This window comes from Salarias fasciatus, chromosome 10 (assembly GCF_902148845.1).
Source record: "Salarias fasciatus chromosome 10, fSalaFa1.1, whole genome shotgun sequence".
NCBI classification, from domain to species: Eukaryota; Metazoa; Chordata; class Actinopteri; order Blenniiformes; family Blenniidae; genus Salarias; species Salarias fasciatus.
In genome coordinates, this window is record NC_043754.1 from 23,566,529 (window position 1) to 23,628,471 (window position 61,943).

The 61,943-nt window shown below is 47.5% G+C and overlaps 8 protein-coding genes, 1 long non-coding RNA gene and 1 other non-coding gene across 10 annotated transcripts; 6 read left to right on the forward strand and 4 right to left on the reverse strand.

The window, feature by feature from the left end:
- Window positions 1–261: 261 nt before the first annotated feature.
- Window positions 262–8,997, forward strand: LOC115395510 (Golgi SNAP receptor complex member 1-like). Its single transcript, XM_030101085.1, has 9 exons — window positions 262–327; window positions 1,304–1,430; window positions 1,543–1,618; window positions 2,218–2,325; window positions 2,432–2,523; window positions 4,831–4,905; window positions 6,122–6,151; window positions 6,309–6,391; window positions 8,646–8,997. The coding sequence occupies exons 1-9, from the start codon at window positions 285–287 to the stop codon at window positions 8,768–8,770; spliced, it is 759 nt and encodes a 252-aa protein (XP_029956945.1). The 5' UTR covers window positions 262–284; the 3' UTR covers window positions 8,771–8,997.
- Window positions 8,998–9,011: 14 nt separating this feature from the next.
- On the reverse strand, window positions 9,012–10,690 carry LOC115395512 (trafficking regulator of GLUT4 1-like). Its single transcript, XM_030101088.1, has 3 exons — window positions 10,274–10,690; window positions 9,974–10,100; window positions 9,012–9,844 (listed from the first exon to the last, which is right to left on the reverse strand). Exons 1-3 carry the CDS (start codon window positions 10,673–10,675, stop codon window positions 9,828–9,830), a joined length of 546 nt encoding a protein of 181 aa, XP_029956948.1. The 5' UTR covers window positions 10,676–10,690; the 3' UTR covers window positions 9,012–9,827.
- A 4,552-nt stretch (window positions 10,691–15,242) lies between these two features.
- Window positions 15,243–23,047, reverse strand: LOC115395513 (uncharacterized). Its single transcript, XR_003932277.1, has 2 exons — window positions 22,809–23,047; window positions 15,243–15,688 (listed from the first exon to the last, which is right to left on the reverse strand). It is a non-coding gene; the product is annotated as an uncharacterized LOC115395513 (long non-coding RNA).
- Window positions 23,048–26,574: 3,527 nt separating this feature from the next.
- Window positions 26,575–26,646, forward strand: trnaw-cca (transfer RNA tryptophan (anticodon CCA)). Its single transcript has one exon. It is a non-coding gene; the product is annotated as a tRNA-Trp (tRNA).
- Window positions 26,647–27,382: 736 nt separating this feature from the next.
- Window positions 27,383–29,479, forward strand: LOC115395628 (protein LIAT1). The gene is made up of 2 exons (XM_030101248.1): window positions 27,383–27,672; window positions 28,335–29,479. The coding sequence occupies exons 1-2, from the start codon at window positions 27,543–27,545 to the stop codon at window positions 28,637–28,639; spliced, it is 435 nt and encodes a 144-aa protein (XP_029957108.1). The 5' UTR covers window positions 27,383–27,542; the 3' UTR covers window positions 28,640–29,479.
- Window positions 29,480–30,577: 1,098 nt separating this feature from the next.
- Window positions 30,578–35,990, reverse strand: aifm5 (apoptosis inducing factor mitochondria associated 5). The gene is made up of 19 exons (XM_030100331.1): window positions 35,972–35,990; window positions 35,782–35,872; window positions 34,863–34,972; window positions 34,648–34,757; window positions 34,530–34,574; window positions 34,353–34,434; window positions 34,163–34,275; window positions 33,984–34,070; window positions 33,769–33,860; window positions 32,610–32,740; window positions 32,380–32,495; window positions 32,225–32,296; window positions 32,046–32,109; window positions 31,550–31,626; window positions 31,318–31,435; window positions 31,100–31,198; window positions 30,942–31,017; window positions 30,749–30,853; window positions 30,578–30,667 (listed from the first exon to the last, which is right to left on the reverse strand). Exons 1-19 carry the CDS (start codon window positions 35,988–35,990, stop codon window positions 30,634–30,636), a joined length of 1,641 nt encoding a protein of 546 aa, XP_029956191.1. The 3' UTR covers window positions 30,578–30,633.
- A 1,444-nt stretch (window positions 35,991–37,434) lies between these two features.
- Window positions 37,435–38,981, forward strand: LOC115394992 (TLC domain-containing protein 2-like). The gene is made up of 4 exons (XM_030100332.1): window positions 37,435–37,633; window positions 38,238–38,320; window positions 38,470–38,675; window positions 38,792–38,981. The coding sequence occupies exons 1-4, from the start codon at window positions 37,435–37,437 to the stop codon at window positions 38,979–38,981; spliced, it is 678 nt and encodes a 225-aa protein (XP_029956192.1).
- Window positions 38,982–46,002: 7,021 nt separating this feature from the next.
- fbxo40.1 (F-box protein 40, tandem duplicate 1) lies at window positions 46,003–49,381 on the reverse strand. The gene is made up of 7 exons (XM_030101107.1): window positions 49,331–49,381; window positions 49,166–49,210; window positions 47,780–48,940; window positions 47,389–47,675; window positions 47,147–47,278; window positions 46,745–47,063; window positions 46,003–46,654 (listed from the first exon to the last, which is right to left on the reverse strand). Exons 2-7 carry the CDS (start codon window positions 49,166–49,168, stop codon window positions 46,436–46,438), a joined length of 2,121 nt encoding a protein of 706 aa, XP_029956967.1. The 5' UTR covers window positions 49,169–49,210; window positions 49,331–49,381; the 3' UTR covers window positions 46,003–46,435.
- A 524-nt stretch (window positions 49,382–49,905) lies between these two features.
- On the forward strand, window positions 49,906–54,807 carry LOC115394993 (F-box only protein 40-like). Its single transcript, XM_030100333.1, has 8 exons — window positions 49,906–49,948; window positions 50,647–50,682; window positions 50,955–52,052; window positions 52,229–52,408; window positions 52,568–52,809; window positions 52,895–53,026; window positions 54,234–54,522; window positions 54,595–54,807. The coding sequence occupies exons 2-8, from the start codon at window positions 50,680–50,682 to the stop codon at window positions 54,805–54,807; spliced, it is 2,157 nt and encodes a 718-aa protein (XP_029956193.1). The 5' UTR covers window positions 49,906–49,948; window positions 50,647–50,679.
- A 695-nt stretch (window positions 54,808–55,502) lies between these two features.
- Window positions 55,503–58,856, forward strand: LOC115395406 (coiled-coil domain-containing protein 92-like). Its single transcript, XM_030100934.1, has 4 exons — window positions 55,503–55,510; window positions 56,393–56,543; window positions 56,641–56,688; window positions 57,694–58,856. The coding sequence occupies exons 2-4, from the start codon at window positions 56,414–56,416 to the stop codon at window positions 58,401–58,403; spliced, it is 888 nt and encodes a 295-aa protein (XP_029956794.1). The 5' UTR covers window positions 55,503–55,510; window positions 56,393–56,413; the 3' UTR covers window positions 58,404–58,856.
- Window positions 58,857–61,943: the final 3,087 nt, after the last annotated feature.

A 61,943-nucleotide genomic window follows, 5' to 3' on the forward strand; every position in this document is an offset into this window, starting at 1 on the left:
AAGGTGAACATCAGTGGTAATGGAAAGATAAACGCTCTCATTCAAGCTTCAGCTTCACATCCAATAGTCTGCATTTAGAAAGGTTATCTAAACAAAAAAGTTAGTTTTTTTTTGTGGAACAAAATATACGGTATAAACAAACTCATTTATAAAAATCATAAAGTGACAAGAAATACAGTCACTGAATTAATAAATCCCAGCAGTTCGGCGTTTCGGCCGCTGAGTGTCGCTGTGGAGCAGTGGTGAAACGCGACAGTTGTCCCTGCTTGACGGCTGCTGGTGACATGTCCACAACAAACATGGCGGCCGGCAGCAGCTACTGGGAAGGTACAGAAACCCACATCTTATTTAAAACCTAACATTTATCGTTCGCGATTATTCCTCCCTCTGACCAAAACCACTTTCAGCGGTTTACCCGCTGCGTCCCGCTGATAAACGGCGTCGTGTCGGGGCGCAGCTGTATTCAGCTAATTTCCAAGTTGACATGCTAGCCTGCTAGCTTCGAAGTTACAAAGTTCTGCCTCGACCATTAAAAGAGGAATTCTTGAATTCCATCCTTCCAGCTCACCGAGATTCTGACAAAGAGTGTTCAACTCCGCCGTTCTGTCTTCTGTTATAAGTTTAAACGATTAAATATGATGTAAAATAAATCAGAGCAACTTCTCTTTTTCCAAATCAGTGCAGAACAAATTAACCTTTTCAAGTGAATCACAGTGTTCATGTTTATGACTGTTGGAAAGTCATTTTATCACCTTTTCTTGATCAAAGTAGAAAATGTGTCCAACTACCTTCAGACAATTTAGGTGTGTATTTTTGTCTGAAGGTTTTCTTTAAACAATTCATTAAAATATTATCTATCTATCTATCTATCTATCTATCTATCTATCTATATATATATATATATATATATATATATATATATATATATATATACATACATATGTTTAATCCATGTAATTGTTGCTTGGTCTTGCAGTATTACATATGTTATGTTTATTTACCAACAGTATTCAATCTCATCTTAAAATAGAATTCAGAATGAACAATCCATAAATAATTCACCAGGTGACACACACTCACACCCATACATCACATCTGCAGGTTATTCAGAGTGACCAATTAACCTCATATGCATGTTTCTGGACTGTGGGAAGAAACCATAGTTCCTGGAGAAAATACGTATTTTGAATAGCTGAAGTATGCAGTACAAATCTAGTTTCCTTGATTTTCTGTTGCCTAGTTTCCTCAGTTTGAGGGTTTACCTGATGCGGGCTGTGACTTTGTTGCATCCGTTTCTGTTCAGATTTGCGGAAACAGGCCAGACAGCTGGAGAACGAGCTGGACCTGAAGCTGGTGTCCTTCAGTAAGCTCTGCACCAGTTACAGCGGCAGCAGCAGCAGCAGCCAGGGCCACCGTACCAGAGACAGCAGGTCAGCATCGCACTCATCACTCCCTTCTTATCCAGGATTAATACTCACATTAAATGTTTTCTCCTCTTACAGCCTATAAAGTGTTAACTGAGCTCTTCTTACCTTCTTTCAGGTCTGATTCTCTCGGGTCGTCTCATGACAATATGCTGGTGGCCATGACTGCTGAGCTGGAGCAGTTGTTGACAAATGTAAGTTATCTGTCTGTTATGGCAATTTTATTTAATAAAGGGCTTCCGCCGGTGAGTTCGTTTTGGTATCTTTTATTATGCTGTACAGCAGGAGAAGTCACGCAGTCAACAGAGTAACAGAGTGAGTTCTGCCCTCGCAGGGGCGTGCAAGCCTCTAATAACTATCTGCTACGTTCACTCCCAGGGGCCTTGACTGCACCCAGCCGTAGGCTGGACACAGGAAGACTCCCACGAGTGCCCGCAGCTGCTACGCTAAGATTATCAGGAAAAGTAAATTCTAGACAAAGCATTCGCGGTTCCCCACACATCTGAGTGTGTGAGCTACGGTTGTTTACAAAAATACCTCTGCGAGCACTACAAGTGAGAAAAAGCATGCATACATGAGAAATTTCCATTACACTGTCACACAGAAATGCTCACCAGCAGTTCTGCTCAAAATGTTTCCTCCAGTAGCTGCTGGCAGTGTTTTTCTGTTTGTTTCACAGCCGGACAGACGGATAGAATCACAATACACCACCATGATAATGTACAAATGTTTTACACTGATTTGAAAACTTTTTAGCATTGTTGTTTATGTTTATTTTATTGGTTTCCGTCAGCTGACAGGTGTGAATGAAAAAATGGTGGAATACATAAACATCCCTGGAGGAGTGTCACACAACGCTGCGCTGATGCACACTTTACAGAGACACAGGGATATTTTACAGGTACAGAATGTTAATTATGTTTGTCTTTGATTCACATTCTGATACAGTTATGTGTGAATATGCAGTTCTCAATGTTTTTTTGTTTTTTTTCTTAATAATTCCCCAGGACTACAGTCACGAGTTTCACAAAACCAAAAGTAACTTCCTCAGCCTGCGAGAGCGAGAGGACCTGCTGGGCTCAGTCCACAGAGACATCGAGTAAGTACCTTCAGACACTGCAAAGCAATAGAAAACGCTGTGTCCCTGGTGAAAACTGTATTTTCAGAACTGCTGATGAGACACATGGTTCAGTTTCACAGCAGTCATTCACATCGGTGTAGAAAAATTAGATTTCTTTTGTTATCATTGGATAAATATGATCTAATGATAAAAGATTGTATCTGGCTGAATTTATCGTGCAATTATCACGACAGCAACTACAGCTGTTTAAAGCCGTCAGTACATTTCACCTGCACTATGAATTGATTCATATTCGATGGGAGGTGAAATATTGCTGAAGCCTTGATTATTTTCTAGAAGACTTTAAGTCCACATTTAGTTGGAACCGCAGACGTCATAAAGGTAGACGTCTCATTCACGCTGCTGTGGATTGGAGCCGACGTGCCTGCATGGCGGCCATCTTGCCGGGGTGGACCTCGCTTCCACAGCACATTGAGGAGCGATATGTTTCATAATGGACGTGATCAAAAATCGATCAGTTTTCATCTTTTCTAGGTTATTATAAATAAACATCAGACATGGAGGAAACAGACACAAACAGAATGAAATGAACTCGAACTGTTCAGGCTGATTGAAATTTTCATTGAGAGAATTGGTTTAAGGATGTATATTGTACTTCATTGTTATTGATATCATGATTGTATAATTCTGATCATAGTCATTATTACCGGTATATCTATTACTATCACAATTATTATAATTAATATTGTTATATATTTAAATTTTATAATCACTATTATGGTTAGTATTACTATTATTATCTTTTAATCATCACAGTATTTCTGTTTCCATATTAATTATTATATTTTATTTTGATTATACTGTATACTGTATGTATATAGTATACAGTATAATCATATATATATATACTATAACATATGATATATACTGAAACTTAGTATATGATTATACTGAGTTTCAACATGATAAGATTGATAATTTTCATGGATTGTTACAAAACATGATCAGCAGGACTAAGGAATTTGTGTATTTAATGTATTTTAGCCTAAAGAGGGTCTCAGTTTAGTTATTTCACCAGTAAGCAGCTGTAAGCAGCTCTCTCCATGTTATTGTTTATCTACTCTTTGCCAGTGAAAAGTGATTCTACAGTGTCTGGTTTAATTAGAACATCCACAAGAGAGGCAAAAAAATCCAGCGTCTTTTCCAGTTATATTATTTTGTGTTTTGTTTTTGTAACATCCAAGCATCCTGTGTCAGAGCTACATGTGTGACGGGTTTAACAAATCAAACCGTTGGGAAATCTACGGAAAATTCAGTGAATAATTCCACTTTAAGATGAAAGAAAGCCTCTGACCTCTGTCGATGCACTCTGATCCACCTCGGTAAGATGGCGGCGCTTTAGGCACGCCTCTCCACCCTCAGCGAGGCAGCTGCTCAGCTGCCCCCCCTCCCCTGACCAGCAGGAGGCAGAACTGTTCTATCTACTGCTGGACGTCCTCCACCCTTCAGTACTCCATCATGTTTCATCCTCTAATAGGAGGCACCTCCCCTTATTAGCAGATCTCTCTCTCTCTCTCTCTCTCTCTCTCTCTCTCTCTCTCTCTCTCTCTCTCTCTCTCTCTCTCTCCTGGGACGTCCTTCCTAAGTGCCTCCTACAGTAAATCAAACCACAAGGCTTTCATTCAGCCCCAGCCGAGGGAGAGTGGTTACATCTGGCCCGCTGATGCACAGAAATGCTTCATCAGCGGGGAGAGGGACGGCTCGGCCGGTGGCCGGAGCGAACGAGAGAGAGAGCGAGAGAGAGACGCAGTTGTGCTCGTCTGACGTTGACTGATCGCAGAAAACCATGACGGCGAGTTTTCAGTAATTGACATGGAGCCGACAAGTGTGAGGAAATGGCGGAGGAGCAGAGCCGATGATGAACTGACTGGATGATCAGTCCAGAAAAAAGGGAGTGGATGGTGTAAATAAGAGACGGAGGACGGGGCTTTGGGTTCAGCTGAGCCACTCACTGAAAAGCTTTAACACAGGAAGCACATCAGCATCCAGGCTTCAGTTAAACAGGATTGAAATCAACGTTTTAGACTGAAATCGGGCGTCGGTTTGATCATCACTTCCTCAACATCTGTCTGCACCAGACAGGACGTCCCTACATCTGTTTCCACTGCTCTCCTGGTCATTGTACCACGACTGAAGTGTCATTTACACACCTGTTACAGTATCGAGACGTTAAAAGAAAAGACCAGAACTGGATGTTTTCTGTTTATACTCGGTTGCACAGTCCAGTCTTCCTTCACTCCATCTTTCCCCTCGTTTCTTTCTCAGGTCCTACAAGAGCAGCACGGGGGTGAACAACAGAAAGACGGAGCTCTTCCTGAAGGAGCACGAACATCTAAGAAAGTAAGTTTTCTTTTAGGAAAGTAGGACTACTGAGTTCAAAAGAGTTTACGGCCTCAGCTGAAACCCCATGCGTATTACACGCTGGACTTTGTTTACTCACTGTTTATACAATATAATGGGTAAAAAACTCGTCCTGAGATCATACAGAGTGAATCAAAGGTTTGTTCCACACCCTTCCTTTGCGAAAACACATTCCCCCCCCCATGTGAAGTCAAACAGATCATTGAGTGAGTAAAAAAATAAAAAAACACGTGAACAAAAGAGATACAGAGATGCCCAATGATTAAAGATTGAATGTAAAGAAGTCACCAATTAACCTCAAACACTTGTTTGCACTCAAGGAAAGCCCACTCCTGCACAGGGAGAACATGTAAACTCACACAGAAAGCCAGCCCAGGACAGGAGTGTGCTCACCACTGCACCACCATGCAGTAACAGAGTGATGACAGTGAGACTTAAAACATGTTAAAGTTAGGCTCAGTGCGACATTTTGACCAGAATCGGGAGTCAGGAAACATAAAACGGCTTTAAAGTGACGCATGATGCTTGAGGAGATGCAGCAGCACACGGGGGAAGTTGCGTCTTCTAGAAGAAGAAGTCAGATAAATGCCGCCGGCCGGCCTGTGGTTTCCAGCAGCTAATGAAGGCTGGGCAGAGAGCGGCTGGCAGCAGCAGCAGCAGCAGCAGCAGACGGAGGGAGGGAGGGAGGAAGCATAAAGCGCCGTATTGATTTCTCTCCTCCGGTGAACGTCAGACAGGAAGCTCGCCGCTCCGCCCTGGACCCAGCGCCGCGCTCCTCTGCCCGTCGCTAATGGCAGAAGCTCCCTCCGCTTCCCCGCGTTCTCCACGTTCTCGCCGGCCGCTTCGCTCTCAGGTGCCGAGAACAAATAACCGGAGTGACGTCAGCGCCTTAAAACTTGCATGTGCGCGCGGCGGGCGCATCGCGCACATTAAGTGACATTAATTGACTTTCCCCCCAGTCCTCCATTAACCAGCACTTTGTCCTCCCTGGTCGGAGGCAGGCCGAGTGCTTCTGTTATGATCGGTGCGGTTTGGTGAATCAGGGCTTCCCCTGCGTCCGGTGCTGCCGTTTTTCCCGACTCGCAATAAAACGCAGTCAGCGTGAGGCCGCTCCCAAAAGTTCATGTCAGGGAGGGTGGGAGTAGAACCTGACACCTGATCTCACAGCTGTCTGTTTCCTGCTTCATGTTCACAGCTCAGATCGACTTATTGACAATGCAATAAGGTAAGCTGCTTAATTGCTCTCTTCACCCTCCTCCTCCTCCTCTTCCTCCTCTCACTCACTCACCTGCATGTGCAAACATACCTCATCTTTTGATGATGATGATGATGGTGATGGTGATGATGATGATCCTCATCCCTCATGGTTTGTCTCCCTCCAGTATCGCCATGGCTACCAAAGAGAACATCACGTTTCAGCGTGGGATGCTGAAGTCCATCCAGACCAGGGTCACCACGCTGGCCAGTATCCTTTCAGCACCGACATCCCCGGTTTGACTCCGCGCTCGCAGCGTTTCTTCTGTTTTATGTAGGGTTTTTTTTTTTCCCAGGTCCACCAGCCTTCCTCCTACTTTCCACAAAACAGGCCTGTCCACTTAAACTGAACTCTAAATCCCTTCCATGCGATTATGTGAAGTAATCATCTCTCTTAAGGCCAGTACACACTACAGGATTTTTTCAATCTTCCTCGATTCAGAGACCACACACTAGAGAACAGATCGCACCCGATCTTCCTCTCCTGATCTTCTAGAAGATTCTTCATCAGAGAATCGGCTCCTCACTCTGCCAAATCTTGTGTATTCAAACATGACTTTGTGCGGTTTCCTTTCATTCCCGTGCTTACATTCATCTCCACTGTTAATAATAAGCGGAGCTCATTCACTCCCTCAGTTCATTCATTCACATCAGCGTCGCTCCTTCAGCCCCCCACCCTGTCTGCACACGGACTGTGAGGACCCTGTCAGAAAGTTTAAATGGTACAGTACAAAAGAGGGGAACATAGAATTTTCTGATAATTTACCCTCCACATTAGATATTTCATCTTATTAAAGTTTTTTTTAACCTTTGACTCCGTAGTGGAGCAGTACAAATAGTTATAGTAACAGTCTGTGACAAATGAAAGCTACTTTTTTAAATCACCAAATATCTTAATTCATTCTTTTTGTCCCCAGATTGGATAGTTTAAACCAGAATTGAGAGCTTTGATTAGGAAAAGTTTCATTATATGTCCACTCTGTCGCTCTGAAGGCACGGAGTCAGTGGAAGGTTTTTTTTTTTTTCTTTCATCCCGTGATGGTTAATAATGGTGATGAATTAAAACATTGGGATTATTGCAGGACTGGCAGAGATGCAGATGAATGTATCAGATCGGAGTTTGGATCTGCACTGCTGGGGTTAGGAGTTCTGACTTTTCTGTTTCACTGTCATATATAGTGAATATATTTCACAGACATACATATACATATATGTCAGGTTTGCTCTGAGCTGATTGGCTCCTCTTGCCTCTCGGAGCGCACCACACACTACAGGATTTGCGATCGGAAATATTAAACATGTTCTTTTGTCATGTCAAGAAACTTTAAGGTTAGTCGAGCGCTACTAAAAGAGCGAGGAAGGACTTCCCCTCTTCTGTGCATGTACATGGATGCAAGCCACAGGCAGAGTGTTTCACTAAGCTGCAGTTACGCCCAAGGCCTGCAGGGGCCGTTGTTTCGCATGAAATGTGCAAACTCCTTAAAGGAATACTCAGAAGATTTTGGACCCACGCCCTATCACTATCATTGACAAAGTGAGACAAGCTCATAAATACCTTTTTTGTGTCTGTGCGTCCAGTGGCTGGCTCCCAGCTGTTAGCATCATAGTTAGCTTAGCTCAATTGCTGGAGGTGAATAGGAGTCAGAGCCGGACTGACGAAAGTGGACAAAATACTCCTTCCAGTGGTCCAGGGGACGGCGTATTAGCACGTGAAGTAAATCCGAATGGTTATGAAACATTTTAAAAGACGTGTTTTCTTTTCAATCCGTTAAAATAACGTTTTGATACATAGAGATCTGCACAAGCATAGTGCTCCGCGGAAGGATATACCGGAGCACAGCGGCTGAGTCTGTGGCTTCTGCTGTTATACACACACACACACACACACACACATATATGTGTATATATATATAATTTTATTTTTAAATATTTTTAGGATAATTTTGAAGAATCTTTTTTAATGGAGAATTTTAACATTTTAACTATATATATATAAAACTTTTAATTTTCCTTTACTTTTCCATATTTAATGACATTATTCACAAGCATTCTTCCTCACAGCCAGTCATTTGCTGTAAAGCAGGAGAGATTTTCTAACACTCAAACTGCAGGAATGCACAGATCGCCGGTGTGATATACATATTTGAAGGGAATGCAAAATAAATATTAAAGGAGATGCTTGCATTCAGATCTCTGGTGATACTTTTCCACAAAAAGCTTCTTCATTTGAAATCAATAGAAAAAGAAATAACTCAAAGAAAAATCATTTGGCCGTCTCTTTGAGAGAGCTTTTTTTTTAAAATAACTGAATTTGTTTCAGGTGTAATTGCTAATTCTGAGGCTTCAGAGCAAAATTCTACAGAATGATCAATGGCTGAGCAGTGGGATTCCTCCTGCCTGATGGGGAGAGGAGCCCAGTTTGGATCGGAATTATTTTTCCTTCACCACACTCTCTCGCCTCTCAGATCGCTTCCCTGCCATCAACAGCCTCATCCAGAAAATCAATTTGCGCAAGAGGCGGGACTCTCTGCTCCTGGGCGGCGTGATCGGCGTCTGCACCATCCTCCTGTTGCTCTACACTTTCCACTGACCGGACTGGAGGGCGCTCCGCTCAAGTATTTCCAAGAAACCTTCGTGCTTTTATATGTTGCTCCTGAATTTACCCTTCTCTCTTTTGAACTGTCAAAACAAAATGGTTAAAAACTGGTATTTATTTGATGAAAGCTGGTGTTGTTTCCATGTGCGCTGCCTGCACTCTGTCCTCCTCTTTCTACGTGTTCATGTTTTGTTAAATAAAGGCGACGGGTTCACGCTCAGGTCAGTCATGCTCATTCACGTTTATTTCAGACATGCAGAACTATGGCACGGGAAACCACTCGTACAGTATAAATGTATAGAAACATGAGCATCGGGGAGCCGCCGTCGGTGCATACAGGAGGGCGGCGGCCCCGTTCAGACCTTGCAGTATATTGTAAACATAATGAGGTACAGACATCCAGAGTCCCAAAAACAGGAAGTCGGTTCAGTTCTACCGCGTGAGAAGGCGAAGCAACACATCACACCATGACCGCAGGGGGGCTTTGCTGTGGTGGATACACAGGTGGTGTGAACAGTGTATGAAAACGGCTTATAAATACCCAGAGTCCCACAGAGAGACGAGCCGCTCTCTATTTCTTTAGTGGATATCAGGGAGGGAAGCCGGAGCAGGCAGTGTGACGTTACAGACCAGAGGAGTGTTAAACCCGTGTTTTTAAAGATCCTCCCATCACAATTTCCAATGATCAGTGTGTGTGTGTGTGTGTATGTGTGTGTGTGTGTGTGTGTGTGTGTGTGTGTGTGTCCGACGCTTCAGTCAGTAAGTTGCAGTGTGTCCACAGTGACCGTGTGCAGCCGTTCTTCTCCTTCCGTCCGTGGTTCCTGAGTTTCTGGGGTTTTCAGGCAAAGAGAAATGGAATGCGACTTCTTTCCTCCTCCAACTTCTTCTTTTTTTTAAGTTCATAGCAGAAATAACAATAGTTTGTAAATTACAGTCACTTGAGTTTGATTTTGTGCTTTTTTTTTCTTCTTCAAACTTGACCCTCTCCTCCTCTTCCTCCCAATCCTCCTCTTGTGCAAATTTGAGATCAGATGAAGTTAAAGGAGGGTGTTTAGAATGCCTTCGTCTCTGACAGAAAGGCAGAAAGAAGAAACAAAACAAAAGGTGTTAGGAACGCCAGTGTTCCGACAGAGTGTGTGTGTGTGTGTGTGTGTGTGTGAGGGAGTGTGTGTGGGTGTGTGTGTTCTTCCTCCATACCTATTGTTAACACGATGAAGATGATGACAGCCACACCCAGCAGCATGGCCAGGATGCTGAGCAGCATCGACAGACGCGCGTACTTCCGAGCGCCTTCTAAATCTCCTGTGTGGAGAACAGACCTCGACTGAGGAAGAAAAGGAAAGATGGTGAATTATTTAAAGGCAGTAGCCAAAAAAAAAAAAAAAAACAGGAAAAAAAACACGTGCAATAAAGAAACAAAAGAGTCAAACCCAGAAAGTTTTTGGATGTGTGAATAAAGTTTATGCTGTATTTCCTTTTTTGGAAAGTAGAACTCACCACATTAGCAAACCACAGGGCGCAGATGTTGAGCGGCACGGCGGGGCAGAAGCAGGACAGCACGGCCAGCCAGAGGTAAGCCTGGGGCGCGGACCCGGGCGGCACCGGGGAGGGCAGCGGGCCCAGGCTGAGCCGGGACGTGGACCGGGGCGGGGTGGGCAGCTGGCCCACGGAGCCGGACTTCAGGGGCGACCGGTGCCCGTTCTGCTCGGCGTCCAGGGAGCGCACGCTGCCGCGCATGTTGAGGGAGAAGGAGTCGGACGGCTTGAGGTTGCTCTGGCCGCTGGGCTCGGCGGCCGACGCGCTCAGCAGCTTCTCCGTGTCCTGGAAGCCCACCGGGTTGGAGACCTCCCGCTCCCCCAGGGCGCTCTTCCCGTAGGCGGAATCCGTGTTGATGGCCATCTCTAGACGGTGGGAGTTTTCTCCACTTCCTCCTGTGTGCGTGGCCGAGCCGCTTCCCTGTGGATGGAGACGCTGGAGAGTCCTTCCTTCAGATGTTCTCCATTGGGTCTCATCAGATTAAATGTCTTAAATTCGGAGAGCCTGACGCCGACGAGCTCAGCTATTTAATTAAGCAGTCTAACTTCATCAAGATGCCTTATTGATGAGCGAGATGTTATTGATGTCTGAGTCCCTCTCCAGTTGAGTTGGCGGTGTGCGTCTGGACTCACGCCTCGCTCTTTACCCCCCACCCCCCTGGATGGATTATGTAGTGAGGTATTACCGCATCCCTTACTCCTCCACAGCAGCATCCCCGGTGCCGGAGGCCTGCTTATGCGCTGAGCGAGGCGTGTGACAGTGCAAAAACAACAATTAAACCTCCTCTGAAGTGAACGCGCGCGGTGCGTAAAAGCTTTCCATTTACGCGCGGGAGCAGCAGCTGGATCAGCATATGGGACGGAGAGAGGGGTGCAGAGGGACAGTCCACACTGGACCACAGGCTTTTCTCCTCATTCTCCACTGCCGACTCAGACAGTCCTGGAAACCTGAATTCAGCCTTTCAAGCTTTCCAGGTGACCCATCAATCCAGTGGCTTTCATACCTGAGGAAGGTATGACTTTCATCAAGTTTACAAGACACCACGAATCAATAAAGCTGTGACAGCTGTGCAAACTTCAATTCCTTATTTGACATTTTGCCAAAAGCCTTCATGTGATGCAATATCTGCAGCCCCACTGAAAGCAAACCTCTCCATCAGTGTTTCGGTAAAAGAGTTCATATCCTGATGTTGTGAAAGCTACGCTGGCTTTCTGCTGTGGATATCATCATGGAAAATTTTAGACATTTTTGATCAATTATGGACTCCTGTTGTATAATCTGTTTGGAAAGTATATCTTTGTTTCTTTCCCCAGTTGATGAGACATCCACAGCTATAGGCAGTTTTTGCATTTTGATCACGGCGACTCTGGCGTGTGTAGAATGGACGAGGTGGAAAGAGTACTGAAAATTTGTACTCGAGTACAAGTACAGTTACATTGTTTAAATTGTACTCAATTACATGTAAATGTACCAAGTAAGAGTACAATCATGGGTATTTTTAATTCAGAATTGGTTCATTCCAAACTAAACAATTCTGAATTATATTAAGAGTTTTGTGTTTACATGGGAAAAATGAAGGATTTAATCCTCTTTTATGCCGGGAGTTGTGAAGCGTTCTGATTGGACAGGGGGAGACCGTGATATAGTGACGTCAACCGGAAGTAAACAAGCATGGTGTTAGTGAATTTTCTCTCTTTCCTTCTCGAGTAACTTTGATGCTACAGTTTTGAAGATGTCCTCACTGTGATGCGTCTGTCCATCCGCTCTTTTCATTTGATCCATTTCTCCTGTGGCCCCGTTAAGTAAATTGCCTCTGTAACAGGGAATATATGGTGTAGTACATTCCACTTGCATGATTCTAATCCTTTTTGTGTGGTTCAGTGGCCCCCTCTCCGGGGTGGGGGTGCGTAACATTTTGGTTGCATGTCGTCAGTTCCGGAGTGACGCTCACGAGGTAGGTCGCACAAGACCACGCTGGCTTCCAAAATCTCATTTACGGACATATTTTCAGTTAATTTCTTCATTTATGTATATTATTTTGAGTTGTACTGTTATGTTGACATTTTGTTTAGGTTGTAAGTGTGAGTAATGTAAGTATTATGTTCTCTGTTAGTGTCCCATGTGAAAGCCACCTGCGCTCCTGATCGCGTGTTATCCTTTTTCTGTTACCAGAATAAACCCGGAACCAGCCCGATTATTTGTCTCTTTACTGATAAAAAAAACACAACGCAGAGTAAAAACTAAACCATCCAGGGCGCCTGATTATGGTTACACCTCCATATGAATGGAGCCGCGGGCCGCCATCTTGGAATATTAAGTCATCGCGACGGGCGGGCATGCGCAGAACGACCGCAATAAAGTCGCAACTAATTAATAAATACTTCCTCTCCCAAAGGAGAATACACTTTCCAGTTTATTCACATTTAAGTTTAATTCTGGACGAAGTTTTCAGGTGTTCACGTGGTCATTTTAGAGCAGAATTAAACTTTATTTAAAATAAACAAGAGTACAATGTTAAAAAATCTCAAAAACTACACAGATTATTATTAATTTATTAATTAATTTAATTCTGGACGAAGTTTTCAGGTGTTCACGTGGTCATTTTAGAGCAGAATTAAACTTTATTTAAAATAAACAAGAGTACAATGTTAAAAAATCTCAAAAACTACACAGATTATTATTTTCTAACCAATGGAATTTTTATTGTGTCATCAACAGTGTTACAAATACAATTCAGCTGCTTTAATTCGTTGCTGAAATACACAATTATTCATGTCTTGTTCATTAATTTGTAATTCTTGTTTCAGATCCATTCAGGAGATGATTTTCGCCATAGACAAATGAACAGGGCAATTCTTTGTGGTTACAGGGAAGAACTGTGAGTCGAAATAATCTGTATGCAAGTGGTTGTTATTCTGTGCCCACGGTGCACTTTGTTATTGTTGGTATTGGTGTAGTTGGATTTGATGTTACCTGTTACTCAAATGACTGCAATCTTCAGTATTGACAACCTGTAAAGTTGTGTTGGTCCGGTTATATTTTCTTCCAGTTAATAATTGCATTTCTTGTAACTGTGCGTTTATATGGCTTGGACATTGCAAATTGAAATTTAAGAACTCCCTAGGCCTATGTGTTTGAGTGTATAACAATGTGCATAAAGCCAGAGACTATTTGAGTGAGAACCCTGGCGTACAGGAAGTTTGGTCCTGGCTGTGGGCCAACCATGAACTACTGACCTGTGAATAACAACAGGAACCATTAGTATTGTGAGCATTTTTTTTTTTTTTAGATAAAAAATGAGTTTGATAAAAACTAATGCGAGCGTTTCTGTTTTTACTTTTCCTTCATTGGACAGAGCCATGTTGAAAAAAAAAGAAAAAAGTTTGGGCCTGACTCGCTGGTTTTTCTGCACCGCGGAGCTCATGCGCCATCTGGTGGCGAAACCTTGATATTACAACCACAAACAGCCGCTGATTAGTTTGAGGAAATATTACTGACAATAAATAGAGTAAAAGCTGGGATGGACTTCAAATGAACAAAATACTAACCTGACTAAACTAGAAAACTGTGTCGCAGCAGGACAAATCCTGTAAAAACAGAACATACAGGAATCCAAACATGCCAACACTGAGGAAAAGAGTTGGGTTGGTTCGCTGCACTCACATCATCTCCACCCTGATGGAAACAAAATGACTGTAATGAGCCTTTAATCCATAGTGACGATGAAATGTGCTACAATGTTCCTTCAAAACGGACTCTCCAGCCTTTATGAAGCCAAACATGTTTGTTTCATATTAACTGCAATCCAAGACTATATATTCATTTTTTTTTTAATTTCGTGCCACAAAATTCAGTTATACAAATTATACATTTTAATGTTCATGACTTACAAAAAATGAAAAAATATGGCTCTTTCACCGCTTAAATTATATTATGGAGAAAATAGCTTTTACATTTCTTTTTTGACGCATGAATTAATGGATCTGTTAATTATTCTCTCTGCACAGACTTGCAATAGTTGTTTATCATTTTCTAATCAATGTGGTTGTACCTGTACACTCTTTAAAAGATGATTCTAACACTGTAAACACTAAAGTAAAGTTACTTTTTATGCTTCATCACAACAGTTAAATTACACAGAAGATCTAGAGTATATTTTTTTTTATGCTAAAAATTTGGTAAAAGAGTGAATATTCATTAATATACATTAGATGAAGATGTAAATGCAGGCTGCTTGTTCCTGAAAGAACAGCTGAGTGTGGACAGATGGAGGATGGTCCTCCGAGCGCTGCGACGCCGAGTGGTGACATTTAGGAACTACAACACAGACTCAAAGTTGTGAATGCAGAAGTCCTCAACTTTGGACAGGCTGAGACTGAAGCGATTCCTGTTTTCCTCTTTCTCTTCTTGTTAAATGTTCTCAGCTTGCAGTCATCGAGCCACTTTGACCCTCAGAAACTCCTGCCAACCCCCCCCCCCCCCCCCCCCCTCCCCGGTTTGATAATCCTGTGATTTCACCAGTGAACCTGCTGTGAAGGAATTCCTTGGAGCAGGCGGCGACGCCTCCCGGCCATGAAAAGCAGACGTTAGGTAAGGCCTGCTTTTCTCCTCCTCCCTCTGGATGATATGTAACAGCAGTCTGAGTTCACGCAGGACAGCCGCCTCATTTGCCGAGTGAGAACAAAGACTGAGAACTCGCTGCATGTCTGACTCCACTTACCACTGTGCCATCCGCACATCTTAATCCACTCTGATCTATTGTGTGGTTCTTCAACAGGAACACCCGGCAGAAAGGTGCAACACATTTTCTCTGCACTATTGTGTGCGTCCTTCTGAGCAGGTTGTTATTTTTGGACTGGAGAGCCTTCAGAGCTGGTATGTGTTTTATTGTCTGCGGTGTGCAGCTGACGACAATAAAGCTCACGCCTGAGAAAATAGTCAGTTCTTTATTGTAAGAAGGAAACACACACACACAGACACACACGAGACAAAAATGTTGGTATTTCCAGAGAGAACAAGACATTTTTTAAGTATAAAATAAATATTTTGAAGAGGAAATACACCAGGAAGGCAAACGCTCCAGGCTGAGGTGGTGAGGGTTCAGGCTGACTCCTGAGAGTGTGAAGCGTCGTCTTCCTCGTGGCGTTCCCAGCAGCCCCCCTCCCCCCCCCCTCATCCGCTTCCTCTCCCGGGGCTCGTCCGGGGCAGGGCTGACCAGAGCAGTTCTTCAGCTGGCAGCTTTAGCATGTGTACAGGAACATAAAGCTTGCCAGTGAAGAACCGCCGTGCGTCAGCCGTCCGGGCGCCGACGGCGAGGGAGCGCCGGGACGAGGCTCCAAGGCCCCAAGGCTCCGAGGCCGCAAGGTGCACACGGTTCTGCAGAGAGAGAGAGAGAGAGAGAGAGAGGAGGAAGAAGATGCTGGTTTCACTCAGAGCGTCCTGCTCGGCGGCGTGGGCTGGAGGCGGCCCGGCCGCGGCGTGTGCGATCAGCTGTGAGTCAGTGTGTGAAATGAGCCGATATGTAAGAACGCCCGGGGAGACGCGCACAGCATCGTGCGTCAGATGGCCGGGAGGGAAGCAGGAAGCAGCAGCGGCGGCGGCGGCGGCGGCTCCGCTTCGCCTCTGCATGCAGCGCACTGCCAGCGAGAGATTCTTAGATATTCTCTTTGGTTGTGACTCTGAAAATCACAGGACGGCCTCTTGGAAAATCATCTCTCTCTCTCTTTTTTTTCTCTCTTTTTTTTTTTTTTTTTGTCAGTTACCGTGGTTACAGAGGATGAGCAAAAAGCGAGGAAGATTAAAGGACAGCCTGTACATGAAAGCAGAAATCCGATCAGAACTCCAAACAGCTGTTTGTGTGTGAAGTCCTGAAGTACGCGTTGAGGTGTTTTCCTGAGACGAAACACTCCTGATTCATGATTTACTGTACGGGAGTCAAATTAAAGTGGTCCCGGTGACCCCAGGAGCGCTTTATGTCCAAACTGTGATCCCTGGAGCTGAAATCAAATTACAATGTTAGGATGGACGTTCATCCATTCATCAGTCCTACAGGCTGCGCCGTGGACCGGTCTGCAGTCCAGGCCAGGGCCAGAGACTCCAACACCACTGGGGCTGAATCCATACGGATTTGTTCGTTTTTAAACTTGATTCATAAATTTTTTAGCTTTAAATTTTTCATTTTATAGAAAAAAAATGTCATATTAGCCAAGTTTTAAGACCAAAACAGTCGACTTGAAGCTGCTGTCCCCAAGATTTCCAGACGTTCTTGAACCCTGTCCCTCCATTCATAACTTCACTGCGTTAACCTCTGCGATCCCCTCAGCTCCTCACGGCTTTACTCTCCTCGCACGGTGGATCAGGTCGAACCTGTATCTGAGCTCAGATCTCAGATCTCCACCCGGCCTTCATCTAGGACTGTCCTTAGTGTTTGAGTTGTTTTGAGCACTAATTCCTCAAGTTTTGTGTTAACACGTGGTTGACAACTGTGGACGGTCAGATTATATCAAATCTTGAAAAAAAAAAACCAGAGAGTTTCCAGGAGATAAATCCTCATGAATACCAGCAAAAGCGTATTAATCAAGCTCTGCTAATAAATGGAAACACATTGCTATGAATTCTTCATCCAGTAAGTCACTATGTACGGTTCTTCTGCTTTTTCAAAATAAGAGAAACTGTTAAAAGTTAATGACAATTACTAAAGATACCGTTTCTCTGAACATAACACATTTTAAATGATATGAGGAAAAACTAGACTGGGAAATTTTCATATCTGTTACAAGTCGTGAAATATTAATTTAACTAAATTTGCACTTTCCAAATTACAGATAAATGTCATGGACGTTGATTTACACAGGTCTTTAAATGCTTCAAAATAGTAAAAAAAGTACAGCCAGTAGTGAAAACACACATTTTTAAGCATACTTAACAAAGTACCTGATAAATTATTCATATTTAAGTCTTTACTTTGTCTTTTTAGCCGAGTTTTGACTTGATCATCTTTATATAATCTTTTAACTTTTTAAGATAGAATTTTAATCCGCTTGATTCGTCTAAATCATTTGTCATCAATCATAAGTTTTTAAAATTATTTCAGGTTTTTTTTTCTTCATATAAAGCAAAGAGCTTTTCAAATATCGGTTTAAAAACATCTTTTTCAGCTTATATTGGCCTTTTATGTCTCATTTCATCTTCTGACACGACTGGATTCGCCTCACTTTTTCCTTATTATTATGAGACTCTTTGATCATCTTGAGAAAAATGGAAAAGCTTCAAAAGCCCCATTTATTTATTTATTTTTTAACTCCGTTTCTTTTGCTCCCTTCATGTTTTCTTTCTTGTTTAAAGTCGCCCGACTCGAACGGATGTGCGGATATCAAACTTCTGCACATCCGTTTAAAATCAGGTGAAGGTCGACGAAGGAAAAGAACACCGAAAGTCTGAAAAGTGACCACTGGAAGTCAACGAGGCGCAAAGCAAAAGCAGACTTGTGCTTTTCCTCGAAGAATGCAGTCTGGACGCGATCTTGAGCCGCTGAGGACATGTTCCACTGCTCCGCTTGACGATGAGTAACACATGCTGTACATTCCTGCAGCACAGAGAGCCAGAATAATCTTAGGTATTTGAGAGCCCTGCAGCATTTAGGCCGTGCACGGCGAGGGGGGGGGTTATGATCATCAGGAATCAGAGAAACGCTGCAGACACGGCCTCGGGAGGGGAAACCTGTCGTCTCACACGTAGTTTAGACTTCGCTTGAACATCGAGGCCTTTTCTCCAGACCCATGACTTCCCAGGACAACCTTCAGGGTGTGCCCGGAACAAAAGGACGGAGTCCTCTGACCTTTGACCGTAAAAACAACTAAAACCACCCTCCATTGCTTTCCAGCTAGCCTCATATTTTCTGTATTTTCTCGGTTTTAATGATCTTGGTTATCCGCCAGCCTCCCTCACGTTGTCGTCTCCTTCTTCTAGTAATTTCCTGTGCGGGAGCTGCCACAGCCAATCGTCTCCCTCCGTCCCCCTCTGCCTCCCGTGTCCTCCTGAGCATCGGCTCCATCCTCAGCATCCTTTTCCCCTCGCAGCTGTCACAAATCTCCCCTACATGCATGACCAGGCCTCCACTTCCACCATGTAACGAGACGCGTTTCCCACTCCCGGACTCCAACCCGGAGCCCATTACTGTCGGGGGGAGCGCAGTCTGCTCCCGTTCGAGGTTCATTAGTGGAATGAGGAGCCGAGCGTTCCCCGCTCTTCCTCCTATAGGATCCAGAACGGCCATTGTTTTCCTCCTTCTTTAAACAGCCTCCGCCCCTCATGTTTATTTGTCTAGTTTGCCTGAACTCATGGACTTTGTGTTGAGCTTTAAGGCACGCATTCCGACATTCCTGAAAACCTCTAAAGAAAAAAAAACCCCTCCAAAATCTGCTTGACAACAAGCAGTGTAGTTCTTAACATCTTATTAGTCTTCTCGGTTGCAAACTTCATGAAACTGTTTATCCAGGGAGGAGAGCCACGTTAATCCTGAACAAACAGCCTCCTTACGGCGGCGGCGCACAAGACGTTTCACTCCTCCGTCACTATTTAGCAGCCTTTGATGAACGTCATCTTGAATTTAAAAGAGTCGTCTGTCAAGTTTCACAAGCAAGAATCAATCCAAAAAGCTTGTGATATCCGTAACATCGATAACAGGCAATAGCTGGGGTTTTAGCGGGTTCGTAATTAGTTTTATATCCATGTTGTGTATCCGTGGTGGAACACTTTCTGGGCTTCAGACTTCCAGCATCGCATCCGGCCACAGTGGAATGAGCTGAAAGGTGTGTCCGACGCTGCAGTTGTGAATCACAAATAAGTGCTGTTAGCTTCGCACGCACACATTAAACCCTGGAGTGCAACGCAACTGCTGCCGCTGCGAGCACATCTTCAGAAATTATAAAATCAATGAACGCTTCGGAAAAACTGCACACTCTGGGCTCACGGGGGTCTGTCTGCAGCCCCCCCACTGTATAAAAACATATAGTTTCTGCTTCAGTGTGTAAGATGGAGGATCTGTGAGGTGGGTGTGTCCACGGCTGGATCATCAAACCCAGAAAAAAAATGACTCTTTATGTGATTAGAAGTCAATTCAGTTAGTCTAATTATGCTTGGAGAGGCTACAACAAATGTCTGATTATGTGATTTTATCACACTCATGTGTGCAGCGAGTCACTTGAACATCAGCTGGTTTGAACATCAAGGTACCTCGTGAAAACTCCCCCTGTTCTACAGAGAGGTTTTCGTTTTATCAAAAAAAAGAAAAGACAAGAGAAAAGGAGGCCACACCTTGTCTTCAGCATCCAGCAGTCCTCATGCAGTCACAATCGAGAGGCGCCGGACAGAGGACGAGCAACGGCCAACAACTGATCCCGATCAAAACTGATCCCTGCTACATGGAATGCGTTTGTTTTTGGATTAATTCTAACCGTCACTCAATAGACTGTTCATATCGATAGCCGGTGTTGGTTCATATTTGGTTAAAAAAAAAAAAAGGTAATTAAGAATATTCGTTTGTACAACAAGGTTTCCTGCACAACAAACAAAAAGCGAAATCGTGTAACCTTCATTACAACTGATCTGATCAGAACTGAACCTGATCTGATGTGAGCAGCAGCAGGTTTGAAACCGGTTGAGAGGAGGACGTGATCCGTCGTGCTGCTACAGCAGGGACGTGTGTGTGAGAGAGTGAATGGATCCCGGGATGAGTACATACAGTACGAGTCCTCGGGCCGCGGACGCGTCCGCCACGGCCTCAGACTGGAAGTGAATCAGTTATTTGTTCGGCGGCGCGGAGCCACTCCCTCCACAAACAGCCACTCTGTATCTTTACATCCACAAAGACGGCCAGTGTGGAGGCCCTCGCTGCTTCCTCTCCATCCAGCCTTTCCCGGCTCATCTCTGTCCCACCATCTTTCATGTGCTTGCCCTTCACCTCCTCCTATCTCCCATCGTCTCTTCGTTTTCCTCGTCTCTCGCTCTCTTCTCGGTCAGATCAGACTGTCCTGCATTCCTCACATTCCAGCTGCGTATGTTAGAAATTCCATCCGGCTGCTGTGGGCTCGCACGCTCTCCTCCACTCCTTCTTTTCCGTCCCTCTCTCTCGCTCTCCTCGCCCGTCCCCTGGTCTACATCTGGTCTGCGCCGGACGGGAGCCGCGGCGTCGGGCTGACCCCTCGCCCTCCCTCGGCCTCAAACCCAGAAGCCGAGCCGGTGGACGCACCGGGACTCTGTCTCCAGTGTGGCTAAAAGAGAGACGAGGCACGGTGTGCTGCTTATCTGAGGCGAGGTTGAGAAAGAGGAAAGACACACTCCGGTGGCCGGGGCAGGATGTGTGTGTGTCCGAGAGAAACGGGAAGAGCGGCGTGTAAACAGCAGGATATTAATGAACCCCGCACGCATGCTTTAGCGCTCAGCCGCAGCCGCGAAGGCTCCCGGCTGGAAATAGAAGATAAGGCGGCGAGCGGCAATGCAAGATGGAGGCCTCGTGTCGTGAAGACACACAAAGGCTCTGGGCGCGACCTTTCCACGGCGGGGGTCACGGCGTCGTGCCGCCCAGAGGCTTTCATAACGCCGCTGCAGCCGCGTGACTGGAAACGCGCGGCGAGTAAACGGCCCGCGCATCCGTCCAGGTGCATTCCTGGGCCGAGGGCGTGGCGCGGCGGCGCAGGGCGTCCGCCGGCCCAGAGCGCAGTCTGTAACAGAGCCTGGGAACGGGGGACAAAGACAGGGGAAGGGCGGCGGCACGGGCTGCAGAGAGCTCCTCTCAACGCTCCGCTGCTCCGACCTTAAAGGCGATCTGACGTTAACCCGGGGATCACTGGATCCCGGGCGGAGCCTCTGGGCGCCGTTCTGGATTCATAACACTGCCGGGGAGTCCAGGCGGTGTGCAGCATGAGGCCTGTAAGCCCGTCCTCAGGCACTCTGTGCCATTTTGTTTCAAGGAACTGGATTTCTTCTCTTTTCTTCTTCTTCTTCTTCCTCAGTGAACCTACATAACACATCCCTTCTTGCCCCATCCTCCATGACAAGGCACGCAGCAGGAATGAAGGGTGTAACCCAAGTTGAGCAAGATGGCTTCACTTCTGCTAATGTAGGCAATAAAAGAGCACCGGGGGGGCGGGGGGGGGGGGGGGGGCTGCGTGTTCTGCCTGGATGCGAAGCGACCGGCACATGTAGACGAGACGGGCGGCGTTTTAAGTGCGATCCTGTCACCGCCATGTGATCCTCATTGACACGGCGGCTTATGTCACCCGCTGGATTGCAGTGGCACAAACGCAGCTCGTGACAGAGTCGGCTGCGCATTCCTACCAGCACACTGAACTCTGGCTGTACAATTATGTAAGACGGGCTCCATCGATGGAACATGCACTACAGTAAGCCCCCCCCTCCACCCTCCACCTCCTCCCCCACCCCTAACCATTTACCCCAGAGAAAAACTGCTTATACATGAATGCACCTTGCTGTTAAAATGCTTTATATAAGTGTACAAGCCGATGAAGAATTGTGTATACATACAGAGGAGGGGGGGCTTGAGAGCAGGACAAGGAGGCCTAAATACTTTGTTACGTCACCTGCCTCAGGAATGTTTCCCTGATCCTCCTAAACACTCACACTTGACATATTAGTGCCTGAAAGTCGCGTTTCATCTGGGGGAATCGTCCTCCTCGGCCGTCACCCTGGTTTTCACCTATCCCCTACTCCAGCACAGGCTTCCTCCTCGGCCTGTCATGAACTCGGCACATTTCAGGAGGCTCTGAATGCTAAGTCAAGTTGGGATCAGCGCAGCGCTGACCTCTGGCCGAGGCGTTAACAAATCCAACATTCTGAATGGCATCCGGACGCGGTGACAGGTAGCAGGGGTCAACGTGGAAAAGAACAAGCTGTCCGAGCATCTCTTCAGCCCTCCTGACTAACGAAGGCGTAACTCAAGCTTCTTTAACACATTTTATGCAGCTCTTCTAACTGCTGCCAGCCTCTTTTTTTCTTTCCCAGCCGGTAAATGAGTGAGGAAATACTCCACGCAGCACTGTAACAAACCCTCCGCCCACGGTGTCAGCGCCAGTCATCCTAATGTAAATTAAATGCTTGCAGGTAGAGAGGAAGGGGGGGGGGGGAGGAAATGTCACATTTCTAGGGGTGCCCATGAGCAAGCCCCCCTCCCCTCCCCTCCCCTCCCCCTGCACTGTCACCGGGCCTGGCCACATACACAGGCCCTGCAAAGCTACACACCCCCGAGGAGAACGTGCAGGGAAGCTCCCCGCTGGGAAGCTGGAACCAGACCTGCAGAGGGGGGAATCTTCCAGCCGCATGAAGTCCTGTTAAGGACGAGCTTTTTTTTTTTTTTTTCGCAAGCAAAACTGGGTCATGAAGCCGCCACAGGCTGAAGCAGGCGGACAGGAAGACGCCTTTTTTCTTTTTTCTTTTTCAGCCAGCGGAGACGCACAGAGTGAAAAGTACTACGCCCCACCTTGAGCACCGGCTCCGGCTCCGCTCCGGCTCCGGCCCCGGCCCGTCGGAACGCTCCAGCGGAGTTCAGCTCAGCAGCCTCGCCCACCGCTCGGCGGAGAGTCCCGGAGCTCCAGCAGGGTGTGTCGCTTGCCCGCGCGCTCGCCTGGTTTACGGTCCACGCGGGGTTAATGAGGTGTGACAGCGCTCGTGGATGTGGAGCCTTTTTATCGCAGCGGCAGTGAAGCAGGCTGCGCAGGACTTCAGCCCCTTTTACACAACTCCTGCCCCGTCCTCCCTCCCTCCCTCTCTCTCTCTCTCCCTCCCTCTCTCTCCCTCCCTCCCTCTCTCTCTCTCTCTCTCTCCCTCTCTCTCTCGCTCTCTCTCTCGCTCTCTCTCTCGCTCTGTCACACACCCAGGCCAGACACGCACACGCACACCCGGCTTCCCACTCCGATCAGCTGGCAGCGTCATGACGTAGGCAGCAGGCGAGGCGGACGTCAGAAACGTGACGTACGCGCGCAGGAACACGTTACGCACGCCGTGAGGCAGCAGATTGACCTGCTCGTTCTAATTCACGCCCGATCCTCCCAAATAACCCGAGTTAGAATCCAAATCAGCTTTTTGCTCCACATTTCAGTAATAAATAAATCATAATCCTTTGTTATATAATTCATTAAAGGTGCTTCTTTTCATCTTCGTCCCACTAAGAGCAGCTCAGTGATCATTTTATTTTAATCCTAGACGGATTGGATGTTTCAGATGTTGGATGGGAGGGCGCTCCAGAGGTGAGGGATGTTCTCGTGTTGTGCATAAAAAACATTCACAAATAGGAAAACCAAGAATATAAGTCTATAATTAAACTTCCTGTTCAAATCACTTTCCAGTATTGGTATTCATTCCATGTTATAACACAATAATGGTTTACAACGCATCGTTTACAATATGAATGTGTATGAACAGTCACTGGGAAAATGCCTTTTTCCTTTTTCACAAAGTTTTATTCAACATGCAATGCCTGTAAAAAGGAATAGCTGAGATAAAAACTTACTGAGGTGTATTATAATTGATGGTTTTCATAATTATGGATGGACACGCACAAATGAACTTGACATGTATGTTTAATGTAAATGTAGTTGCATCTGTGCTGAAAATCTGGGGAATATTAAAACTCATCAGCATTTCAGCGTTTCTCTGCGAGCTGGGTTGCTAATCAGCTGTTAATGCTTCGAGCCTGAAATCTACTGCACCGATTCGGTGCTGCTCAGACGGAATGAGCGTCTGTAAATGGCCTCTGGAGACATGAGCAGGTTGAGATGAACCTGTTACCCTCTGGTGCTGACGCACACAGACACGGACTGGAAGGCCGCTCTCCTTTTTCTGCCTCCCTCCTCTGAACCTGGGCTTGTCACTCTGCAGCTTTAAGGTTGCTGCAGTTTGAGAAGCTGCTTCCTCACTGTCACCTGACACACACACACACACACACACACACACACACACACCACACACACACACACACACACACATACGCAGCGGAAAAAAAAAAAAACCCATAAGGCCAAACCATTTTCATTCCCTTTTCCAGTTTCATAACAGTTTGACAGATATTTCTACCAGGACACGAGTAAATGTCCATTAACAGGAACCACCAGACGTTCAATAGGATTCCGATGAATCATCAGAAGCTCGTTTTTTAAACACGTCTCCCTCAAGACTTCTGTAGTGACCTGCTGTACAAACAGGATCCTGTTTCTGTGGAGATGCTGGCGGCCGGCCTTCTGATTCAGACATGCTCAAGTTCCTCGGGTGGAAATCATTATGAATCAGTGATTTCCACTGGAAAAGGCGCAATCGCTGAAGCTCAGGACTGGAATCACACCGGTCCCTGACAGTGTGTTCGGTAGCGTGAGAAGTTTATTACCTCTCCGAACAAACACTGCAGTCATGATCTCCTCTCTCTCTCTTTTTTTTCTTTCCACCTTGCCTGCTGTGGGAATCTTCTCCTCTGAGCTCAGCGGCTAAATAGCTGCTGGTTTTGTTTGAGCTTACATGTTTGTGGTGGAAATAGTTACATAACATTCATTCATCTCAGGTACGCACTCAGCCCAGAGAATAACATGTACTCAACGTCTGTTATGGACACAGAACAGCCCGGTTCAAGCTTGTAAGATGATCTAATTGCGCTCTGAAAACTGCCTGTACTAACTGCTACACATATCTGGAGCGCCAGGAGGGACGGCGGCGAGGTTCAGCCCTCTGTCTGTAAAACATTCACCCTGACCGGACTGAGAATTCTCCTCATCGAGTCCCTCCGACTGAAATCCAGTCGGGCCTGTTTGCAGGAGCTGCTTAGCGGCTGTTTACAGAAGGTGCTGCGAGCAGATGCCAGCGCTCTTCCTGCAGCCCCGAGACGTGTTTGGACAGCGACGTCCACACCGGACGGGGAGGCATGCGAGGCGCACCTCCTCCCCACGGCCGCCCGTGACCAGCAAGCTCATCGGAACAAGACGTGACGGAGGCATGGCTAGCAAAACATTAAAGCGCGCAGCAATCACATGATCGAGCTGAGGAAACTGTGAAATGTGGGTCAAAGGTGATGTGAAAATCTGAATGAGTTTAGAGGTCAAGGCTGTAAAAATAAAGACATCAGAAAAGCTATTTTGTCTTGTCATTGCCACCCTTGGCTGGTTGAAGGGTCACCTTAATTGGTTTAAAACTCTGGTATCACGTCTGCATGTTGCTGTGAACTTTGTCACGCCTGCGTGGAGAACTGCTTACGTGTTCGTCTCTGACTCAGCACCATGATTTAGGGCTTTTCTTTTCTCCTTCCTGCAGTTCTTACCAGAAATGCTCAGATATGATGGGAAAAAAAAAAAAACCAGAAGCTGGACGGACTTGTTTGAGCTGCAACACTGAGTCTATTCTTAGAGCATGTGAAGAGAAACAAACACAACATGTCCACGGGACAAATTTAGACACAAAGTACTTATTAGAAGAGTTAGCGTGAGAGCAGAGGACTTACGAAATGAATCAATTCAGGATTTGTTTGTCTAGTTTGAAAACATTTCAAGTGAGGAACTAGTGGAGAACCTGGACACAAACTTCCTGTGGCGTCTTCTCTGTGAAAGAGGACATGAAGTCCCCTCACGGTCACGTTTCAGCTTCGTATAAAGAGGTTTTTACGCTTCCTCTTCTTATTGAGCCACATCAGCTACGCGATACAAGGAAAATGGAGGCTGGCTATTCGATGTTTGCATTTTTTTAAAGCCTTGAAAGTGCAAATAAAAAGTGACCATTTAAAGTACCGGAGTCATTTTCAAAGTGTGTACTGCTCCTCCACTAGGGGGCACCAGAGAGTTTCTGCCTCCACATGAAAAATCTGAGATTGTTCAACTTCCCAGCTGGGAATCAATGCAAAAAATATCAAACACAGAATTCAGGGTTCTGGAATTCGACACACATCATACGCAAATGATAAATCATCCAGTATTCGAATAGAGGAGGCTTCATAAAGGTGATGCTGGATTTCTGAATATAGAAGCACAAGAAGAAGAACAGGAAGGAGCTGCAGTTGGTGTTGAGGACTCTACCCATGATCCTCCGCTTTCCTTTCTGCCCTCTGACCCCTGGAAACATGCAGACACTGAGCGCCTCCCAGCCAGGTGGAGGACATGCTGCCACTAAAGCGACACAACACTGCCGCTCAGCGTGCAGCAGAGGAACTGCCACAGTGCAGCAAGGTCACGTGCACGCGCACAAGACATGTGCACACGCACGACGTAACAGAGGACCTCGTGGCGCAACGGTAGCGCGTCTGACTCCAGATCAGAAGGTTGCGTGTTCAAATCACGTCGGGGTCAAAGTGTCACATTTATCCACTCAGTTTATTTGAGTTTAAACAGTGTGTGATCAGAACTTCATAACAGACTTACAGTTCCGCTTAATGTGCAGATTAGTTTAAAATTAAAGTAGAAATAAGTTCAGTTTGATATTCAAACATGTCCAGATATTTGTTAAACCAGCTGTCTTGAAAATATGAAAACAAAACAAGCCCACTGAAGATCTTTACTTAAGTAGACATTTTTTGTTTTTTCATTTTTATTTTCATATTTTACCATAAACGTTCTGGGATGTGCTCTGATAGGAAAGTAAAAGAGAACTTCTCACTCTTTGTTTTTTCTTCTTGTAGCCTGCATGATGCCACACTGCCTCGGCCTTTTCATGTTTTCCAGTTCCATGTTTGAGTTAGGAATCAAATCTTTTCCAAAAACAGGTAGATGTGCCAAGACGGTTTGAAGTATTTATTTACTTCAGTATTTCTCTTTCTGTCCTCTTCTTTTATTTTAACCTAGTTTCACAAAAAAGAAAGTACTTGAAAAAACAGACACATTTTGGTGATTCTTTAAGGAGGAAGCGAGAGGACTCACGTGGGGAAGGCGTGTCCTGTCGCCATGGAGACGCGTCCCCCTAGCAACGCGGCGGTGAAGCGTGATTGTGTTTGTTTGTCCCGCAACAAGAACATGGAAAACAGCGGCTACATTTGACCATTTACCGATTATTTTCCTGCCTATTTAGCGACTCCCGGTCGATGTGAAGGGCTCTGGAGGCGGAAGCCGGGTTCTCACACAGCCTCCCGTCTGTCGCTCTTCCTCGTGACCGTTTATTGCAGGAAGTGGGATCAACCTCCTGACGGGCATTTCAAGTCTGCTTTTTTTCCACCCTGCACGGATCCTTTCAGCCCCGCCGAGGCTTCGCCATGCTAGAAGATAAAAACTGCAAGCTGCTCCAGCTCTCCTCTCCTGCAGTCGAAAAGGGGTGTGAGAGCTCAGGTCAGAAGAAGAAGAAAAAGAAAAGCTCCACTTCCACCAGCACCGGGGGAGACAGAGGTAACTGCTGGACTTTATGTCACAAACTTCAATGCAGTCAGCAGAATTTATGCATGAAGAAAAATGAACAAAATGAACACTTAATTTTACTCTTTTGTCATTGATTTTGGGGATAAAGGGGCAGGCGTTCTCTCTGCTCCCTTTCATTCTTGTTTGGTGACTGTATTTACATGAAACCTTTTTATTTTACAACTGAATGAAATAAAACAAACAAACAAATAACTGAATGGATTATTTTCTGCGAGAGCCTTTGTTTAAAGGAAATGTAGCCCATTTTGAAAATTAAACTGACCTCTAGCTATGTTTGTTTGTTTTTGGTTAGTAGTAAACACAAAAAACATTTCGAAACACAAATTATTTTTCTTTATGTAACAAACACATTTAAAAGTGATTATGCTGTAGATTTAAGAAACAGAAGTAGTAATCCGGATCCCTCAGGTGTTATAGGTTCAAGTGCAGGTCAGGAGATGTTGATGATGGAGGAACCAGAGAAGGATCCGGTGCTGCTGGAGCAGATTCCTGCAGAGCTGAATGGCTCGTTAAAAAACAGGCCTCGAGTGTCGCCCCTCCAGCCCATCGGGAGTCACCAGTAATCTGAACCCTGAGCTTTGTTTGGGTCATGACCGTGTGGGAGCCGTCACGTTTATGCTGCTCGTCCACAGAGAAGTCCAGCCGTGGCTCCACCGGCGAGAAGAAGGCGGAGAAGAAACCCCACAGAAAGCCCCCGGCGGAGGCCCGCAGGGCCGGCGGCGGCGGGGACGAGGAGCTCTGCGCCCGGGCCAAGGAGAGCCTGCGGTGGGAGGGGGTGCTGCAGGACCCGCAGGCCGAGGCCCAGAGGCTGGAGCGGTACCGGGCCGGCAGGCGGCTGCGCTACGCGGCGCACAGAGAGGCCGTTCTAAGAGAGACCCACAACACTTTCAGACAAACTGTAAGTGGAGAGCAGAGCGAGAGGAGCGGCTGCAGCTGAGGGACTGCCGCAGTCTGCAGAGAAGAGCTCAGTTCAGGCTGGAAACAAACCCTTCCAGCTCAGCTCCCTTCAAAGCGCCCAGCTGGAAAAGCCTCTTTACGAGATACACATGAGGTGATCCCCAGTGGTCCAGCTCTCCAGGGACGGGAGCTCCTCCCTGAAGACGCCTGATGGAAACCTAATGGAGGATTTGCACCATTTATCCTGAGCCCCTAAATTATGCAACAGTGGAGAAATGACCTAAAGCTGATCTTTAAAGACTGAAACCCAAGCAGGGGGACTCCAGCGAAGCCTTCTGGGAGCCCGGATGAGGAGGTCTCGTTACTGCTTCACGACCAGACCGGCAGGTGACGATACAGAGGTTAAAAAACATCCTACAATACCAACTCTGGGAAAGTTCATGTCCAGGGTCACAGCACAGCATCTGTTGCGATACTTTGCTTTTCTGTTCAGCTAAATAAAAGAAACACTACAACTGGTGGCAGAAAGTTTCCGACAGGTCAGTGAATGCAGCAGACGGCGGTTTTGTGCCTGAGATATATATATATTTTTTAATGCATGAACAAAGTGAAACACGAGACACAAAGTTTAAATGACAAATACATCAGTGTCGTTTCTCCCTTTAGCATCGAGAACAGAGCTGCTGTGGACTGATGTTCTTTGTGTTTCATCTGTGTAATCTTATCTAATGTACGGCTGTGATCTGGTTAAGTCTAAAAGATGTTTTTAATGTGTGACGCTGTGAATGCTGGGAAATCATGGTGAAGTTCTCCCAGCAGGATGAATCATAAGATTGTAATTATTTGATCATTTACTTTAATAGTCTATAAAATAATTAGTTTTAAATGAACTGAAAGTAAATTTTGTTAATTCTTTAAAGACAGCAGCTGATAATATTCTGTGATTTAAAAAATCCTGTTTGTAATAAAGTGAGTTGAAAGTCTTGAAATCGAAATAAAGGCAATAATTGAACCATTACTCAGCTTCCCAGGTGTTAATTGAATGAAAGTTCCTGATAGTCAAGCGTGTTTCTCGCCCTCAGAAGCTTCTTGGGTGCTGAAACCTGAGGCGCTGCTGAGAGAGTTCCAGGTGTAAAGACAGGGCTGCGCCCGCAGAGAGACCGCTCGGGGGCAAGGAGGGGGAAAAAACGCAGCATTTCCTTTGTGCTGGGTCGGTCAGTGTCTTTGTTTGGTGTTTGCTGAAGGCCTTTTGTGGCCCGCCGCTGTGTTTTGTCCGTGTTGCCTGTTTCAGCATCTCTGTTTCAAAGAGCTGGACGTCCCCCCCTCTGTTGTCCTAATCCTGCCCTCCGACCCGCCGGCCGCTGTGATGCCTAATCCTGCGCGACTGCCAATACATGCATGCCCGTAATTCACACTGGATGTAAAAATCTCCATAAAATCTTTGCAACTGCAAATACCTGCCAAAAAGTGCACCTTTACTTTACTTATTACACTTTTTTTTTTAAGTCTCACGTGAATCTGCACACACACCGTATAGGCTCGTTTGAGTTTGTTGGACGTGATTAAAGCTGAACATTTCCCGCTTTACCGCAGAAGCTCCCACGCGGGACGCAAGTCAGGGCAGTGAGGCAAAACTGGACATAACACCGGGCCGCGTCCGCGGCCGCCGAGGCCTCCCGGCGCTCGCCGTCTGCGCGGAAGGTCGCCTCTGTTTCTTTAATTTCAGGAGCAGGAAACATTCTGAAGTGTCGCTGAAACCCTCCAGGAGACACAAATCCATCAATTAAAACGTTCTATTGAAATATTGACAATAATTGTTTAAAAAAAAAAGAAGAAGAAGAAGAAGTTGAAAGAGCTGCATCCAGTTGAGGTATCTCTTGTGTTCATGGTCGACTCCCGTGCACGTGAAAACAGACGGCTTGACAAAGCGCCAGAGTCCTTCCGCCTGTAGCCGTGATCAGTGCCGTCCGTCTCCGTCTCCGTCTCCGTCTCTGCTCGCTGAGGAGGCAACGGCTGGACGGCGGCGTCCGAGCATCAGGACAGCTGCAGCCAGCTCAGGTCGTCTGATCTGTCGGGAGGAGACGGAGAGACGGCGTCAGGCGTGCGGAGGACGACGGTCAGCAGTGGAAAGCAGACGGACTGAACGTACTGGGCCTCTGCCTTTGTGATGACGTTTCCCGTTACGAGCCTCTCGGCGACGGCGGACACCGCCGGGTCGTAGTTCAGACCCGCTGCTGCTATGACTTCGTCATCCCTGTCGTTCGGAGACCAGAACACACATGAGCGACTCACGTTCATCTGACTGCAGGTGTTTGTCGTTTCCCAACGTTTCCGACACTCACTTGATGTACAACGCCAGGAACTTCCTGTCCTCAAACTTGCCTTTCATTACAATCTCAGTGTATCCCTCGCCGTAGCCTGCACACACAGCACGAGCAGCGTCGAAGCAACGCACGGAATCCTTCGTCTTTTGTGTGTGTGTGTGTGCGCGCCCACCCACCTGCGTATCGGATGGTTTTACCCAGTAGGACGGTCCAGTAAAAAGGAACTGAGTTGAGTTCAGTTGCCTTGTTGATCATGTTCAGAGCGACGATCCTCCCTGAACAGCAGCAACAGAAAACAAAACCTTTACCTCCAAACCAAACCGAAAAAGGCAGAACCGAGGGTGTGTGGATGTTCGTCAGAACTCTGGCGTTCGGTCGGTCTCCACTCCGTTACCGTGCGCTTGAGCCATCTGCCAGTGTCCGATGTTGACCAGCCGGTTCTTGGCCATGGCCAGAGGGAACGTGGCCAGGTCGCCGGCGCAGAACACGTCCGGGACGTTGGTGCGCATGTACTGCAGGAGGGAGGACACACACACACACACACACACACGTCAACACTACGACAAGAAAGGAGAGCACAGACGCACGTCGAGCAAAAGGACGAGCGGAAGAATTCATCCACCAACCTTGTCGACGATCACAAAGTGTTTGGAGTCCATCGTGATTTTACTGCCCTGCAGGAACTGAGAGTTCGGGAAGATGCCTGAAGGAGGGAGGAGAAAGACCAGCAGCTTGAAATGGATCGCCTTGATCCCTCTAAAGACAATAAAGTCCACCAAGCGGCACCTTAAAAATCACATAATTCAGTCTGTGCATTAGCAGACACATTCCTCTAGTTTCTTCTCTGCTGAGCTGACACTAGCTTCATTCTGTATTCAGGCCGGCTGTAGTTTCTGCAGTTGATCTGCTCTATAAGAAAGAGCCTTAATAAGCTGCAGCTGTTGTTATAAATACATGAAATATGAAGCAATCTAAGCTGGGGACAGAGAACGGCTGAAGTGGAGAAGAGATGTAAAGGCAACAGTATCAATGAGCTGGAATCCTGAAAAATGAAGAGCAGTGAAAAGAGAAGGTCTCATAAAGTGGATGAAAATGCGTAAGTGTGGATTCTGCTGCACTCACCAACACCAACGATCAGAACATCAGCCGGGATCACTTTTCCACTTTTCAGCACCACTTCTTTCACCTAGAGAGAAAAAAAACAAAAAAAAAAGATAAAAGATAAAAGCTTCAGGGATTTGAAGTGAGCTCAAAACTGCAGAAACAACCCGACAGTGTTTTTTTCCGTCTGCCTGACCCACCTTGCCATCCACACCTTTGACCTCCGTCACATTATCATTCATGTAGAACTTGACGTTTCTCTCTGACAGCATCTGCACAGAGAACAGAGTTCCAGCTCCAGAGCGACTGAAGGAGGAGGAGGAGGAGGGGAAACACGAGGCTCCGGCCGACTCACCGTCAACGTGAATTTACCGATCTCGCGGCCCAGAGTGTTCTGGTACGGCAGGTCGCTGCTGCCGATCACCGTGATGCTGCTGGACTTGTCTATCAGGTAAGACGCCACCTCCATGCCTGGGACACAGAAACGAGGTTCATCTATGTTTTCTAACCGGATTAATCTAACACAGCACACACACACACACACACACACACACACACACACACACGCTAATGTAAAAACAGTACCGACGAAGGAGGTTCCCACGAGCACCACGTTGGTCCCCGTGCAGGCGGCGTGGATCTGCCGGGCGTCCTCTGGCGTCTCCAGCATCATCACGTTGTCCAGCTTCATGCCGGGCACGTCCAGACCTTTAGCCCTGCGGGACAGACCCACGCTGCTCGTGAGCAAGGCAGCACACAAGAATGAAATCCCTCCTCTACACGAGTGAAGACGGGGTTTAATGGCTGCTCTGGAAAATCTGACAGCGGGACACTTCAGCTTTATCTTCTGTGAGACGGCGAAGGGACGAACGTAAAGAAAGTTACTGCTGAGGAGGACAATGCAGCCAAACGGCTCGTATCTAACCCTTCATCACTGAAGAGCCACTGTGACACTTTTCAAAAACTTCTCTTAAGCTTAAGAAACTTGTGTGCATTTACAATTCATCACAGCCTCAATAGCTTTCTCTCTCTCTCTCTCTCTCTCTCTCTCTCTCTCTCTCTCTCTCTCTCTCTCTCTCTCTCCAGAAAAATAAAGTTCCTGACAGGAACTACTGAGAGCCGAGGTGCTGCGGAGCAGCTTTCAGCCACCAGAGGGCGTCCACGCAAACTGCAATGCTCTGCTCCAAGATCCAGGGTTTTAACCAACGACGTATAGAATTAAATTTAAATTAAATTAAATTAGTAATTCTATACGTCATTGGTTTTAACATTCACAACACGAAAAGTAGACTGTTGACAGAAGGCGGCTCACTCTGTGTATTCCACTCAGGATTACAGGCCACATAAAGATCGCATCGTCTCACTTTAATCTGAACAGAAGAAAACAAAAATGTGACCAAAGGTTTCTGAACTCAACATCTTTGATTTCAGTGACATCGTCATAAACTAACAGGACAGGAGGCCTTGCTGCACTCTGCTGAATGTTGCTGAGGAATTGATATTATTTCACTTTTTCATCCCTTCAGTGGTCAGTATTAGGTTTAAACTCATTGTGAGTGTGTTTCCCGTAGTTTCCCCTCAGATGGGGAAAATCCAGACCAGACATTGACTGGTGTCTGAACGGGATTCCAAAAACAAGGAAGAAAAGCTTGAGAGAGCTCTCTTTTTCTATTTTTTTTTTTTTAAAATGGAATGCTTCCAAGCACACACACACGGGGTGTGTGAGTGTTGGATGTGTGTGTACCTGCAGCCTGTGGAGATGAGGAGCTGGTCGTAGCTCTGCACTGAACCGTCGTCGAACGCCACCGTCTTCTTGTCTGTGTCGACTGACAGCGCCTGTGAACGCACCAGCAGCACCAAACACTTTAACCTTCCACCGCTGACTCCTCACTGAGTTCGGACTGAACTCAACTCCCGGAGAGAACTCCGCCTTTCGAGTGAAGATGGAACGAGACTCGCCTCCTTCCGGAGCCACACCTCGATGTCGTACTGGTGGAAGAACTCCCTCCTCCGCAGCAGGATGGTCTCACTCTCCACGTTCATGACCTGCCGGGAAGGAAGCGCCGCTGACTGTCACACACTTCGTCCGCCTCGTGCCACACACACACACACACACGCGCGCGCGCGCGCACACACACCTTGCTCAGTCGGGTTTTGTCGTAGGGTAAGAGGTCGTCTCTGGTGACCATGATGATCCTGCCGCCGAAGCGCTCCTGCCGCAGGATCTCGGCACAGCTCAGCGACGCAGCTCCTGAGTGGACACAGTCAGAACTCACCGCCTGGGTGTATGAGTGTGTGTGAAGAAGGTGTGTGTAGCGCTCCGCTCACCTCCTCCCAGCAGGATGATGGTGTGTGTGACTCCTGGTACTGCTGATCCCATGCTCTTTATCCTTTTTTCTTGCCTGAGAGTCTGAATCACAGAAAATATCAACAATAAATTTCACCTTCAATGTTTCTCCGAATTCTTAATTTCTTCATTGATTAACAAAAACAAAATCCACCTACCTTTTTATTTACAGACACGTACACTTTGCTGTTTTGAATTTGCACCTTTAAAGAGAAGACAGAGAGAGAAATGAGGCTGACGGCCGGCGCCTGGACGGAGAGCAGACCGGCTTCCTACCTTGTGACAAGGCAAGCAGTCCATGCCGGGATACTCCTCCATGTCTCCTGTCAGCACGTTGAAACAGGCGCCGTGCCACGGGCAGCGCACCCTGTGGCCCGAGAGGATGCCTGAACACACACACACACACACACGCGCGCGCGTGCGTCTGATTCGTGTCGGACCGGAGACGATGTCCAGCTGATCGCGTCTCCAGTCGGACCTCGCCGTCTCACCTTTGCTGAGCGGGGCGCCGTAGTGCGTGCACTGGTTCCCGATGGCGCTGTACCTGCCCTCGGTGCGGGTCAGCAGCACGCTGTGGTGGCCCACTTCCACCTCCATCATCCTGGGAGAGCACAGGAACACACACGCACACACACCACTTTTGATAATTTCCGATGAGAAGTTCAAGCACTACTGCTCATAGTATTTTACTGTAAAAATGCTGAAATACGTGAGCATTCATTTAAATTCTTGGGTTTATAAAAGCACATCAAGTATTTGATTAATTCAAAATGTCGCTCGGCTCACTGGTGACCTATGACCCTGAAAAGCATGTCAATTAAATGTTGTGAATTTAGGATAGTTACATTCTTGAAAACCGCTTCATGACAGCGTGGTGAGGGTCATCGACTCAGTCCATCACTGTTTAGTGTGAAATATCACATCAAACAAACACATAAGTGACTATAGAACAACATTTTAAAATAATAAGTTGAGAAACCACATGTTTGTGGAGATGACAGTGTGATAAAGTGTCTTAAGGTACATTCAGGGTTATGTTTATTTCATTTTTATAAAACACGTTCATAAAACTCCCAGTTGATGATGTGTAAACCTACAATGTGAAATAATTCCTTTTTTGAGGCATTTTGGTAACGATGCACTGATATGACACATTTTAAAGAGTATCTGCTTTTTTTACCCAAGAAAACAAGATTCTTGGAATTTTTATAATTTGTTAAATTCTTTTGGAATATATTTTCTATAACTACAGTTCACCTAAATGCAATGAAATAGCAGCTTAACCCCTTAAGTTCCTGTTTTAACTTCTGCATACTGATGGAGAAGTGGCCGGTAAACACATCCAGATGTGAGTGAAGTGAGTTTTGGGCCTGAAGCGAAGCCTCTGTGTTTCCAGGAGGGGAACCTTACTGTCCGTCCTGCAGGTCCGACTCCAGACACACCACCTGCGTCAGCTCCTCCTCCGAGTCCTCCGGGTCCGAGTCCGGAAACTCTCCCCGAGCTGAACAGAGACAGTTCACCCAACTCCCACCGGCCCTCTCATCATTTTCATTTCCACACACACACTCACAGTGAAATCACTGTGAGTGGGGTTACTCACATGGTTTGGCCCCGGACATTTCTCCGATTGAAGCCTCACGGCACGCAGACGCACGACGCCTCCTCCACCAACATCAAAACCCGGCCAGGAGGGCGGCCGGGCGAGGTTCAGGCCGCGGGCGGAGGTCACGCTGCTTTCTGCCCTGGAGCTGGAGCTGAACGTGAATGACGGGAGTCAGTTTCCATGGCGACCCGCCCGTCCTCCGGCACGCATCCCTCGCACCCGGAAAACTGCGTCAAAAAAAAAAAAAAAAAGTGTAAGATTTAGGTCTGATAAGAAAAGCAAAAGCACTAAAAAAAAGGTAACTTTTGTGGCTGAGGTGAATGAGCAGATCGGGTGCCGCTGCGGCTCGCGCTCTGCTGCCGTATTGTTCCACAGAAAGGCCATGGTGGCCGTTTTTTGTTTTGCACAACTGCAGCATAGAGAAAGGCTGACGAGGCTGAACGGCTGAATGGACGGGCGACAAAGCACCACCCACCAAACCAGAGGTGGCTGCCATCGCTCGCTCGCCGCTTCAAGTTTCAGCACTGAAACGCTCAAGGCGAAAGAGAAGTGCCCACTTACTGGTAAAAGAGAAAAAGAAAAAAAGAAAAAGGAAAACGTCAGTTTGACCTCGTCAGGGAGTCGTGGGAAAAAAAAGCAAGAAAAGCACTCATAATTCTAACAGAATGTAGATTATTGACTAGATTTTGGTTTGTTTCAAAGGCTACAGTTCTGACATGAAAACATTAATGTATGATTTTTAATTTTCTAGCAGAGTATTTAAACAAACTTCAGCTCCTCAGGTTTTATTCTTCCTCCTCTCCACTCCCTCCAAATCCTGAGCAGGATGAAGTGGTGTAAAAGACGAATGGATGGATAAGTAATGAAAAGTGGGCTCCTCTGGCTGCTGTCTCTCCCCAAATATATAGAAGTTTGACTTAAAAGTGTTAAACTGGTCATTTTAACATCACAGTCTTTCTCATATACCATCAAATGTAATGAAACTTAAAAAAGGCTCCATTTCACTTTACAGTCTAAGAGGCAATTTCTAGATTGAACCAAGTATCATTTGATATTAGTCAAAATTAGTTTTTTTACAGGAACAGATCTGAGGAAAACTTAATAAACTGAAGTTCATATAGTACTCCTGTGGCTTTCCCTTTACTGCCTCTCACAGTGAAGCTGATGATTGTTGTTTAAGAGTTTAAAGTGAATTCCATGTGGTGTTGCACGGATCTCTGGTAAGTTTCACTTATTTTATGTACATATAGTGCAGCATGTGGAGAGCAGGTGAAGAGAACCTCTTGTTTATCAGGGACTGATTGTGTGTGAACGACCCTTCCTCTGTTATCAGCTCGCCGCCTCAGGAGTGTGCAGGATTGTGGGTAAAAGGACAAAGACTGCCCGTGGTTCATTCACACTGGACGTCTTAGGTTTGAAGGAGCCCGGGGACGATCGGACCGCCCGTCGGAGCGGAACTCATGGCCGTGGCGGCGACCCTGGCGGCGGTCGGAGGATCTGCCTGCTGCTTCAAGCTGCTGAACGCCGCCGTCGGAGTCCTGCCGGCGCCCGGGGCGGCAGCCAAGAGAGCCTGGAAGTGGAGGAATACCTGCACCTCTTTAGCTCACAGTGCTCTGTCGGGAGCCGGGGCCTTGATATGGTTCGTACGGATGCACGGAGGTCAAAGGTCACAATGTTAGTTGGATTTGAACTTCTTTTCTGCCTCCACACAGTTTCTACCTGCAGCCTCAGATGGGAAACGACCTGCTTTACTTCCACTCAGCGCTCTCCCACTCACTTGTCGCTGCATCCACAGGTGACACACACACACACACACACTCACACACACACACACACACACACACACACACACACACACACACACACAGTCTTGTATTTCTATCCTTGTGGGGACCGTCCATTGACTCCCATTCATGTCTAGCCCCTAACCCTAACCCTAACCCTAACCCACACCACAACAAAGCCTAACCCTAAAGAAATGTTTTTGCACTTTTACTTTTTTCAGTAACAACAACATGGTCAAGAAAACACTGTTTCTTCTACTTAGGACCGGAAAAAGGTCCCCACAAGGCACGTCGTTCCACGTTTTGCTATCCTTGTGGGGACATTTGGCCCCGACAAGGATAGAAATACAAGAACACACACACACACACACACACACACACACACACACACACACACACACACACACACACACACACACACACACGAAGAGCGGCTAAAACCACTTGAGGACGACTCACTCCTGGGTTTTCCTTCCCAGGTTACTTCATCCATGATTTCTTGGACTTGGCCTTGAATGAGCCGTTCAGAAAGTCCTGGGAGGTTCTGCTTCACCACTCAATGGTAATAAAAACCTTCCACTTCATACCCTGACCTCTGTCAGTGTCTAATCTGGGCAGGTTTCAGAGGCATCAGGGGTCGCGCCCCGCGGAAGGTCAACACGCCTCACGACCCTCAGACCATAAACGCCCCTGCCCTACACCGTCTTTCAGGTGATCTCCTGCTTCGGCTTCGCCCTGAGGTCCGGTGTGTGTGTGGGCTTCGCCGTGGCGTCCCTGCTGGTGGAGATCCACTCGGTCTTCCTTCACATCCGGCAGCTCCTCCTCCTGTCGGGTCGGACTAACAGGACAGGAGAGGGAGCCGCCGCTCGCCGGCCCTCTCTCGTCTACAGCGTCGCCAGCTGGCTCAACCTGGGAGCGTAAATATCCACGTTTGCAAATACAAGACCTTCACAGATCCATGCATCTAAACATCGTCCATGTATCTAACTCGCTGCTTCAATAAAGGGTGTGTCACTCCTTTTCTCTGTCCCAGGCTCGTCGTGTTTCGTCTTGGCACGCTCTGCTGGATGACCCGCTGGCTGACTCGCCAGACTCAACGTCTGCCTCTTTTCGTCCTGATGCTGGGAACAGCTGGCCTTAGTCTTATCTCCACCATGAGCCTGGGGCTGTTCTACCGACTGCTCCGAGCAGACGTCCTCACCAACCCTGGCCAGAAGCACTAGAACAGTCGCTCATGGACTTCACTGTCGAAAAGCATGTTTTTTCCTTACATTACACCAAATGAAGCCTCTAGAAACACAAACTTAATGTATCCTTTTAGAGTTTTGTTTTTGTTTTTTTTCTTAATATACCAAAATCATGGTTTGTGCTGCGTAGATAACATTGCAGGATTGCATGTTTTCTTTTTAATTTATCTCTATTATTATAAATATGTTGTGGTGTCTGCTGGGAGGGGGATTTCCTCACATCAGGAGGCTTGGTGACGTGGGGAGGTGTGGTGCACTGACAGTGGGGGTTAAAAAGGCGGAAGTTATCTGTCAAGGGGGCTTCCTGGAACGACAGCTGTCACTCGCGTGTGCAGACATTAAACTCCACTCGACTCTACTCCCTCGTCCGTATCCTCTTTTTGCGACCTCCATATTGGTGACCCCAAGTTTCGACATGTCTGAGCAGTCAAGCGACAGTGCGGGAGCGCAAAGGGGTTCCGCTGAATATGGCGCCATGATCGAGCTGCCTGACTTCTGGCAGAACGATCCGGAGGCGTGGTTCCAACACAGAGAGGCGCAGTTCCAGCTGAGAGGCATAACGGCGGACGAGACACGGTATTACTACATGGTGGCAGCTTTGGATTCGACAACTACCTGCCCTGTTGTGGGTTCCCTGCGTGTCTCACCAGCACGAAACAGGTACACCGCCCTAAAAGCACTGCTCCTCCGGCTTTTCCAGCTGACGGCTGCTGTCACTTCACTGCTTGGGAGACAGCAAACCCACAGAGCTCATGGAGAACATGGTGGCGCTGCTGGGATCCGGGATGCCTCGTTCGTCTTCATCCAGCTGTTCCTGCGTCAGCTGCCGGGTTCATTGCGCACAGCCCTGGCTACTTGGCTGGTGGTGCGGACTAAGGACTACCAGGGTCTGGCGGAGGAGGCCGACAGGATCCTGCTCGCGTCATGTAAAGTGGCGTAAAGGCGATAGCGCACTGTGTTTTCTCGGATCCCGGGCGAAGCACTGCACACCGCTGAGCTCATTCCCGGTGCAGCGTAAGAGCCGAGGATAATAACAAGCTGCTGTATATAAAAGACACTGTGTCTGGGAGGCGTTTCCTCATGGACACTGGCGCTCAGCGGAGCATTCTACCGGCTTCCTGCACGAACAGAGCTGGTGGTGAGCAAGGACCACATCTGGATGCAGCAAATGGGACCCCGATCCGCACATTTGGCACCAGGTTTATGACTGTGTGTTTTGACAGTCGGCGGGTCGGGTGGGATTTTGTGATTGCTGATGTGGCCGTGCCGATCCTCGGGGCTGATTTCCTGTGTGCGCATGGATTATTAGTGGACATTATAAACTGCTGCTTGGCGGACGCACTCTCCTTCTCCTCGTATTCATGCACTTTGGGGAAGGCAGGATTGCTGTCTCTCGCTAATAGTCTGTCCGCTGGGGATGTGTACCAGCGGCTCCTGGCTGAGTTCTCTGATCTAACAGTCCCCACCTTCTCAGTCTCCCTCGTTAAACACGGGGTGGAACACTATATCCCCATGGCTGGGCCGCTGGTTTTTGCGCGCCCTTGCCAGCTGGATGCGGCTAAGCTGGGGATCGTCAGGGACGAGTTTGCCACTATGGAGTGACTGGGAATTGTGCAGCACTCTGAGAGCCCGTGGGAATCACCCCTGCACATGATCCCGAAAACGGATAGCAGCTGGAGGCCGTGTGGTGATTTTCGGCACCTGAATAACATCACCAAGCATGATCGGTACCCCATTCTGCACATCCATGATTTCTAGATCCACCTGGCAGGGAAAGTTACCCCCAGGACGTGGCCAAGACTACGGTGATCACTCCTGTTGGGCTATTCGATTTCCTGCGGATGCCGTTTGGACTGAAAGGGGGAGCACAACACTTGCAGCAGTTGATGGACTCTGTGTTCAGAGGGCTGTCGTTCCTGTTTGTGTATCTGGATGACATCCTGGTGGCCACCGCCTTGGCCGAGGAGCACCTGTTGCACTTGCGACAGCTCTTCCAGAACCTGATCAAACTGATCATTAATATGACCAAATGCTGGTTTGAGCTCTCAGAGATCGAGTTCCTGGGTCATCGCGTGTCCTCGCACGGAGTGCTTCCTTTGCCTGCTAAAGTGGAGGCAATTGCAGTTTTTCCTCGTTCTCGCACCATCAAGTCCCGGCAGGAGTTCCTCAGCATGGTGAATTTCTACAACCGCTTTATCCAGCACGCAGCACACCTGATGCGCCCCCTGTATGAGGCTCTGAAGGGCACAAATGCCAAGCAGGACGTGGACTGGACCCCGGAGAGTATCTTGGCATTTCAGAGGGCCAAGGCCGCGCTCTCCAGCACCACTATCTATGCTGGTGCATCCCTCACCAGCAGCGCCAGTCGCGCTCACAACAGATGCCTCGGATTACGAAGTGGGGGCGGTCCGTGAGCGGTGGGTGGACGGAGCCTGGCAGCCTCTCGCATTTTTCAGCAAGCAGCGCTGGGAGAGTGAGAGGAAATATAGCACCTTTGGCCGAGAACTTCTGGCTCTTTTCCTCGCCATACGCCACTTTCGGTTCCTGGTCGAGGGGTGGCAGTTCACTGCTTTTGTGGACCACAAACTCCTCATGTTTGCCATGTCCAAGACCACAGAGCCAAGGTCTGCCAGGCAGCAGCGCCACCTCTCTGCCTCCCACCTCATGCTCCTCTGCAATATGTCTACAGGACAGCCCTGCCTCATGAAACTTGTAGGCTGGTGACGCCGGCCTTTGATACCATCCACGTGCTGTCACATCCTGGGGTGAAGGCATAGGTGAAGCTATTGAGGGCGAAGTTCACCAGGCCGGGCCTCAGGAATGCCGTTAGGAGTTGGGCAGCTTCCTGCGTCACGTGTCAGCATGCCAAGATTCACTGCCACACCAAGGCACCACTGCAGCCATTTTTTGTTCTGGAGAGAAGGTTCGACTACGTCCATCTGGACTTGGTGGGTCCGCTGCCCCAATCCCAAGACTGTACACACCTCATGACTATGGTGGACCGGGCCACCAGGTGGCCGGAGGTGGTTCTGCTGGCTTCAACAATGTCAGCAGAGGTGACAAGGGCCTTCATATCCACCTGGGTGGCCCGTTTCGACACGTCACTGGACGTTGCATCAGACAGAGGTCCCCAGTTCACCTCCTAGCTCTGGAAAGCGGTGGCAAGGAGCCTCGGGGTGAAGCTGCACCGCACCACGGCGTTCAACCCTCAGGCTAATGGGCTGTGCGAGTGTTTCCACCGCTCTATGAAGGCTGCCCTCTGCGCCACCCTTATGGACTGCAACTGGGTTGACCGGCTGCCGTGGGTCATGCTCGGCCTGCGTTCAACCCCGAAGGAGCATCTGCAGGTATCTTCTGCACAGCTGGTCCTGCGTCAGCATTTGCGAGTCCCCGGAGAATTCCTCCCGGATCCTTTAGAGCCCTGGTTGATGGCGGCCGGGTGCTCCGGTTTCATGGAAGTATGTCGGAGTTTTGACCAAGTTCCTGCTCAACACTGCCTCCCCCGCTCCTATGTCCCGAGGACTCTGATGGCAGCTAAATATTTGTTTGTTCACCATGGCGCCCACCGGGCCCAGCTGCGGCCTCCTTATAATGATCCGTTGCGCGTCCTGGAGGCGGAGCCCAAGAGCTTTGTGTTGGACATTGGCGGTAGACTGGTCTGGGTTTCAGTGGATCGTCTGAAGCCTGCTCATGTTCTGCCAGAGGAGCCGGTGGAGGTGGCTCAGCCCCAGAGATGGGGGCGTCCCCCCAAGTCAACTGCCGCCATGGGAGCTCCTGCCCCTGTTACCCCGCTGGCAGGTCCTGCACCTGAACCTGCACCTGCGGAGGTGCACAGTCAGTAGGGCCTTGTGATTACGACGCCCTTCAGAGACTGTAAATGATGATTTTGTTGAGGGTTTTTGTTTTGTTCTCCCTTAGGGTGCTCGTTCCCTTCCTGGAATTAGAAGGGGCGGGGTTTGGTCACATGGGGAGGTGTGGTGCACTGACGGTGGGGGCAGAAGTTACCTGTCAAGGGTGGCTTCCTGGAATGACAGCTGTCATTCGTGTGTGTGGATAATAACTTCGACTCAACTCTACTCCCTCGTCCGTCTCCTCTTTTTACGACCTCCACATTGGTGACCCCAGGTTTGGACCTGTCTGAGAAGTCAAGTGACGGTGCGACAATATCATGTAATACTGTTGGGAGTGTTTGTGTCTGTAAAAAGTGTCTCTGTGATGTACTGCTTAAACAAAACAATTGGTAACACTTTACTTCAAGCCCCCCTGTATAACACATTATAAGTAGTTACAAACACTCGTAAATGATCACAATGCTTTATAACCCACTATACAGCATAGGATTAGGGTTAGGGTTAGGGTTAGGTCCTGATGTTATAAAGCATTGTGATCATTTATGAGTGTAACTATAGCTATGCAGTGCTATAATGTACTTATAATGTGTTATACAGGGGGGCTTCAAGTAAAGTGTTACCAATTTTCTGTATAAAAAAAAAACCCAAAACAATATGATTATTTTTTGCCATTTTATGCTACTTTAGCAGTTTCAATTGTTATTGTAGGCCATTTTAAGTGTTTTATAGATATTTTCATTATTTTCGCAGTTTTTCTGATTCAGCCTTTCTTATAAAATGCATTAAATCAAATTTGTAATCGATATTTTACCCGTCGTAGCTGTTACAGCCATTTCAAATCAACTGTCATTTCACACTGCAGGACTCAGTTCAGATGAGCCAAATCAGTTGTTTAGAATTTAATAGATAAACTGACAAACAACTTTGGGCACCAAAAAAACAAAACTGGACAGGATCATGACCGGATTATTGAGTTTCAATCATGCCAAAACCCCAGTGTCCAGTCCATCTCAGCACTTATAGTGCTACACTCACACCGAAGTTCACCTCACATGCATGCTTTTTGGACTGTGGGAGGAAACACACACGGGGAGAACATGCAAACTCCACACACACACTCCAGCCAGTGCTAACCATCACTTTATCAAACAGCTCATTGACCACCCCCTCCAAAAAAAAAACAAACAAAAAAATACTGTTCAATTAATATTAATATTAAAAATATTAATGGAATAGAATATCAAATCCCAATAATCATAAAATATTGATAAATACACAAGGAAATAGTGATATTTAGACCACGTGGTGCATATTTCATTCAAAAAATGCTATTATGGTCTTACATTTACTTAAAGGGGCACAGCACAGTTTTAAAAAAAACATTTTCAATTATTCACACCCACACACGTTTTCACCTTTGCCTGATGGGCAGCAAGAGCTATTTTTGCAAGATCGCAGTCGCTCCTATTTTCCTGTGCAGGGCACTGAAGGCACAGAAATATGAGTGATTCGGGTAAGAATCGCTCTGAGCCTGACGTAATGTGCGCTCCCGCTGGCCTGGTAATCCTAAATTTCAATTTGTCCGCCATTACTCCGCCAGATGCTTAGCAGCAACAACTGAGCAGTACTGAGGATGGAGCTTCCAGAAAGTAAGAAAAGACCGGCTTCTAGCACTGCCACGACTCCAGCACAGACCCTACCAGGCAAAAGAAACTTACATTTTACTCGAGCGCTGCTAAAAGAGCGAGGAAGGAGTTCCCCTCTTCTGTGCACGTACATGGGCACAAGCCACAGACACGAGCTTTTCACTAAGCTACAGTTACGCCTAAAGCCTGCAGGGGTCGGTGTTTCGCATAAAACGAGCAAACTGCGCTGTGCTCCTTTAAAATGGAATTCACTTGACAAAATCACTTGAACTATTACCTCATGTTTCATCTGAAAGTCCAGTATAGAAAACAGTTTGACCCTGGATTTTTAATCCTCCGTTGTGTGAAAAGTGGAGATTAATCGTCTGGTGGTTTCTTCCTCTGCAGCTGTAGCGTTAAGAGCCTCTGGGCTCTAGAGCGCCCCCTTCCGAGCCACTTCAATAGCGTGTGGTCCTGACCTCTCCGTTTCGTTTGTCATTTATCGTTTATCGTTTGAATCCGTTAAAAAGCAAGTGGAAGACTGTCCAGCTGGTTATAAACTCCTCTGGGACCCCGGAGATGCAGGAAAGGTGTTGTTTTGTTTTGTTTTTCAGCCATGGAGATTGAAAATGGAGTGTGTGTTTTTTGAGAATGTTGGATTTCCTCTATTTTTTTCTCTTGACCACAAGATTTGTGCAGCACACTTCTGTTATAACCACACTATCTTAGCTTCGACATAGAAATAAAAAGAAGCTTGCGACTCCCTATTTCTCTTCTTGAAGTCTTATTAAGAAAAAAAGAGTTAATCATGACTCGACCAGCTTTTAGCAAATGGAAAACTTAAATTTAGGAAGAAAGACAGAAAAATTCACGCTCTTTTTGCAGTTATTTTTTTCTGAAAATGTTTTTTAAAACATTAAAAACTTTACAATTTTTGCTGCTGAGAAATATGACGTCAAGGCAAAACTATATTCTTCACTTTAAAATGTGGTTAAACTCGATATATTGGAAGCTTGTGACAAACATTGTAGATAATTGTTCTCACTTTTTATTTTTTACTGTTTTCAGTTAAATGCAAACAATCAATCCAAACAATCAATGAATGAATTATACCTTTATTAGTCCCACAAGGGGAAATTTCAGGAAAAATCATCAAGAATAATATATCAAGAATCCTTTCCTAGGATATCTTATGATATTTTATTGTGTTTTATTCTACTTATCTTTCTCATTAAAAGATTTTGTACTTATGGACACTGAGATTGAAGAGACTATTTCATTATGAGAAAATAAGTCCCAGTCTGAGTTCGTGGTTATGATCAAAACACATAAAGGGTTTTCATGGTGGTTCATCTGATTATGATATAATGATATAGAACAAGCAAGAATCAATTCATGCAACAACAAAATAGGAGGAAAAAATGTATTGATATATTTTTTCAAAAATATTTTATTTCAAGTTAAGATTCGAGATACAGATCTTCTACTCAACAGTCCCAATCTCACTTCAGGTGTAAGTGTTAGCAGCGCTGCATCACTTCATGTGTTCATTGGCATTTATTTGATAAGAAGGTGAATATTTTACATAACAGTTACATTAGAACTAATTTTTACCTCAAACACGGCAAGGACACTTTGGTGCTATTTTTTTTATTACTTTATTGATTTATGGACATTTTTACTCTCAAGTATTCATTGTTTTTGTATATTGCAAAAGCTCAAACTCATCAAATAATAAACTAGTTGTACAGCTTTTGAGGCAGCTGGTCTGCTAAAAATAATGATTCTGTGCAAATGAATGAGTTAGAAGTTAGAAGTGTGACGCTTTCAGTTGACCGTTTCAGATTCAGCATCTTCTTGATTGTCCGATTATAAAGACAGATAATATGAGGAGCGAGTTTAGACTTGGCAGAGTGGACTGCATCCGAAGCAGGAAGCTGTGGCAGCGTTTCCTCTACATCATGATCCTCTTCTGCCGAAACAGGGACACCAGAGTGGGGCCTTTGCAGCTTTTGCTGGTCTGGATTTCCTCCTGGACACGCAGCAGTCGGATCTTCTCTGCCTTGGACTCCCGTTCATAGTACGGACACGCCTTCAGATGCTCGGAGATGGGCGGGACGTCCTTGAAGCTCCAAGTATCCACAGGAGAGAACAAAGTGCTGAACTGCCAAACCTGCATCGTCAGAAAGAGATGGAAAAGACAGACAGATATGAGTCTACAGTAGACTTATAGCCATAAAATACCCTTTTCGTGTTATCCTACCTTCTGCTTCACCCTCCACTGGGCTCCCCCCTGAGAGGAGGTCTTCCTCTCCCAGAGGAGGGTGACCATCCCTCTGTCCTGCAGCAGAGACCAGCACACCTGCCTCATGAGGCGGGACACCAGAGCCAGCTGGGACAGGGACAGGCTGTCCAGGAAGCTGGCCATGTGGCACAGCACCTCGTAGGGCAGCGAGCTCAGGGAGTCCTCTGCTCCTCCTCCTCCTCCTCCTCCTCCTCCTCCTCCTCCTCCTCTCCGGCTCTCAGCCTCCAGTAGAGAACCAGGGGTGACGGGATGCAGGCTGAAGCAGCCCAAATCCTCACTGAACGCAAGAGTCACAACACTCTCACATAAAAATGCTCTGTTAATAAATCAATCAACTATTAGTGAGTCAGTGAGTCTTACTTATAGTTCACGGTGGCGTCATGTGTTGAGGGACGAAATCTCTTCTGGCTATAGGTGCATCCCAGATAGGCCAGTGGGCATCTCTGCTCAAACCATCCATTCACACCCATCTGGATGTCGCCGTGGACGTTTCTGGATTTACAAAAACAAAACAAACAAACAACAAAAAAAAAGATGGAAGTTTCCGGAAACAGAACATCTTAGTTGGAGAAGTTTTTGGAAAAGTGCAGCCGTCAGCTCACTTGTAGTGTGTGCAGTACTCCCTGCGCTGGAAGGTGTGTCCGCAGAGGAAGGTGAAGGCCGAGCTGGCCTTGTGGTGGCGGCTGGTGACGCTCTCCACCTGCAGCTGGAGGTGCAGCTCCGGCACCTTCCCGGCGGTCAGGTCGGCCAGGCAGGTTTTCCTGCGGAAGGGAGCCGACGGGAAGCTGTACGTCTGGGTGCCTTCGTCCTGCAGCAGGGCGTCGGAGCACACGCTCTCCGCGATGAGGTGACCCCTCAGCTCCCGCTCCAGCGAGCACAGCAGGGAGGCCTGCCGAGCAAAACCGTCACACTCACCCTCATGCTATCTCACTGAGTCCGGTCCTGACAGCTTTCTGCTCACGGACGTTAAAATATGTCTCTCATACGTCTCACCTGGACCTCCTCCCACACCGGCATGTCTTTCAGCGCCACCCCCAGGTCGCTGGTGTCCACCGCCTTGCTCTCCCTCCTGTAGAAGCTGGGGTTGCGGATGCGGCCCTGCCTGGCGGCGAAGCTGGTGGGGATCTTAAAGGTGCGCACGGTGATGATCTTCATGGGCTCCAGGCATTCGTACACAAAGCTCTGTGCCTGGCAGGAGAGCGAGGAAGAGGATGTGGACGGAGCGGCGCAGGCGCCGCCCGCCTGTCTGCAGGGATCCGAAGCCGCCGCTCCCATACAGGCCGCCTCTTCCTCCGCGATGGGGCCCAGGCCCCTCCCTCGGCCCCGGCCGGCCGCCGCCGTCCCTCCGGCCTCCCTGCAGCCCCCCATCTCCATGCTGAACATGCGCTCCCAGGCGTTGTAGTTCTCCAGAAGGTTTGCATCCACCCCCGATGCCCTGGCGATGGCCTCCCTCTCCTCCTGAGTGAGCTCCTGCTCATATCCAACCTCAACGCCCTCCTCTGCCTCGTCATCAGAGTCTTTAGACTCCGGGCTCTGGATGTTGAAGCTGCTGAAAGACTCCCAGACGTGACCGCTGGCTTCCTTCGCAGCCGCCTCCTTCTCCAACAGGGCCTTTCTCTGTCTCTCCTTCTCCCTTCTCCTCATCTCCTCCATCTCCTCCTCTTCCCTCTCCTCCTCCTCCACCGTCTGGACCAGCTCAGGGAACAGCTTCTTCATCTTCAGAGAATGAAACAGGCGGTCCTGGTCTTTCAGGGCCATGGCCAGGTCCAGACTGCCGCCCTGCCGGCGCTCCCCCAGCAGGTTTTCGTGCAGCTCCGTGTTCAGGTGGGAGTGCGCGTCGTTGGCCGGCCAGCGGTTCCACTCCATGGAGCAGCTCACCACGGAGGCCGGGCACGCCTGCAGGTGGGCGGACCGCGAGTGGCGGGGCAGCTGCAGGGGGCAGCCGTAGCCGGCGTTGATGCAGGGCACCCTCACGTTGGGGCAGAGCAGCAGGTGGTCGTCCTCCTTGCAGAGGTGGAAGAGAGCGCCGCAGTGCAGACGGCAGGGGATGAGCGCGCAGCTCACCGAGGCCTCCACCCGGGCCCGGCAGCGCCGGCTGAAGCAGGAGTCACAGTGGACATGGCCCCTGGACCTGGACGCTCGAGATCGATGGCTCTGATGGGGATCAGGGTTCAGATTTTAAACAGCAGACATGGTGAACGTGTCAGACTTCCATGCTATTTCAGTTCATTTTCCAGGTTCTTTCTGCATGAAGGAAGAATTCTACACAAGAACATAACACACTCTACATGACAATATCAAACAGCTATTCAAACCACTACAAAACCAAAGAGAAATTAAGTTAAGTTTTCTCAAAAATAGTTGAAAAGGAAAACATACCATGTGTCAGATTGTCCTGCACCAGGCCTCTGTATCAGCCCGGTCCTGCAAACAGAGAAGGTACTTCTAATTTACACATTTGCAAGAGCAGTGTCCTCGGCTGAAGCGCATGCAGAATGACAGCAGAGTATTGTGTCTCATGAGTCACTGGAAAGTGTGGATTACCCGAGCAGGAGCTGGAAAGCAGGAAACGCGCTCCGATCGTCCTCCCTATGCCGTTAAAGACGGAGTGGCTGTGCGTGTGTGTTTGTTTCACTGTTATGTGTGTGTGTTATAAATAGAGCCGACGGCTGACCAAGAAATGCTACACAGGTGGTCAGAAGCATGGTTTGGATTACCACCTCTCTCTTGGTCATTCACATCAGGAAATCTGCCTCACCGTCCTTAATCTAATGGATACTGAGCTCCTGTGAGCAGAGAAAGAGCTGAAAATCCCCCTGAGGCTGGAATAAGACCAAACACTCTGTCTACTTGAGGAGATTCATTGCAGAATACAATATTCATGAATATTTTATTGCCGTTACTCCAACAGAGAAACGTTGTTGTCTGGAGCTGATGAATGAAAAGAGCCCTAAATTGAAGCGATGCAAAGTTTCTAAAGCCTCACAGGCTGAGCGGGCTGCACCACAGAACGACTGAGGGGGGTGTTATTTCTACCCTTCAACCTGCTTGCTGGTGCTCGTCTAATTTTAACCTTCCAGTTTAAAGAACACGCGGACGGAAAGTTATAAAACCAAAGACACAACACAACTCGTCTGCGGCGGCTGCCCGATAAGACGCCTGGTGAGAAAGCTTGAGCTTGCTGTGCAAAGAATATTTGATTTATTCAAGTAAAATGACCAAAAGTGCATTTAAACTGTGATTTGTTCCAAAAAAAGAGTGGAGGTCTGATGTTTTAGTCGCGCTGTGTGGTGTGTTGCAACAGCACAGTTTGAGCGTCTGTCCTTTATGCCATTAAATAAACCATCAGTTGCATGTATGTATGAGAAGGGCTGCACCTCAAAGCAGGAAAGACGTGGGTTTGAACTGCATGTTCTTCCTTTGTGTGCAGGAATGAAACTGAGAGGAAATTACATAAACGGGACAAAAAGAAGTTGGCCTTGCAAAGCAACATTGTTGAGTGATTGTTGTTTTTGGTCACTCTTTGGTTGGCTTGATTATTCATCCATCTTCTGTAGCATCCATTCATCTGTCCATCCATCCACATTCACACAGAGGTCAGGTAAACCATGGAGCGCTCACCTGTCCATCACAGGCCAAACAGAAAAACAGTCACATTTACAAGTTTGAGTCATTTCACAGTTTACAGAGCAATTTGCACACTTTGCCTGAGCCAGACTTCAACCCTCAACCTGAGACAGAACGAATACATCTATTTTCAGGGGTCAGAAAGTCGGTAAAATATTTATGAACCCTGTCAATCATGGTTTTGAACCTATGTCACAGATTTAAGTGTCACTTTGTCCGTGTGTTTATTTCAGTGCAATGACAGCAGCCGACTGTGTTCTGTGAACATGGTGAGTAAAGATCGTGCATTTCAAATCAACATTATGCTCCATTATTCCATCCATCCATCATCCTGTCTTCAGTTCACATTGACCCCAGTCCATGTGTCCTATCATATGAGGTCAGGGTATCCAACGACCTTCTGCTCTGGTTTAACCAACAAAGTGTTGGAGCTGATAGAAGCAGGTTATAGGTGAAGACAGACGACCCCCTGGACATGTCTTTGGAAACTGTGTGTGATTTTTAAAACTATGTTCTCCTTTCACACATCAATCCCCGTCAGAGCCATCGATCTCGTGCGTCCAGGTCCAGGGGCCATGTCCACTGTGACTCCTGCTTCAGCCGGCGCTGCCGGGCCCGGGTGGAGGCCTCGGTGAGCTGCGCGCTCATCCCCTGCCGCCTGCACTGCGGCGCTCTCTTCCACCTCTGCAAGGAGGACGACCACCTGCTGCTCTGCCCCAACGTGAGGGTGCCCTGCATCAACGCCGGCTACGGCTGCCCCCTGCAGCTGCCCCGCCACTCGCGGGCGGCCCACCTGCAGGCCTGCCCGGCCTCCGTGGTGAGCTGCTCCATGGAGTGGCTGCGCTGGCCCACCGACGACACCGACCCGCACAGCGACAAGGCCCTGCAGGACGGCGTGGCGCGGGAGAGGGAGGAGGGGCGGGAGGAGGCTCTGGACCTGGCCATGGCCCTGGTGGACCAGGCGGAGCTGTACAGCCGCCTGAAGATGAAGCCCCTCTATCCAGAGCTGATGGAGGAGGAGGAGGAGGAGGAGGAGGAAGCAAAGGAGGAGGAGAAGGAGGAGTCAGCAGTGGGAGGGTTGATGAACGGCGATGGAAACGAGGAGAGCAGCGGCAAAAATAGAAGTGTATTCCCTGCAGGTCACCATGAAAACATGCCGTCTGAGAGTAAAGCTGCCGAAGAGACTCCACAGATCAGCGCCAGGCCCAGTTCAACCATCAACGTGGAGAAGCACCAGCTGTTCGAGATGATGTTCAGCATGGATAAGGGCGGCTGCACCGTCGCTCAGGAGAGGCTCGACGCTTCGAAACAGCCCGACGAGAAGGAGAGGAGCCGGAGCGAGAGAGGTTCGGAGGAGGCTGCGAGGCAGGAGAAGGCCCAACTGGACACCGGGGACGCAAAGGGGGAGCCGGGCGGCCCCCCGCCAGACACCAGCAAGACCGGGCTGGCCCCGTGGCAGGAGGGCGTGCTGGAGCGCCTGAGGGAGGACCTCACCCCGCAGGAGTACAACATGTACGTGGTGCACCACGGCCGCATGCTGCTCGCCTTCGGGCAAATCGAGGCCTGCACCCCGAGGGACAAAGACTTTGTTTACGGCAGCCTGGAGCCCATTCCGGTGCAGACCCTGCGCTCCTTCAAGGTGAGTTCTCGTTCACTCAGTGGAGAGCACAGATCCGGGGTGTCAGGCTCATGTTGGTCCAGGGGCCAAACGCAACCCAACTTCATCTTGAGCGGTTCTGCAGCTTGTGAGAGGTAACGCTGACAGAGGCGGAGACTCAGTGGAGACGTGCTGACGGTGCTGGTTCTCGCCGTCAGGTTCCAGACAGCTACCACTACAGGCGGCGGGTTCATCTGTACGACACGGCCTCGCGGGCTCAGAGCGAGCCCCGCGGCGTCGACACGTCGGACCTCGGGGCCGATGAAGACGAGTGGTTCACTGACGAAGCAGCAGACACCTTGCTGGGCTACGCTGAGAGGGAGGTCATGGGTCACAAGGTATAGAAAGCACATGAATGAGCATATTGCTAAGATAATATTATCAACATTTACACTTGTCTACAGTTCTTCCTGTTTTTGTCGAGGCTTTTGAATATTAATGGCCTCTCTAAAGCGAATGAACATGCGCCGGATCTCTGACCCTCTGGTCTCCTGCAGGTCAGCGAGCCGAAGGCAGCCGACGGGCTCTACTACGACGTGGGAACGCAGACGCACTCGTTCCGCTCGGCCCCGTTCGGGAGGAAGACCACGCTGGCCGAGGTGATGGAGGGCCGGCCGCCGAAGCTGCAGCTGCGGCTGCAGGCGCACAGCGTCAACAGCAGGCACAACCGAGGCAGCTCCGTCTTCACCTTCCTCTGCGGCCACGCCTTCCACCGCAAGGAGTTCGCAACGCACTTCAGGTCTGCAACGATCACGCAGCGCGGCTGATCGTCTTCGCCGCCGCTGGCATGGCTGCAGCTCCCGCCTCCGTTCTCCGTTTTCCAGAAACGTGCACAGCGACATCCAGACCTGTCTGAGCGGCTGGTTCGAGCAGAGGTGTCCCCTCGCTTACCTGGGCTGCACCTACAGCCAGCGGAGGCTTCAGCCGTCCACACACAGAGCCACGGTCGTCTACAAGTGAGCTCTGACCCCAAAGTCCTCATTTTTGTTATCTTCACAACGGAATGTTTGATAAGGCTGTGTTATAAATCAGCTGTTTCTTTGATGAGTTAAATATGTTGTGTCATTGGCTGATTTTTTTTTCCCCAAGAAAGTCTAAATATACTTTGTTGTTTTGTTCATTTCAACAAACTGACCCTTCAGTTCATGGCTTCAGGTGCTGCCCTCATGTGGCTGCATGACACTATTTCAGAGGCTTGGCCAAATAATCAATAATGAAACAAAAAAAAAGCCAAAATAAAGAAATAAATAACTGAACAAATGTGAGACCAAATATCATTAGGGGATTTAGTCTTATCAAAACAGTAAAGGTTTATAACTGTAAGATAATCTGCAGGCGTGTTGCTGCTGCACATAAGGAATGAACCAACATGAACCAATATGATGAAAAACTACATTGTAGAATGAGAAATTTTATCATTCTACAATATCATTCGAAATCAGTGGCCATGGAAAGCCTTTTGTCTTCACTACAAGGCCAAACTTTTTTTGTTTTTGCTTAGTTTCAGTGCAGGCAAAAATGAAAATCTTAAGATTGAATGAACTGTAATGAACAGCCTGACACTTAAAAACAAAAAATGCTGCCTAATCTGGGATCATATTTGCCACAGCAATTGTCTCTAGAATTATCTTGACAGTGTCTGTTAGTTTGATTAGCTGCACAATTCCTGCAGCCTTCAGCACGGACGTTATTGAATGCTATTTCACGGCTGCATCTCTCCGTGTCACAACATTTTGGAAATAGCACTGTTAATTATTGGAAAAAAGCAGTTGATGTCAACTTTGTCTTTTGAACACACAGACATTCCAGGGGGCTTCTTACACTTCGGACATAATTGTGACGATATGTTGAAGTTAAGAAACATATTCCTATTGTACAAAGTTAGATTTCAGCTTGGTGCAATGCAAATAAGAGCATTATGCACTTCTAATAATTTCAGTTTCACTTCATTTAACCTGTGTGATATTAAAGGAATGGAGTGGAGTGTAGTTCCAGGTCTCAGTACTTCTGGCCTGGTGGAAACGGTTTGGGAAAAACTGCCTCAGTGGGTGAAATCTTGACATTCAGGGCACCTCTGAGTCCGGTTCTGCTGGAGGTTTCTCTCCATCGAAGCCTCTGTTTTTCTCACTGTGTCTTATCAATGGAACTTTTGCCTTCGTGCAGCCAGGAGCTGAGGAGTTTCAACTTGCGTCCGATCACTGAATCCTGGCCCAGTGCAGGAGGAGGAGGAGGAGGAGGAGGAGGAGCAGAGGACTCCCTGAGCTCGCTGCCCTACGAGGTGCTGTGCCACATGGCCAGCTTCCTGGACAGCCTGTCCCTGTCCCAGCTGGCTCTGGTGTCCCGCCTCATGAGGCAGGTGTGCTGGTCTCTGCTGCAGGACAGAGGGATGGTCACCCTCCTCTGGGAGAGGAAGACCTCCTCTCAGGGGGGAGCCCGGTGGACGCCCAAGCCCGTGAGAAGAACGCCTCGCTCTCCATCGCCGGCCGCCGGCCGCCATGTCTGACTCTGCTTCTGTGTTGTGCAGGTGTGGCAGTTCAGCCGCCTCTTCTCGTCTGTGGACTCGTGGCTCATGGCGGACGTTCCTCCCATATCCGCTCACCTGAAGGTCTGTCCTTTCTACGAGGCCTCGGCGCACAGCGAGCCGGTCCTCCTCCCCGGCATCAGAGAGAAACAGCAGAGCAGCCAGGAGAGCCTCAGCCTGGTCAACCACTTCACCGGCAAAGGATGGACACAGTGAAGCTCTTCATTCTGCTGTATGCTGGAGCTGGATCATCCGTTTGTGTCACAGTATAAATAAAATACATCAGAACTTCAGTCTGTGTCTTTGTTTGATTAATCTGCTGCAACATTATCTGAATACAATGAATGCATTTTTTACATTAGAATTTCAAGTTGTTTGATCCTAACAGTGAGTAAAGGTTCTCTACTGAAAACCTGCACTGAGGGACAATACACGTCTTTAATCACTTATAATCATTAGTTAATCCCTCACTTAGTGTATATTCGAGCTTAATAATAAGAAGCAAACAGTATTCGAACTTCAGCTCACTGACATATTGTGGAATAAATTAATGAGTAAATTAAAATGTGACCTCTTTTCTGCTGGCAGCAGGGAGTACCATGGTTTCCTCCAGGCCCCTCCTCCTCCTCCTCCTCCTCCTCCTCCTCCTCCTCTTGCTCCCCGGCACTGTGGCAGCTCCCCATTCAGTCGCTTTGTTGTGAATCCTGCGCGTAAAAAGCAGAAGGTTATGAGGAGGTTATTTCCGTGCAGGATTCATCCACAGTGTAGGCAGCAGGATCGAGGATTGATTTCATTTCATTTATTTCTGCACATCGATCGCTCTGCGCGGCTCTTTTGTCTTCCCGGTCTGCGCCGCAGAGAGGACGGAGATCCGGAGCGGCTGTGATCCGGAGCTCCGGGACGCCGCGGCGGGATCACGGTAGGCCACGACCGGCGTGCACGGTGACCGGTGACCGGCGGCGGACGGACGGACGCGTCTCGGGCTGCCGTGGTGCAGGCATCCTGCAGAAAGCACCGTGCTTTAACGCAGCGCCGCATCGATGCCCGGTTTCCCCTTTAGACAGGATGCTTGCAGGGTCTCCCATGTTTTAGTTTTGGGGCCACATGCAGATCAAGTTGCTCTCAAGGCAGCTGGGTCAGCAAAAAATCCTGGATGATCTATTAATATTGACCACTGGAAATCTGATCATGAAAATGTCTTATTATTTTAAGCCAAAAATATTTAACAAACCTCCTAATGCAAATTATCTAGATAAATATCCTCAAAACATTTCTCTTTTGAATTTGGTTGAATCCAGACAGGAAACGATGCCTTGACTTTGTGATTTATTTGTAAAATGTGAAGCAGGGTCTGAAATCTCTCTGCCACGTGTCTCTCTTCAGGTTAATGACCACATTTCTGCAGCCTTCAGCATATTTTGGCTGAGATTCACCCTCACATGTGGCTCTGATAGGAGTGCTGCATCAGTGATCTCTTCATTTTAGTCTGTTTTTAACATTATCAGCTGACAAAGCAAAAATGGAAAAATAAACCCTTAGTTATCATTGTTACTTTTTTGTTTTGATTACCATCAACGTACGATTCTATATTTATGTTCCACATAATTATGTTCAAAATATTGCAATGTGCTTGATACCTGTAGTTTTTACGTTTCTCTATTCATCTTTTTTACTGCTGTTAGTGAAACGGTGTGATTGCAGTGAATAAATTAGTTGTAGCAGAGATTTTCATTCATGAAAGTGAGTTGATTGAACCCTCACAGGCCAGCTTTTTCATGTGCGTGTGTGTGTGCGTGTGCAGGTTGTGTGTGCGGCCTCAGCCATGGACGCGGGCAGGTTGGAGCAGCAGGTGGCCAGCGTGGAGCGGGGCATCGCCTTCCTGAAGCAGGAGCACCTGGCCATGCTGACCGGCCTGCAGCTGGAGATCACGCACCTGAAGAGGCGCTGTCACGGCAAGTCGCCCGCCGCCTCCCTGCTCCACGCCTCCTCCTGTCTGTCTGTCTGTCTCTCTGCCGCCTCGGCTCGTCTCACCGTCTCCTCTGTCTGCAGAGCTGAGCTGTGAGCTGGACTCCAGGTTTCCTGACAGAAACACAGCAGGTGAGGAATCGCAGCTCCTAAATGATGTCCTCATGCCCACAGTTACAAGACAACGGCGAGCACAGGAAACTACGATACAGCTTTCCTGCATCCATCCATCTTCTTTTCGGCTTTATCCAAGCGGTGGTGCAGCAGATCTCAGCTGACTAAAGCAGTTCATGTATTTACATTTACATTCAAATGCAAGTTTTTAGATTTAGAGAGAAAAAAAGCATACAGGGAGAACATGCAAACTCCACACAGAATCAGAATGACAGTGCTAAGCGCTACATGATCAACCTTTAAACCTTTAAATCTACCACACTGAAAAAAGCTTCCATGTTTACAGCGTTATACACCTGAGCGATCTCACACCAAGCCTCTGTTCTCCTGCAGGACTGAAGGTTCTACACGACAAGGCAGTGTCAGACGGATAAACGTAGAGAATCAAGCCACGTTGAGTCAGAAATACTCCTCGTTTACATCCAGAGAACATCAATATAGTGAGAATGAAATGAAAGCGTGCTTTATTGTATTGCTGAATTGCAGTCAGGTGGAGCATTATTGCCACCAGCTGCTGCAGCATCCTTCCCTCTTGTTGTGCTTGTCTTTGAAAACATGCTCTTGAGACCGCGGCTGGTTGAAGGATGCCTGGCATCCTCCTGATCAACGCCTTTGAGAGGAGGAACGATCTTTGGAAGAGTCCTTGAGAAAAATATGATGATGATGATGATGATGATGATGATGAAGTAACGTCTTAAAAATGCAGCGAACCGAGGAAACAGCCCTGACTCTGAGAGCCGCCTCTCACTTGTTCAGTAACTGGCTTTCTTCAGCAAAGCCCATCAGTTCAAAAATGATCCAGATGGACTTCGTTGAAGAAAAATATGCAGATTTTTAGAAATGTGCTGGACTTTTGCTCTGCAGCGTTGATCCTGTGAGTGAGGATGGAAAGCAGTACTCCTCCTGTTTGCTCTGTATTTTCCTGGTTTTACATCTTTCCCTGTCCGATAACTGTGGTCTCAGAGGAGGAAGCGGAGCTGGCGGCCCGCTGCGAGGCTGCAGAGCGCCTCCTGGAGGACCAGCACTGCATGATGCTCGCCGCTCGCGGGGAGCTGCGCGCCGGGCGCGCGCGGGCGTCCGCGCTGGGGAGGAACCTCCGGGAAGAAGAGCGCCACTTCCTGGAGGAGCTGAAGCGGCGCAGCCACAAGATCACGCTGCTGAGCCGCGAGCTGCAGCGCCAGAACGTCACCACCACCAGCCTCTGCCACGAGCTGCACGCCGCCCGCCTAAAACTCTTCCGGCAGAGGCAGAGGAGGGACTCGGCCGCTGAGACGGCGAAGGGAGCCGGGGCGGAGGCGGAGGAGGGCGGGGATGTGGAGGAGGAGGGAGACGACGAGGAGGACGACGGCGAGGGTTCGAACTGGCTCCTGTCTCCGCCGCCTCCTCCCCCCGCCGGCCACTCAGGGATGAGGCACAGGAGGCGTCTCAGCGTGCGGGAGGAGCGGGTCCGGGCCTGCATCCCCCAGGAGAGGGTGACGTCGCCGCAGAGGCCGCACCCCATGCCCGACCCCGCCCTCTTCCTCGTGCCGCTCAGATACCGCCTCCTCCGCCTCGGCCAGCCCGTCCCGAGCCCGAGCGACGACGGGCTGGAGGACGAGTGGGAGGACATCGACGACGGCAGGGTGCACAGGAGGGTGGACATGGGGGCGGGAGAGGGAGAAACCGCCCTGTGACGCAGGCGGAGGGGGGGCGGCGTTGTCTTCCAGCGGCTCTCGGCCAACATCTGATGCAGTTATCCGAGGAGAAAGTTCAGATGGGAGAGATGTAGCCTTGTGATTGTCTGTAGTTTGCAGGAAGTGAGTTAGATATTTAGAGTTAGTTGCACAAGAGTGCGTGAGTCAACCTATACATCAAGTAACGTACTGTGAGAGAAACTGAAGAAATGGGCCTATAAAAGAGACTGCTGACTGCCTTTTAATTGTAACACTGTTGATCACAGTTTTTGCCTATATTTAGTAGCCTGGTTCCATGAACACGTAACACCCTGTCGTTCAAAGTGGCCATCTGCTGTTTCACTGCACTAGCCATACTCCAGGTTCAGAGAGTCACTCCAGAAGGCTTAGGGACATTTTGTATGATTTGCACTTTATTAAACTCATGCAATGTGCCTGATATCGGCAAAACGGCATTTCCGGGGTTGTGTTGTCTGTTTTCGGTCATGAAACATTCGCATTAAAAGCATGTCAGGTGAACATAAATCCTTCCACCCGCAAACTGAAGCACTTCATGGAAAATCCATTCATACAGCTTTATCCAACTTCTAGTTGACTGTGCGAGAATGCAGGGTACACCCTGGACAGGTTGTCTTCATTAGTGCTGTATTCGTTTCAGCTTTATTATTTTTTCAAGTTCTACAGTTCAAGAAATAAACTTTTTTTTCAGTTTTCATTACTTTAAAACTATTAATCAGGCAATCTAACAAAAAAAAAGATATTCATTAAACTTCCAACTGAAATGCTGTGTGCTTTTAAAAATAACAGAAAAGTCTAAATTTCTGACTTAAATTTCTTCCATTTCAGATTTTTTTTTTTTTTGTATATTATTCTAATGTGGACATACTTTACTGGTCAGTTTTGATAATTGCATTTAATCATACAAGCAGAATCTTGGTTAAATAAGTCGATAATAATATAAACTCAATATTCAAAAAATTGATCAAACCTTGAAACGACTATAATGAAGCAATAAGTGCTTTTCATGTGTTGTATATGTAACTATTACTATACCTTTATAAATAATAAACAATAAATACTTGATGATATGTTTAGGCATCAAAATCCAGTATACACATGCATTTTGTGAACAATTTATTGATGTTTGAACACTGCTTCCGAAGTACAAACTCAGAAATGTTTTCTCTCTGAATTTAAGTTATAGATCATGATAAAGTGGCAGATCAGTATGCAAAACACACATTTCTACCCTGGATTTAGACTATTACCTTTGAGAGGATTAAAAATGTAAAGAAAAAGTGGGGAGGTCGATCAGAGGCCAGAGATGTTGGAGGAGGCATGCCGAGGTTTACGATGACTCACAGTCTGACTGGACCTTCATGTCGGCCTCCTGCGGCTTCCTCACACTCTGGTTAACAGACTGGTGCAGGTGAATGCATAAACACATCAAGAGAGCATCGACTTAATTTTATTGACATGAGCCATTATATTAAATTTCATACATTTAATTTCAAAACACAGTTGAGAAATTACATTTGTATAGAGACTACATGTTACACATAAACACCTAAAAAAAAATATAAGCAGAATCACAAGATTATTAATTGAAAATTTGAACTCAACAGCTCTACTTTACATCTACAATCCCAATAAAAAGATTGCTCCCAATTTCAAATACTTACGTGAATCAAATACTCTTACTTATAACAGCATTAATAAATAATAATAAATAAATAAATAAATAAAGCATTATGTATTATAGCATTAATAGCTGACATTCAGGTCAAATGACCAAAGAATAACAAACCATATCAAAGAGCAATTTGGTTTCAAAACAAATGTAGACTTAAATGACAAACTTTGTGACCTAGGATAAAATAATTAGTTTGAAATCTAATGATGACATTCTGGGCCTGTACCAACTTTTTGGGTACTCTTACTGGACTGGGGTTTCAGTGCTTAGCAAAGTACCGAAGGATTAAAATCTATCAGCCAATGGGCATAAGACAGAAAATAAAATACTATATTATAAATACTACATAAGATATAAGATATGAGATGACGGTGATTATGTTGGGACTTTCAGTTAATGAGTGGTCCATCAGAATTTCTTTTAATAGATGCATATTTTATTAATTCATTCATTCATTTAAGGTCATGTCATGCCAGTAGCTACTGGCCCAGAAGGGTCCATGTTTGGCAAATGCCACAACACAACAGCAAAAAGCCACAAAGTCCGTATGCAGCAGTGAAAGGCAGTGTTTGTTTCCAGGGGCCAATATTTTCTGACGGACTATTTTGATTATGGGAGAATTCAATGAAAGTAAGTAAAATGCTGCTCCGTGATTATGATTAATAAAGTTATGTGTTTCCAGATATCAACAATGTTAGTCACCATGTTGAACTTGTTACATGTTATATGTTACATATGTGCTCTACCATCCATGTTTTGGTTCCGCTTTTGTTCCGTCAGAAAATAGTTTCCCCCCACAGTTAAGTTGTAGCTTTTGTTTTTGTTGTTGTTGTTGTTCTATTGTGTTGTGTTGCTGAGGCGTTGGCCCTTCTGGGCCACCGTAATTTCCCTGATTTTGTTCTGTCCAGAGGCGCTGATGTGGACAGTCTTACTTGTAGCAATGTTGCTACCGATACAGATATTTATTATTGTTAACAATATATACATTTCTTGTCATTAAAACATCAGTTTTTAGAATTTATGTTTTTTCACAGACACTTTCAGAAATAGAAGTGATATTTTAAGCGTCCCTCTAAACGCCCTGCAGTGTAAACCTCTTGGTGTCGTGTTGCATGCTAGTTTATGTGTTTAACTTTATGCAATGTTCTCCATTTCACTTCCTTTCTGTGTTCTTATTGTTTAGTTTGTTCAATAAAGTTGATTTAAAAGGAAAAAAAAATCCAGAGAGGTATGCAGCGCTGCCACGGCAACCAGAGGGCTGCTTTTCAGCTCGTGCCAAAAGGGGAGCATGGAGGACAGGGGGAGACTGCTAAGAGGTTTGTGTGCTGGGTTTGGGCTGTGTTATTACAGGTGGCAGAATGTGAAGGGGAGCCAGCCCTCCTCCTCCTCCTCCTCCTCCTCCTCCTCCTGCTGCTGCTGCTATTAATACCCTCCTCTGCATGTGCTCACTCACGTTCAAGGTTGATGGAGAACGCCTGGACCGGTGTGGATGGAGGAAGTTGCATCACGAGCTGCAAGAGAGGTCGCCCTCTTCTGGACTGAGAGCGGTACTTTCACTCTGTGAGTGTGTGAGGGTGTCTGGGGGGGGGGGGTGGAGAGGGGCCTGCAGCCTCTGTCACAGCTCCTGTCCACCCATGAAGGGCAGACTCCCACATGCACACGGTTTGTGTAACGTGGTTTCGCAGCGAGGACGGGGGGATCCTCTCTCTGTGGAGGGAAGCCGGAGCAAGCTCGGCTCTCTGATTTCAGCAGCATGAGCAGCACGGAGGGGTGCAGGAGATGACAGACGCCGCCTCCTTCCACGCTGGCTGGTAGGACTCTCATTTACTGAAGGCTCTTTTAATATC

What these genes read in the sequence shown, in the direction of transcription:
- LOC115395512 (XM_030101088.1), bottom strand. Translation starts at nt 10,675, where the DNA reads ATGGCCATCAACACGGATTCCGCCTACGGGAAGAGCGCCCTGGGGGAG. An exon ending in CCCTGTGGTTTGCTAATGTG is followed by an intron (nt 10,101 to 10,273) that starts GTGAGTTCTACT and finishes TTTCTTCCTCAG; the next exon opens with TCGAGGTCTGTTCTCCACAC.
- fbxo40.1 (XM_030101107.1), bottom strand. An exon ending in GAGTACTGCACACACTACAA is followed by an intron (nt 47,279 to 47,388) that starts GTGAGCTGACGG and finishes TTGTAAATCCAG; the next exon opens with AAACGTCCACGGCGACATCC. An exon ending in GACGCCACCGTGAACTATAA is followed by an intron (nt 47,064 to 47,146) that starts GTAAGACTCACT and finishes TCTTGCGTTCAG; the next exon opens with TGAGGATTTGGGCTGCTTCA.
- LOC115395628 (XM_030101248.1), top strand. Translation starts at nt 27,543, where the DNA reads ATGCTAGAAGATAAAAACTGCAAGCTGCTCCAGCTCTCCTCTCCTGCA. An exon ending in CAGCACCGGGGGAGACAGAG is followed by an intron (nt 27,673 to 28,334) that starts GTAACTGCTGGA and finishes GCTCGTCCACAG; the next exon opens with AGAAGTCCAGCCGTGGCTCC.
- LOC115394993 (XM_030100333.1), top strand. An exon ending in GAGTTCGCAACGCACTTCAG is followed by an intron (nt 52,810 to 52,894) that starts GTCTGCAACGAT and finishes TCCGTTTTCCAG; the next exon opens with AAACGTGCACAGCGACATCC. An exon ending in CCCGGTGGACGCCCAAGCCC is followed by an intron (nt 54,523 to 54,594) that starts GTGAGAAGAACG and finishes TGTGTTGTGCAG; the next exon opens with GTGTGGCAGTTCAGCCGCCT.
- aifm5 (XM_030100331.1), bottom strand. An exon ending in ACAAAACCCGACTGAGCAAG is followed by an intron (nt 34,071 to 34,162) that starts GTGTGTGTGCGC and finishes CCTTCCCGGCAG; the next exon opens with GTCATGAACGTGGAGAGTGA. An exon ending in GCAGATGGCTCAAGCGCACG is followed by an intron (nt 31,199 to 31,317) that starts GTAACGGAGTGG and finishes GCTGCTGTTCAG; the next exon opens with GGAGGATCGTCGCTCTGAAC.
- LOC115394992 (XM_030100332.1), top strand. Translation starts at nt 37,435, where the DNA reads ATGGCCGTGGCGGCGACCCTGGCGGCGGTCGGAGGATCTGCCTGCTGC. An exon ending in GTTCGTACGGATGCACGGAG is followed by an intron (nt 37,634 to 38,237) that starts GTCAAAGGTCAC and finishes TTTCCTTCCCAG; the next exon opens with GTTACTTCATCCATGATTTC. An exon ending in TTCTGCTTCACCACTCAATG is followed by an intron (nt 38,321 to 38,469) that starts GTAATAAAAACC and finishes ACCGTCTTTCAG; the next exon opens with GTGATCTCCTGCTTCGGCTT.
- LOC115395406 (XM_030100934.1), top strand. Translation starts at nt 56,414, where the DNA reads ATGGACGCGGGCAGGTTGGAGCAGCAGGTGGCCAGCGTGGAGCGGGGC. An exon ending in CCTGAAGAGGCGCTGTCACG is followed by an intron (nt 56,544 to 56,640) that starts GCAAGTCGCCCG and finishes CTCTGTCTGCAG; the next exon opens with AGCTGAGCTGTGAGCTGGAC. An exon ending in TCCTGACAGAAACACAGCAG is followed by an intron (nt 56,689 to 57,693) that starts GTGAGGAATCGC and finishes CTGTGGTCTCAG; the next exon opens with AGGAGGAAGCGGAGCTGGCG.
- LOC115395510 (XM_030101085.1), top strand. Translation starts at nt 285, where the DNA reads ATGTCCACAACAAACATGGCGGCCGGCAGCAGCTACTGGGAAG. An exon ending in CACCGTACCAGAGACAGCAG is followed by an intron (nt 1,431 to 1,542) that starts GTCAGCATCGCA and finishes ACCTTCTTTCAG; the next exon opens with GTCTGATTCTCTCGGGTCGT. An exon ending in TCAGTCCACAGAGACATCGA is followed by an intron (nt 2,524 to 4,830) that starts GTAAGTACCTTC and finishes TTTCTTTCTCAG; the next exon opens with GTCCTACAAGAGCAGCACGG.